The sequence below is a fragment of the Schistocerca cancellata genome, chromosome 4 (assembly GCF_023864275.1).
Source record: "Schistocerca cancellata isolate TAMUIC-IGC-003103 chromosome 4, iqSchCanc2.1, whole genome shotgun sequence".
Lineage (NCBI taxonomy): Eukaryota > Metazoa > Arthropoda > Insecta > Orthoptera > Acrididae > Schistocerca > Schistocerca cancellata.
In genome coordinates, this window is record NC_064629.1 from 251598496 (window position 1) to 251670584 (window position 72089).

Here is a 72089-nt window from a genome sequence, read left to right on the forward strand (position 1 = left end):
GCGGGATTGAACCGTCGTCCTCCCGAATGCGAGTCCAGTGTGCTAGCCACTGTGCCACCTCGCTCGGTGAGGTCATCAGTCCCCTAGAACTTAGAACCACTTAAACCTAACTAACCTAAGGACATCACACACATCCATGCCCGAGACAGGATTCGAACCTGCGACCGCAGCGGTAGCGCAGATCCAGACTGTAGCGCCTAGAACCGCTCGGCCACCCTGGCCGGCCTAAGTTACTTCACCTGATTCAAATTTAGTAAGTAAACCAGACTACTATGCGCATTAATTGTGTTATGATGTAACGACGTCACCTCATCCGTTTTCATTGCCTTCTCGAACTGAGCATGGTCAACGATCACATGTTTTCTTTGTTCAGAAAGCATCATTTTATACATACCATGTGAGCTCTTTTCAAATCACAGATCTAGAATGAGGGTTCCCATTTCAAAAAATTCCTTTAATTCCAAATCACCTTGAAAATCACGTTCAAGGTCTCAGCCATGAGTAGTAATGTCTGACACTCTTTACCACCTACAACATAAACCGTTTGCTAGCACGTTTGTTTTACGACAAGACCTACATCTCTGACAATATCCTCACTAAGACTCTATAGAACAGAAAGTATATCTAATAAAACATAATCTAATCTTAGGGTTTAAAGTCCCACCGACGACGAGCTCTTTAGAGACGGAGTAGGAGATCGGGTGGCAAGGAAATTAGCCAAGCCGTTTCAAAGGAAGATTTTATGTACTAATCAGTTACGCCATTTCCGTTTGTTCAACCCGGTGTAGTTGCTGAGACACTCCAATATTTACACAATTATATACTATTTTTTCTGTAGCCTATGTTCATGAGTCATATTCTAGTACAATAAGATTGAAACCAAAGACGTTAGTATTTTGTTGTGCGTAGAGGCAGCGATTCGGGAATAAAATCGGAGATTAAACCAAATGTCTGTCTGGCACTTACTGTTAAGACGCGAAAAACATTTGTTGATGTATTAACAGAATTGACATTAATTTTACAGTGTCAAATTACGTAGTTTAGATTCAGTCATGGCAACTTCTTTCGGTTTTCTTTTCTTTCCAGAATTTTTAGTTCAGTAAGTTTTGTTCTTAGCAACCTGAGTATAAAATATCTATTTCTTTTACAAGACAGTTGGGCATATATGTAACACACACAAATAGGCGGTCAGCTTTTTTGACATTTCTTTAGTCTGATGTGGATTGATGCCCACAGTCTTACCTGGGTAGCATGCACGAAATTCTTTACAGCTCATCTTGTATGTGCTACTTTTGCTCACAGAGGACTGACTTCCAGTTCACCAAATGTTTTCTAAAATATTATACCTTCTGCCATATGTTGCAAACTGTGTTCCACCACAATAGCCAACATCTTGACACTGAGAAACTATTTAGTCAAATATTACGCTACAGCAAAAGTGGGGTAAGACATGTTTCATGTTTTCAGCGTATGAAAAAAATTTTTTAAAGAAACATACGTTACTTAAATGTGCTTTCTGGATTAATTAATCAATAATATATTTGCACCGTATGTACACGTACAACATTCAGAAATGCCGATACTGAAAGTATTAGACAAGAAAGTTGTAGAACGACTTACCAGATAAGAATGGGAAGATCTCTGATGCTACCGATCAGTTCAGGCGGTGACTATCGTTCTGCAAAGTCTCAAGTGCCTACGGATGAGTGTTCAAAACCACACCTAATATTTGCGGGACCTACTACATCCGCACGTTTCCTCCCCGACTGCGCAGGGCACTCTACGAACTAAAGGTCACCAGCCATAGTCGCACCTACGGAGGCTACGCTGCGCGCACAGCTGCCATCTGACGGCTGTCGGGTACACTATCTTTATTGATCGACGCATCTCGCCCTCTCCTCCAGGGTGTGGCTTCTGTAGAGCATTTATTGAGCAAAGAAAATATGAGTTTGTACAGCTTTCTCGAAGCATTAGTTCCGAAACAGTAGTTACTGTTACTTAGGAAAAGAAAGCATCGCACTTGCTTTATGTTGAATCTATACCTACAGACAAACAAAAATTTGCAGTAGTTATATGTTCTAATCACGTCTACGTCTACACAGTGGCGGATACAGAAAACCACAAGGAGGGGGCGTTAAAATATCTTGAGCTACTTTTACCGTAACAAAAAATAATCAAGCCTAATGCAAAGTTTAGGAAAGTTTTATTTAAACTGATTATATACATATACAAGACAATACCATCTTATGATATAAAATTACAATTGTGGTTCTCTTCCTTACGTGATGAATTCCATGCCCCTATTCTTCCTGGCAAATTGATTGATTACACCGTCAATAGGACAATCAATGTCAGGGCGAGTGATTAATAGAGCTAAGCCATTAAGTCGATCCTCCTTCATTGTCGACCTCAGCCATGTTTTGTACGCCGCAAAGTTGAAAAACTTCTTTCTACTGCAGGATAGTCAGATCTAGGACAAACAGAGAACGCCTGCATAACAGAATCACGATCATTAAGGGCGTTTATGCTCGTTTGCTTGTATTGAAGAATCTCTCCCATAAGTACCTTTTTAATCACAAAGAGTGATTCTTCTTCAAAGAACGGTAGTTCAGTTAAGCACAGATTCAATTTATGTTCCATATCATTACCATCATGTTTCAGTAGTTGCGAGGGCAGAAGCATATTGAATTTTAAATGATAAATATTTTCTTCAGCAAAGCGTTCGTTCATGTCAGTCGTAACATGGTCCAGTTTTGGAATAAAAACAGTTCTTTTCGAATATTTCATAGCATCATAATTATGATCGCAGTTTTCGCTGTGTCCTTGTCTGACGAGGAACACTCATCTCCACGTCTAACTCTTCCGCAAGTGGCTTCGCCTCTTCAACAATACGAGCAAAGTGGCTATCAGCATTAGCTGCCATGCCGTCGTACACTTTGAGCGTCGAATCTAATTGTGCTTTTGCCATCGCGACGTCCAAGCTAAGGTCTTGCAAGATTTTGCTGACTGGATATGTTATGCTCATAATGTGACTTAGTGTAAACAGAATGATAATAAACTCGCAATTAGAGAGAGCTCGAAGAAGAATATTGGCTTTGGCAGCCGTTGTTCTATCCCTCCAGCACTGTATTTCTTTAAGAACTTGGCAAACTGTTCCTAGATCAGCTGCGAATTGAATAACAGCATCATGTCGCTCAACCCATCTAGTTTGACAATGTGACTGCAGCGAGTGTTTTAAGTGACTCTTCAATGTTGCGAACCGCTTGCTAGACGCTGTGAAGAACGATACTACTTCTTCAATGGTACCAAGGGAGTTCCTCACACTTTGTAACTTTACAACTGCGAGAGACAGCAAGGTTGAGCCGATGACTTCGACACGGTGCTACTTACGCGTTGATAGCTTTCTTACTTATTGTAGCCACAGCTCCTTTCAGTTCTGACATTTAACTGAGCAACCATCACAGCCTATACCCACACAGTTCTGCAGTGACACAGAAAGGCTTTCCACTCTCCTTAGAATCGTAGTACTTAATACTTCACCAGTAACGCTACGCTCTTCATCTTGACACTCTTGAGGTTCATCGTCAATGTTTCCACTACAATCATTGTCTTTATGAATGTCAACGACACCCAAAAATTTTCGTGTAATTGGCCGTCACCATCAAGATATCTTGCAGCTAAACTCAGTTGGGCGATCTGCGCTAAGTCCTTAGTCTCATCGAAGATTATGCTGTAATAACGAGAATCTTTGATTTCCTCCAGTATTCTCGATATCATCACTGTTTCACAGCATTAAATAAGTTCGTTACACGTTGTTTTACTTATGTAAGTGGCGTTCGCTTTAGTGGTCTCAAGGTGATATTTTAGTTGCAAGACTCCAGCGTCAATTCTAAATCTTAGAAGAGCTCTAAAGTTTCCCTCGTTAATCACTATACTTTCACGATCATTTTCGTCTTCTAGTAAACTCCCAACAGCTGTATGCCCCTGCAAAGGACTATTTTCCTCTCCATGAAATATGATTGTTTTATTGTAAGTACAAGACGGTCTCTGTTTTCCCTAATGCGTTCCATTCTTTGTCTTGACAATTGATTTATGACCTCAAGTTCGCGGTTGTCTCGTGTCACGAAAAATAATTTTGCATCTGTTGACGCTCCAACGAGGTACTTGAGCTGAGAGTTGGTCTCAAAGTCACCATCTTTACTAGTAAGTATGGCAAACTTTATTAGTAGTTCAGTCACAAGTTTCTTGGCGATAATGGATTTCATTCCTCCAACCACTTTATTATTCACAGAAATTGTACAGTTAATGCAAAAAAGCCCTTTTTAACTTGTGAGAACATCAGACAGGGAACTGTTCAGAGTGATTATCGTGCACTTGTCTGCGTTCAACCCGTCCCCACTTGTGCTCGGAGGTAGGAAAGATATAACCTTCTTCAGGTTTCCTTGGAGCTGTGACAAGCTTGAGTTTTATATTATCACTAATGTTTCCTGACGCTAATATATCCAAATAATTGCCAATATCCGTAGGATTAAAGCAATCAGTCGATGAACTTTATTGCGGAAGTTTCGACGAAGTGTACATCAGGTGGTGGTTTTTCGGCTGAATAGTAACCGGAATCTTCAGATGCTTCTACTTTTCTTTTTCGTATTACATAACGATCGAGTTTATTATATTGTTACGACATAGGTAAATTAGACGCCAATTATTCTCAAATAAACACTTTATTCGCGCTGAAAAATGTAACACTAGTACACTTAGCACTAAAACACACACGGTTACACTCCGCGTATTTCGAATATCGCTAAGCACAACACTGACTTAAGTCCGTGGTAATAGCCAATAATCACAGTTGTTCACTTTTGATCACTTCCAAGTTACTGCGACGATTGTAGCTTTGGAACTGACTACCTGGTAGCGACTCTGCTTCCTTTATACAGGGTGTTACAAAAAGGTACGGCCAAACTTTAAGGAAACATTCCTCACACACAAATAAAGAAAATATGTTATGTGGACATGTGTCCGGAAACGCTTACTTTCCATGTTAGAGCTCATTTTATTACTTCTCTTCAAATCACATTAATCATGGAATGGGAACACACAGCAACAGAACGTACCAGCGTGACTTCAAACACTTTGTTACAGGAAATGTTCAAAATGTCCTCCGTTAGCGAGGATACATGCATCCACCCTCCTTCCCATGAATGCCTGATGCACTGATGCAGCCCTGGAGCATGGCGTATTGTATCACAAATACGAGCACGAAGAGTCTCTACATTTGGTAACGGGGTTGCGTAGACAAGGGCTTTCAAATGCCCCCATAAATGAAAGACAAGAGGGTTGAGGTCAGGAGAGCGTGGAGGCCATGGAATTGGTCCGCTTCTACCAAACTAAAATGAGCTCTAACATGGAAATTAAGCGTTTCCGGACACATGTCCACATAACATCTTTTCTTTATTTGTGTGTGAGGAATGTTTCCTGAAAGTTTGGCCGTACCTTTTTGTAACACCCTGTATATGTGGCTCGGTTGTTTCGAGTACATTTGCTGCCAGAATGTTCGCTTCCAGACTTTTGTGGTGTGTGTGAACAAATACCTACTGCGAAAGCGACAAGCCAATATGTACCTCACGACGCATAATATAAGAGATAGTTTCCAATGATGACGTCATCCGGCAATTTATGTGTGTGGAACGTTTTATTGTCGACTCCGTTCCTTTCTAGAGCATTCGATAGAGGGCCTATATAGTAACAATGCGTTTTTAGGAATCTTCTCGAAAGTCACAATTACCGGAGATATACGCATCTATAGTTTCCCATACCTAAATCGTATTACGAGTTAGGTATTGGAAAATATTGTTACGTTATTTGTAAAAATACTGTTACGAGTCTCGTAACAATATTTTTACTGAGAAATTACTATTATTAACACTTCACAATCAACTGGTCACTCTCATTCTTGGCTAATCTTCACACTTGCACTTGCTACAACTAGGACTTTTTACTTATTCATTCTTCAGTCATAATATTTCTGCTTATGAATGTAAAATTGTGAAAAGGTGTGAAAATTACCGAACTATCAGTTTAATAAGCCACAGCTGAAAAATACTAACACGAATTCTTTACAGACGAATGGAAAAACTGATAGCAGCCGACATCGGGGAAGATCAGTTTGGATTCTGTAGAAATATTGGAACACGTGAGGCAATACTGACCTTACGACTTATCTTAGAAGAAAGATTAAGGAAAGGCGAACCTACGTTTCTAGCATTTGTAGACTTAGAGTAAGCTTTTGACAATGTTGACTGGAACACTCTCTTCCAAATTATAAAGGTGGCAGGGGTAAAATACAGGGAGCGAAAGGCTATTTACAATTTGTACAGAAACCAGATGGCAGTTATAAGAGTCGAGGGACATGAAAGGGAAGCAGTGGTTGGGAAGGGAGTGAGACAGGGTTGTAGCCTCTCCCCAATGTTATTCAATCTGTATATTGAGCAAGCAGTAAAGGAAACAAAAGAAAAATTCGGAGTAGGAATTAAAATCCATGGAGAAGAAATAAAAACTTTGAGGTTCGCCGATGACATTGTAATTCTGTCAGAGACAGCAAAGGACTTGGAAGAGCAGTTTAACGGAATGGACAGTGTCTTGAAAGGAGGATATAAGATGAACATCAACAAAAGCAAAACGAGGATAATGGAATGTAGTCGAATTAAGTCGGGTGATGCTGAGGAAATTAGATTAGGAAATGAGACACTTAAAGTAGTAAAGGAGTTTTGCTATTTGGGGAGCAAAATAACTGATGATGGTCGAAGCAGAGAAGATATAAAATGTAGACTGGCAATGGCAAGGAAAGCGTTTCTGAAGAAGAGAAATTTGTTAACATCGAGTATATATTTAAGTGTCAGGAAGTCGTTTCTGAAAGTATTTGTATGGAGTGTAGCCATGTATGGAAGTGAAACATGGACGGTAAATAGTTTGGACAAGAAGAGAATAGAAGCTTTCGAAATGTGGTGCTACAGAAGAATGCTGAAGATTAGATGGGTAGATCACATAACTAATGAGGAGGTATAGAACAGAATTGGGGAGAAGAGGAGTTCGTGGCACAACTTGACGAGAAGAAGGGACCGGTTGGTAGGACATGTTCTGAGGCATCAAGGGATCACAAATTTAGCATTGGAGGGCAGCGTGGAGGGTAAAAATCGTAGAGGGAGACCAAGAGATGAATACACTAAGCAGATTCAGAAGGATGTAGGTTGCAGTAGGTACTGGGAGATGAGGAAACTTGCACAGGATAGCGTAGCATGGAGAGGTGCATCAAACCAGTCTCAGGACTGAAGACCACAACAACAACAATGTAAACTAGCTTCCTATTCGGCGAATAGTCCGTATTTATAACACTACGTATCGAACGTTCTCTGTACAAGAAAACAGTAGAATATTCGCAATTTTTTTCGAACAAATGCGAGACAGAATAACGTATCGACATCACTAGATTGGCAGCGACTTTTCTCTTATCTATGTGCCAGACAGAAACGTATAAAATACGATGACGCAGATGCGCTTGCTACATAGGAAAGTGCAATTACTCGATAACTCAATTCAGTCGAGTCGACTGACGAAAGAATCGAACGAATAGCGGGCGGGCTGACTGGCGCGGGCGGCGCTGGTGGCAATGCGGGCGGCCCCACGCGCCTCCCATATGTGTCCGCCACTGCATCTGTATCTACGTACATACTATTCACGCCACATTTGGAGCATGATGGCGGAGACCTTGAACCACTGTTAGTCATTACCTTTCCTATTGAACTCGCAAATGGAGTGAAGGAAAGACGAATATCTATATGCATCCGCACGAGCCCAGATTACTTTTACGTCTTCGTGGTCCTTAGGCGAGATGTATGTTGGTGGTAACAGGATCGTTCTGCAGTCTGTTCAAATTCCGGTTCTCTAAACTTTCTCAACTCTGTTTCGCAAAAAGAACGTATCTTCACTGCTGGGATTTCTATTTCAGTTCACAAAGAATTCGTAACAGTCGCGTGAGGTTCGAATGTACCGATAACAAATCTGGCAGCACGCCTCTGAACTGCTTCGATTTCTTCTTTTAATCCGATGCGGTGCGGATCCTAAACACACGACAAGCACTCAACAACGCGTTGCACAAATGTTCTATAGGCGGTGTCCCTTATAAATGAGTTACTTTCCTAGAATTCTCTCAGAAACAGCTTCATAGTTTACAAGGACTTGTTGCGTGAGTGCACAACGTATAACGACACAAATTAAAAGTAATATTTAAACTAACCCTCCGCCCCACATTCTGTTCAACTCTTGAGACATTCTGACTACTTCTGCCATGTCAGAGAAATGAAGAAAGTAGTACAACATTGTCTGAATGAAAGTAATTCTAGACTAAAACTCCCACCAAGTCTAATTAGGCTAATGCAGAGTGTACAGGATCTAATCCTGTTTTATAGAGTTACTACTCTACAGATATTTAAAGAAAGACAGAATCAGGAAAAAAATTAAACTAATATTGCTGACCTTAGGAAGCAGACGAGCGGCAAAGTACTGAAGCAGTCTAATAATTCAAGTAAAACATCTTGGAAGATAACTGACAAATATTACAAAACCTCCTAAGAAAATAAGGCGGCACCGTTCAGCTTTCTATCTAATTCTAACATAGTAAGAATACCAAATACTATATGTAATATATTTAATAACTAATTCACTTCTCCATCTGACCAACCAACCCATCTAGCGGTTAAGACCCTCCGTCACCTTGAAACGGTACCACCGACCAACTTAAACGGCAATCGATGCTAACGTTATACCTCTGCGAGGAATTTTTAAGTAGTTGAGACTGTGAGGTAGCTTAATGGAAACGGAAGAATCAAACTGGATTCGTTTCCGTAACACTCCAGCAGAGTATAAACAATATGAAACGGTGGGTCTGGAACAGACGTTCTCCCAGCAAAAAAGCAAGTTCTAACATTACATATTAAAACTGGTCGCCAGCCTAATTAGGCATTCTTGTGTCAATCAAAATGATAAAGCAGGAAACAGTGCTAAGACTAACCTAACCTTCCTTAACACACTCACTAAACTCTTTCCTTAGCCGGCCGGGGTGGCCGAGCGGTTCTAGGCGCTACAGTCTGGAACAGCGCGACCACTACGGTCGCAGGTTCGAATCCTGCCTCGGGCATGGATGTGTGTGATGTCTTTAGGTTAGTTAGGTTTAAGTAGTTCTAAGTTCTAAGGGACTGATGACCTCCACTGTTAAGTCCCATAGTGCTCAGAGCCATTTGAACCATTTGAGCCAAACTCTTTCCTTACATCTGTTCCTACTACAACACCGCTACCTAACCTTGCAGACAAATGTGCTACTAACAAACAAATGGCCAATGAGATAGTAAACAGTAACAATGCCTCTCACCAACACATATCTTAAATGAAGTAGCTGTAACAGTTTATAAATCAATTACCGACACAAATGAAACTAGTGACAATACTGAATAGGGAAAAGCTTGAAATGAATCTGAGTTTAAATCATGAGCATAATCTATAGCTTCATTGGTTAGTACAGGCTCTCTATGTCTATGCATTAACCAAGTTGCATTAGAATAGATAACGCAGTCAATAGTTCTTTCTTAAACTCGGTTTGAAGCAACTAAACAGAATGCTAATCTAACTACACTGGCTCTGAAGGAGCCTTGCATTGCTTCATTAACTAACTAGTCTAGTACATGAGGGCCCTTAAACTTTCATGGTTTGAAGAACCATTCTCATTAACAAAACTACACCAGTATGTATGAAAAATGGTAAGTATTTTTATCATTAATTATTAGTTACGTAAAGCACAACAAACCATTACCCTTCAAATAACATGTGTGCTTTCGCAAGCAGTCTTTTGACCTACTCAGAATCATAACTGACTGTGCAAATAACTATACAACGTTATATTCAAGTTCAACCACTATCTAATAATATATAGGATTCCTGTCCAGGTTTGTGATTTGGGATAATCACGGGTGTAAGATAGAGTTTTAAGCAACATTACTATTATTATTATAAAATCAACCAAATTTCACAAATATCTGGTCCATTTACAGGGTGCCGAATATAAACCATTTAGTGGAAAGGTGATGGCACTGGTGGCGCAATTTGCAGTGGCTGTTAACCTGGTGGCGATGCAGTCTTTGCAGTACTGTTAGCCAAGCCCTATAACTGATCTTCTTCGCGTCGAAGTAGTATTTTTATAGGGTCAAAAACCGTGTTATGATAAAGGTATCACCAAATGCAGCATCCGAGACCCATAAATACTGCGCTTGAGCTCTTCTGGCCTCAAAACTTCGGTAATATGAGCCACAATGATCCGCTACTGCTAGCGAGATGTTAACCACAGCACTGCTCAGCCCAGACTCCTTATTCGTTACGAAGGACGAGTTGCCACTTGCACGCCAACCACACCTTTTCCAATCCGACAGGTAGCTGCGGGGCTTCCCCACATGTTTTACATTTAACCCTAACGTTCCCTAATTATGGACCAAGTCATTTATAGTACATTACATAATAATCATTTCAGTAGTTATTTAAAGTCACAAGCATAATTTAAACAAACTCGTTCAAAAATTCACATAACTGAAATATGTGTACATAGTCAAGGAATTTCCATGACAGATGCAACGTTGTACATAAGCAATACTACAAATTGACATCAAAATATCGATACAGATACAAAATAGGTCAAAAATAGGTGTTACAAACTCACTCAGTGTACCAAATTTGAATTTGTGGAGGTAAATGAGCAGGAAGTATGTAAGGTAATACTGATTCTATAGGAAAAATGTTTATCTGCAGGCGATTGTACGGCCAATGCAACAGCTAATGTTCATTAAAAGGTGTCTCAAAATCTCTTACTTACCTGATTAACTGCAGCTTAGAGAAAACATGTATCCCAATGTTCTAAAAGTGATTGTTGTGAAACCATTGGTAATAAGGGAGGTAAGGAAAAAGTCTCGAACTGTAGACCAATAGTACTAATTCCACCTTCAATAATATATTCAAAATATTATTTTGTCCCCTCTTAGTGCCTTCTTCTCAAAATACAAACTGCCTGTAGATTCTCAGTTTGGTTTTAGACAAGAGCTAAGCACGAACACAACAGTTACACAGTTCTCCCATGAAGTATACTAACTGTTGGACCAGAGCATGCTCAATGGAGGTATAGTTCCAGACAGAACAAAAGCTTCCGATTCAGTATTCCATATATTGCTTGTAATAATGCTTGAGACATATCACATGAGGGATCCAACGTTGCATCTTCCAACCACATAACTTTTAAATCATAAGCAATGCGCTAAACTAACATACAAACGAACAATACGAGACTGGAATAGAAGGGAGAACCGATAGAGGTACCTCAAAGTACCCTCCACCACACACCGTCAGGTGGCTTGCGGAGTATGGATGTAGATGTAGATAATAAAATAATAAATTTTCAATTCACTAGCGGATCAATAATACAATATGTAACTCAACGCTTAATCCTTTGTCCCTTCCTCTTCCTCGTATATATTAACTATATTGTACATTCTATTTAATCCCATTTAATAAACTACGTAGATGACTTCTCAATCTCACTGTACGTTAGAGAGAGTAAAGAGCTAGGATCGTTTGCTACCAGTGGTGTGACGGAATTAACTAAATACTTCAGCGGCCAGTACATCAAGACTACAGTTGCCAAATCCCAATTACTGGCATTTAAAACAGGCTGTTCACACGAACGTAGACACTATATCTAACATATCTGTAACAGAATGTAGCAACTGCACATGTCAAGGTATATATTTGAATGAAAACCTTAGGTCGACAAACTACTTTCACTTCGTTTATTGAAGTTTTCCCAGAAAATCGAATACATTTAATGGAGTGAGAGGGAGAAAGTGTACTAGGTTGCTTAGCTCAGCTGATCGTCATTTGCAAGAATGAATAAAAACAATTTATGTTCCCAACAATTTAACCTTATTTGGAGAAGTGTAGGAGCCAGACAGAGAGAGGATGAAGGAGAAGGTGGACGGAGAAAGGATGAAAGCGGAGATGGACTACCAGAACATTGAAATAAATACATACCTGGGCAACGACTGGTACTCAACTAATTAAACACAAAATATCCTTAACATGACCGTGTCCAAATTGTCTTTAGTAAGACATTACGCTCGTTCGACGTCAAAACTGTTTGTGCTGTCCTGTATCGCACTCATGTAGCATTAGAGGGCTGCACATAAATGTAGAATTGTGGCAGTGGAAGTAAAATCGTAAAGAAGCCCAGTTGATAAGTTGTTCAGTGCTACCATTTCATTAACAAAGTTGAGTGTTCACAAGAAGCGGAACGTTATGTCGATGCAAGCAGAACCCTGAATTTGTAACCTAGTTAGCAATTCTGTAATATAGTATGTTTCTTAATAGGAACAGTATGCACCACACTCGCGCCAATATATGTCAATCTTACACTGCTCATCCTCTCATTCTGGCTGTGTGTTTGAACGACAAAATGACAGATGACAGATGAAAGTTGGAGTAATGCTTCTCTGCTCACAGAAAGCGTGCAATCGTCGGGGAACTGCCAAGAAAACATTTCCTCGCTATTTTAAGGTCATTGAGCGCCAATGAGGACCAAGAAAAATAGAGGACGACGCACACTAGTGCATAAGTGGTAGAAAATGGGGCACCAAAAGCATTAGTGCTGCGTGATGATAGGCCAGGTTGACATAATACTGGGGGAGTAAGATAGGCAAGGAAAAGGCGAGATTGGGGTAGACGCTATGTCGCGTACTGGCACAGGTCCTATCTCCAGTTTGGATGAAGTTGTGGCTTGCGTAGAGCAATCAGGACGTTGACGACAATATTTTCTCGTGGGCTGAGGTATAATGGGTCACATTTACTGGAGTGAGAGAGAGAAAGTCTCCTAGGTTGCTTAGCTCAGGTGATCGTGATTCGCAGGAAATGAATAAAAACAATTTATGTTTACAATAGTTAACCTTATTGGGAGAAGTGTGTTACAGTATCGGTATATCTTTGCGAATGAACGAGCACACTCTACCACTCTGTATGCTGGGCCTCACGAGCAACGCATGGTTGCTGATTTCTACCTTTTGCAAACAGAGACGAGCGTTGTGCTTGCAAACCGTTCCGATAATACACAATCATATACCTTAACCACTATTAACACTTGTCCCTCCCCCCCCCCCCCCTGTATTCTCACGACAGAAAATGTCAACTATTACTTGTTGCTCTTACAGACAAGCACTATATTGCTTGTTGTTCTCTCACAAGCAGACAACTCAAAAAATGGCTCTGAGCACTATGAGACTTAACTTCTGAGGTCATCATTCCCCTAGAACTTAGAACTACTTAAACCTAATTAACCTAAGGACATCACACACATCCATGCCCGAGGCAGGATTCGAACCTGCGACCGTAGCGGTCGCGCGGTTCCAGACTGTGGCGCCTAGAACCGCTCGGCCACTCCTGCCGGCCACAGACAACTCAGAATAACTGTTGCTGGATACTTAGCAGAAACTTTGTTGTCCTCCCCGACTGTGTACAGACTTCTTGGGGTCTATACTGCAGTACCATCAAAGTTCCACTTTGTAGTGACTTCGAGGCTCTGCTGTAGTTCTCCTTCCGATGACTAACAACTGCGACTGGTTCGCGGTAATGACTGCTTCTAACTGGCTTGCCTCTCTGTGCTGTCCCCTTATATACTGATTGTTTAGAGCTCTTAGTTGAGTTTCCGTTGTAGCATCGCTTTCCCCTGACCCTGACTGAAATTTTTACAGAACATTCTGGCTTATTCAGATGTATTGCTTCTGCTGGTTACAGTCACCGTGGTGCTTCCACGCTATCCTGGGAATCATATTCTCGCCAGCAGTAAAAAACGGATGGTCACTTTTCCCGCTATCTGTCAATATCGCTTACCCCATACGCAGGACGCTTCCTTCTTTCTCTCATACACCACGCCTGTGCGTTGTCTAACATTACATTGAATACAGTTTTTTTTTATTCCTAGCACCCATGACAGTTGAGGTCCCCATCAGGGAGAGCAAGGCCACAAAAAATCAGCGAACCACGGTTGCCGTGGCAAGTGCTTTCAAGCGTCTCTTAATGCCAGAGGGAGTGAAAATAATGTCTAAGCACCACCACTGGCCTTGCGTAGGGAAGAGGTGTACGAGATGTGTGAAATATTGTGATGACCCAGAGATGCCGGAAAAAGAATCCACATAACCATGGAAGAAATCAAGAGCAGGGCACGCCAAGATTGGAGTTCGGGAGTGACAGCACTTTCGACACCTTCTTAACTCAAAACTAGTGGAGAGTGGCAATAAACTGGGAAGACACTCGTCAAAGGGATCGCACTGATTTCCACGTTTGGGCTTGACAATTCATGAATGCAGAAAAACACATCAGTAAATTCCTAATGGTGTGTAATCCACTAGGGAGCCATCAGCCAACGACAAGAAGTGCTACAAGTGGCCAACGTTCAGAAAAATGTTCAAAAGTGTGTGAACTTCTAAAGGATCATACTACTGAGGTCATCGGTCCCTAGACTTACACACTACTTAATCTAACTTAAACTAATTCCTGCTAAGAACAACACACACACCCATGCCCGAGGGAGGACTCGAACCTCCGGCGGGGGCCAATGTTTGCTGGTCACACATCAGCCACTGCAAAATCGGACATTTTGTCGCTCTGTGTGCAGAGTGGGAGGCATGCTTACGTAGCGTCGTTTGTTTATTGGACGAGATTGCAAAATGGACCCACCAATGACAAAGACGATATGACGGGCAATTCAGCGAAAGGAGGACACAGACATAACTGCCGAACGAAACTAGCCGTAATATCAATGAGACAGGAAGGGAGAGACTGTAGAAGAGAAGAGCAGACAATTAGCAAGAAGAGAGGCAGTGAGCTTGCCTTCTGTAAGCATGTCAAGCTATTGTCGACTAATTTTTCAGACTTTGATTCAGATCCCTGTATCCTTTCCGACGTCTACCGTCTGTTTGTGACATATTCATTTTCCATTTCATATCTTTAAGCATAGAACTGCATTTCGTTGTCTGATTTCAGCTTCCAAATATTACGCTGACATCGTTTCTGCGGTATAATCAACGGCGACAAGAAACGTTGAGCGTGAGTACCGTAACACCACATCAGCCACCGAGTCTGCTCTCTACCTGGAGGGATGAAGCTGTCAGATGTAACCCTTAGCCATTCATACCACGAGAGATCATCGACACGTCGTGCTGACATCGCATGATCCACACACACCATCATGTAAAACTGCCTCCACCACATGGCGAGACGAAATGGTTCATTTCCCCTTCCCCTCCTACTTGCCCAAATAGTGACTTGTGTCTACGTCCAGGCAAATTGGCCCTAAATTTACACTTGTATTGTTGATCTGCAAGTAATCAGATTAATGAACGAACATGTTGCCCTGTGTTAATATTTCAATTAATTCGTTTTCATTGCAAACTTGTTTACATATTAATTTCCATGAGTCACTTTCTACATCTACATCCATACTCCGCAAGCCACCTGACAGTGTGTGGCGGAGGGTACCTTCAGTACCTCTATCGGTTCTCCCTTCTATTCCAGTCTCGTATTGTTCGTGGAAAGAAGGATTGTCGGTATGCCTCTGTGTGGGCTCTAATCTCTCTGATTTTATCCTCATGGTCTCTTCGCGAGATATACGTAGGAGGGAGCAATATACTGCTTGACTCTTCGGTGAAGGTATGTTCTCGAAACTTTGACAAAAGCCCGTACCGAGCTACTGAGCGTCTCTCCTGCAGAGTCTTCCACTGGAGTTTATCTATCATCTCCGTAACGCTTTCGCGATTACTAAATGATCCTGTAACGAAGCGCGCTGCTCTCCGTTGGATCTTCTCTATGTCTTGTATCAACCCTATCTGGTACGGATCCCACACTGCTGAGCAGTATTCAAGCAGTGGGCGAACAAGCGTACTGTAACCTACTTCCTTTGTTTTCGGATTGCATTTCCTTAGGATTCTTCCAATGAATCTCAGTCTGGCATCTGCTTTACCGACAATCAACATTATATGATCATTCCATTTTAAATCACTCCTAATGCGTACTCCCAGATAATTTATGGTATTAACTGCTTCCAGTTGCTGACCTGCTATTTTGTAGCTAAATGATAAAGGATCTATCTTTCTGTGTATCCGCAGCACATTACACTTGTCTACATTGAGATTCAGTTGCCATTCCCTGCACCATGCGTCAATTCCCTGCAGATCCTCCTGCATTTCAGTACAATTTTCCATTGTTACAACCTCTCGATACACCACAGCATCATCTGCAAAAAGCCTCAGTGAACTTCCGATGTCATCCACCAGGTCATTTATGTATATTGTGAACAGCAACGGTCCTATGACACTCCCCTGCGGCACACCTGAAATTACTCTTACTTCGGAAGACTTCTCTCCATTGAGAATAACATGCTGCGTCCTGTTATCTAGGAACTCCTCAATCCAATCACACAATTGGTCTGATAGTCCATATGCTCTTACTTTGTTCAATAAACGACTGTGGGGAACTGTATCGAACGCCTTGCGGAAGTCAAGAAACACGGCATCTACCTGTGAACCCGTGTCTATGGCCCTCTGAGTTTCGTGGACGAATAGCGCGAGCTGGGTTTCACATGACCGTCTTTTTCGAAACCCATGCTGATTCCTACAGAGTAGATTTCTAGTCTCCAGAAAAGTCATTATACTCGAACACAATACGTGTTCCAAAATTCTACAACTGATCGACGTTAGAGATATAGGTCTATAGTTCTGCACATCTGTTCGACGTCCATTCTTGAAAACGGGGATGACCTGTGCCCTTTTCCAATCCTTTGGAACGCTACGCTCTTCTAGAGACCTACGGTACACCGGTGCAAGAAGGGGGGCAAGTTCCTTCACGTACTCTGTGTAAAATTGAACTGGTATCCCATCAGGTCCAGAGGCCTTTCCTCTTTTGAGCGATTTTAATTGTTTCTCTATCCCCCTGTCGTCTATTTCGATATCTACCATTTTGTCATCTGTGCGACAATCTATAGAAGGAACTACAGTGCAATCTTCCTCTGTGAAACAACTTTGGAAAAAGACATTTAGTATCTCGGCCTTTAGTCTGTCATCGTCTGTTTCAGTATCATTTTGGTCACAGAGTGTCTGGACATTTTGTTTTGATCCACCTACCGCTTTGACATAAGACCAAAATTTCTTAGGATTTTCTGCCAAGTCAGTACATAGAACTTTACTTTCGAATTCATTGAACGCCTCTCGCATAGCTCTCTTCACACTACATTTCGCTTCGCGTAATTTTTGTTTGTCTGCAAGGCTTTGGCTACGTTTATGTTTGCTGTGAAGTTCCCTTTGCTTCCGCAGCAGTTTTCTAACTCGGTTGTTGAACCACGGTGGCTCTTTTCCATCTCTTACGATCTTGCTTGGCACATACTCATCTAACGCATATTGCACGATGGTTTTGAACTTTGTCCACTGATCCTCAACACTATCAGTACTTGAGACAAAACTTTTGTGTTGAGCCAACAGGTACTCTGAAATCTGCTTTTTGTCACTTTTTCTAAACAGAAAAATCTTCCTACCCTTTTTAATATTCCTATTTACGGCTGAAATCATCGATGCCGTAACCGCTTTATGATCACTGATTCCCTGTTCTGCGTTAACTTTTTCAAATAGTTCGGGTCTGTTTGTCACCAGAAGGTCTAATATGTTATCGCCACGAGTCGGTTCTCTGTTTAACTGCTCAAGGTAGTATTCAGATAAAGCACTTAAAAAAACGCTTTGTTGACCATTATGCGGCCATTAGGAATTCAGCTACTCAGCTAATCTAAATTCACAACATTTTAGCACCCAGTGTGGGGCCTTCAGTATTTCTGTTAACCAGTTAATTTGTTTTACTACACGGCTAGGAGTGACTTCATTATCAGCTTACCAACCAAATTTAATTGTAACTAGTAAGTTCTTTGGTTTTGCTGTATTCCAAACCATCATTCAGCTGAGCAGCATTCCGGTGTTTAACGCTTCCAGTTGTTAGTGAAACACAATTTCTGTACACATAAGAATAGTCATAAAGGTAAGAAAGTATGTTTCCTTAAACCTTGGCATAGTCTCAGAAACTAAATTTTGGCCTAATATATGCAAATATATAAGAAATATGCATAGTTATTCATGAAAGGCATTCCACTAGTAAACATTTAAGTATTATGTCTATATAGTCTAAAAAGCAAAGGGAAGATGTAGAATAGAGATGTGAACTGCATTTTATTGAATGGTGTAGTTTAGTACCATATTGTGCTTGTTCCAAACAAAGGAATATTAACGATAGCTATCTTCTCATATGGATTAGACTTCCGGAATAGTAAGCTCCTCTTTGAGAGTTATATACGCTATGAATTCAGGAATCTGCAAAATAAAGAAATAAATATTTTAAGGAGACAAGCTCACAGGCTGATTAGGACGATTATAGCTTATAGGGCGGTTAAGTAACAGAAAAAATGGACGTTTGTCTCCACTAACGAAGTATCTGTTTAGATGACTTTAAGAATGCAAAAGCTTATCATTATCTTTGTTAACTAGAAAAAAGAAAGCCATAATTTGGTCACGTTTACATCTCTATACAAAAGACAAAAAAGGAAAGGATTCGTTTAATCTAAATATTATACTGGTAAATTAATTCCATTATGACTGCATGGGTACAAAAGAACATTTATAAGGACGCAAAGATACAGTGAAATCAAAGTATCATTATATTGTTAAATAAAATATGTACTAAAATCTTCTTATCATTTGTACTGTATAAAGTAATTCAGTGGAAGAGAAGTATCTACAGTTAGATATCTATTGAAAAGAACAATAATGAATCGAACTCCTTTCTTTAACATAACACCTGTAGTCGATAACCTGAAATAGTTTCAGAAAGATTAAAAGTTGTTCTAACTTAATTTTAAAGTCGGACTGTGTTGTGATACATTATTGAAATATACATACTACAACTGAATGAAGCCACACACTACTAAAGATTGAGTCGAATGTTTCACAAGCATGTTGTCGCTCGAACTATCTCTGACATAATAATCACCTGATTTCAATTCACGCCATTGAAACACACAATGTTCTCCATAGAGCAAATAAAGGCAGAGAACTAGCATTACTTGTAATTATGGTTTCCAAATAAACACCAATCCCAGAATCCTGACTTAACAGTTAGTAATAATCTTCTCATAATTTTGGCCCTAAGTCATGTAATAAGGTTTGAAAGACATTTCCTGTAGTTGACTGCACAAACTTATTTATTTTGTGTTCGGCCTTAAGCCGTTATCAGGTACTACAAGGCCAAAATCATGACAGTAATATCATTCAAATATTAACCATTAATAATGAAATACAGCTCCATTATTCATCCTTTCTGCAGTAGCAACAGCTGCTTAATATTTTTACCACCGTAAGAAATTATTCTTGTTTTAAATAGAGTAGCTATTCTCACCCATCTTCCATTGACTACTTGCTCTCCTCTGTCTTTCCTTTTTTTGCCTGTTCATCATATTCACCAGTTATTTTGTTCATACAGTATAGTAGTGTGTGCTGGCACTCACTTCTGTACTGTTTTGGCCTTTACGTCCTTATACTTTTAATCTTTGAGTACAATGTAATACAATGTTCATTTGTTCATAGTTTATTTGTCTATTTCAATATACTTGTGCTTTTCATATAGATGTATAGTCGTAAAGCACCACAAATCTTTGGAAAAAAATTGTACAACTTTAAACTCTCGCTGCTGCTCTGTGGACTATCTGAAAATTTGAAGTTTTCTGAGGGTGGCATAGAATTCCGATATCCGGTTCATAGCTAACTATAAAATAAATATTATTGTGGTACGTCAGTAATGAATATATTAGCTTTTAATAACCCAACGTCATTTCTCCAACCTCACGGTCCCTCGCGTCAAACTCTCAGTGCCGCCCAGTCAAACGCGTAGCGCTTTAATCGCCAAGAACTTTGTTTTAGGAACTTTGGATATTTGAAATGAGTTCGTTTACGCGAAAATCTGATTTCTTCACACCTTATTTCAGACACACTGGGATCCATTTTCTTTTTTTACATATTTCCACTAGACTCAGATTCTCCAAATGAAACTAGGGAAGATCAGTTGTATATGACTTTACTCATTAAGGGGCTATTGTAGAAAAGGTAGAATATATCTTAAGATACATAGCGTCTGACCGATACCTTACTGAGTGTTGACGTTACACCTAGGACAAACTACCTCCGTGAGTGTTTTAGTGGAAAATTCTGGCTTCGCTCAGTATTGAAAGTGACATTTTAAGATACCTAAAGTATGAGGATATTATATGTAGCTTCATTAATAGGTGCAAACCAATTAGCTAATGAGATTATATGAAGCCTTCATTTTAAAACTGATTATTTGGGGAAGTATTGTGTTTGAATAAATACAAGTAAAATTTCCTTGTTTGTTGCATTCATTTAGTTATCTAACATTTTTCTAACAAACATGCTAATTTATAGCTACAATATGTTATTATTAAAATTGAAATACTGATTTTTTCATGAAAATCATTACCATGAGATTCAGATATATAGCCTATAAATAGATGCTCATAACAAAGTTAATGTAGTTGATAATCTTAATTTTCTCAGTTCTTTTCATTTTTTAGGTATTATTGATTCATTGAATCATAAACTATGTACAAAAAATTTACGCACGTCATTAAATATCATGAGTTTAAAATACATAGCCCATACACCGATCAGCCAGAACATTGTAACGACCTACCTAATATCCAGGATGTCCACCTTTAGCACGGATAACAGTGGCGACGTATTGTGGCATGGAAGCAGTGATGCCTTGGTAGGACGCTCGAGAGAGTTGGCGTCACATCTTCACACACGTCACCTAAGCCCCGTAACTTCCGGGAAGGGGGACTATGAGCTCTGACGCCACGTTCAGTCACATCACAGATGTGTTCGATCGGGTTCAGATCTGGTGAGTTGGTGGGCCAGCACTGCAACTGGAACTCATCACTGTGTTCCTCGAACCAGTCCACCACACTCCTGGCCTTGTGACATGATATATTATCTTGTGAAAAATGCCACATGATCATCATGAAGGGATGTACGTGGTCTGCAACCAGTGTACGATACTCCTTGGCCATCATGGTGCCTTGCGCGTGCTCCACTGGACACGTGGATGCCCACGTGAATGTTCTCCAGAGCATAATGGAGCCGCTGCCATCTTGTCTCCACCCAGTAGTACAGGTGTCAAGGAGCCGTTCCCCTGGAAGACGACAGATTCGCGCCGTCCCATCGGCATGATGAAGAAGGTATCGGAATTCACCCGACTATGCAACGTCCATTGGCGATGGCCACGAACCCGTTTCAGTCGTAGTTGCCGATGTCGTGTTGTTAACGTTGGCACGTGCATGGATCGTCGGCTGCAGAGGCAAATCTTTTGGAGTGTTCGGTGCCCTGTGTGTTCGGACACACTTGTACTCTCCCCAGCACTGAAGTCTGACAGTTCCGCGACAGTTCGCCGCCTGTCCCGTTTTACCAGTCTGCCCAGCCAACGATGACCGACATCTGTAATGAGAGGTGACCGCCCAACCCCAGAACGTCTGGTCAAGGTTTCGACACGTGTTGAAGACACTCACCACAGCACTACTCGAACACCCGAAAAGTCATGCAGTTTCCGAAATGCTCATGCCGAGTTTCCTGGCCATCACAATCTGCCCTCGGTCAAACTCAAACAGATCACTCACGTTTCCGATTCTTCTCACGAACAGCACGCTCACTGATACTACATGCATGGCGCGTGTGTCTGACCAGCAGTCATTCCTCGCCAGGTGACGCTGCTATCACCCGGATGGGTGTATGCCGATAGTATGTCAGTGTTGATAATGTTCTGACTGATCAGTCTATACAGGGTGAGTCATAAATGAGGAAAAATATGTCGAGGACCGCATGCTGCTATGCATAACACGTGACGCACCGTTGTTAATTTCTTCCTCCTTGGTGTACTGTGTACGTAAAATAAAAAAAAAAAATAAAAAAAACTGTTAACCGTTGAACGAGATTCCGACAAGTCTCACGATCACGACGTGTCATTCACCCAGAGGTACAACACATGACACACCAATGAGCTGATGTGTATCTGCCAGCGTTTGAAAGATACGAAAAAGAACAAATCCCATCGCAATGCATGTGAAATTGCATCAGAACTTGTGAATCACACGTTGCCGGCGGTAATGGAGTATGCAGTCCCATGTTAGAGAATGTATGTCCTGTAAGTGAAAAGAGTGGTCAACGGCGAAAGTAAAACCGCGGTGTGCATAAGGTGTTTACAACACCTCTGCGCTGCTCACTCTGCCCGATACTCGCCGTGTCGACAACTGCTAACGGCCGCTTCGCAATGTTACTACAGTACCATGGCAAGTTACACTAACGAGGAATACGCCGACATCCACCTCACCTACGGCTTGCAGATGGAAGAGCTCACGTTGCAAGACAACTGTATCACGAGAGGTTTCCTAGCCGGCGCCTTCCATCCGCAAAAACGTTTTACTCTGTGGACAGGCGCTTGAGGGAGTATGGTGCATGTGTAGCACCTCCAGAATTTAGTGATCGTGGCCGACCGTCGGACGTACAGTGCCGATGACGAAGAAAAAGTGTTACAAACTGTTACGGAGAACCGAACAATAAGCAGCAGGTGTCTCGCCACTGCGGTCGGAATGTCACAATCTAATGTTATGCGAGTACTACATAGAAACCACTACCATCCCTTTCGCATTCAGAAGGTACAGGCATTATTGCCGGGAGACTACCAGAGGAGGCTGGACTTCTGCAACTTTATACTACGGCGTCAGACCCACGACCAGCATTTTTCACGAACAATACTGTTCACCGCGAAGCCTATTTCACGAAGGAGGGTATAGTGAATTCGCATAATTGGTACGAGTGGGTGGAAGAAAACCCCCACAGCACAGTGATACGAGGGAACCAACAACGATACGGTGTCAATATCTGGTGTGGTATTTTTGATCACCATCTCATAGGGCCATATGTGCTACCACAAAGGCTTACAGGAGAGCGGTATCTGCGTTTCCTGGATGCTACATTACCGGAACTGTGGAAGACGTTAGTTTGGCCTCTGGTATGCACTTGTGCTACATACATCTACATCTACATCTACATCCATACTCCGCAAGCCACCTGACGGTGTGTGGCGGAGGGTACCTTCAGTACCTCTATCGGTTCTCCCTTCTATTCCAGTCTCGTATTGTTCGTGGAAAGAAGGATTGTCGGTATGCTTCTGTGTGGGCTCTAATCTCTCTGATTTTATCCTCATGGTCTCTTCGCTAGATATACGTGGGAGGGAGCGATGTACTGCTTGACTCCTCGGTGAAGGTATGTTCTCGAAACTTTAACAAAAGCCCGTACCGAGCTACTGAGCGTCTCTCCTGCAGAGTCTTCCACTGGAGTTTATCCATCATCTCCGTAACGCTTTCGCGATTACTAAATGATCCTGTAACGAAGCGCGCTGCTCTCCGTTGGATCTTCTCTATCTCTTCTATCAACCCTATCTGGTACGGATCCCACACTGCTGAGCAGTATTTAAGCAGTGGGCGAACAAGCGTACTGTAACCTACTTTCTTTGTTTTCGGATTGCATTTCCTTAGGATTCTTCCAATGAATCTGAGTCTGGCATCTGCTTTACCGACGATCAACTTTATATGATCATTCCATTTTAAATCACTCCTAATGCGTACTCCCAGATAATTTATGGAATTAACTGCTTCCAGTTGCTGACCTGCTATTTTGTAGCTAAATGATAAGGGATCTATCTTTCTATATATTCGCAGCACATTACACTTGTCTACATTGAGATTCAATTGCCATTCCCTGCACCATGCGTCAATTCGCTGCAGATCTTCATGCATTTCAGTACAATTTTCCATTGTTACAACCTCTCGAAACACCACAGCATCATCTGCAAAAAACCTCAGTGAACTTCCGATGTCACCCACAAGGTCATTTATGTATATTGTGAATAGCAACGGTCCTATGACACTCCCCTGCGACACGCCTGAAATCAGTCTTACTTCGGAGAATGATGACATGCTGCGTTCTGTTATCTAGGAACTCTTCAATCCAATCACACAATTGGTCTGATAGTCCATATGCTCTTACTTTGGTCATTAAATGACTGTGGGGAACTGTATCGAACGCCTTGCGGAAGTCAAGAAACACAGCATCTACCTATGAACCCGTGTCTATGGCCCTCTGAGTCTCGTGGACGAATAACGCGAGCTGGGTTTCACACGACCGTCTTTTTCGAAACCCATACTGATTCCTACAGAGTAGATTTCTAGTCTCCAGAAAAGTCATTATACTTGAACATAATACATGTTCCAAAATTCTACAACTGATCGACGTTAGAGATGTAGGTGTATAGTTCTGCACATCTGTTCGACGTTCCTTCTTGAAAACAGGGATGACCTGTGCACATTTCCAATCCTTTGGAACGCTACGCTCTTCTAGAGACCTACGGTACACCGCTGCAAGAAGGGGGGCAAGTTCCTTCGCGTACTCTGTGTAAAATCGAACTAGTATCCCATCAGGTCCAGCGGCCTTTCCTCTTTTGAGCGATTTTAATTGTTTCTCTATCCCTCTGTCGTCTATGGTCTATGATGGTGCCCCCGCTCACTTCAGTGGCACAGTGCGACGCCACCTGGACAATGCTTTCCCTTCGAAATGGATCGGTCGTGGAGGCCCTGTAGCATGGCCAGCGCGATCACCAGACCTGACTCCACTGGATTTCTTTTTGTGGGGCCATCTGAAATCTGTGATTTATGAAGGAGAGGTTGTTGATGTCAACACCCTTCAAATGGTTCAAATGACTCTGAGCACTATGGGACTTAACTACTGAGGTCATCAGTCCCCTAGAACTTAGAACTACTTAAACCTAACTAACCTAAGGACATCACACACATCCATGCCCGAGGCAGGATTCGAACCTGCGACCGTAGCGGTCGCGCGGTTCCAGACTGTAGCGCCTAGAACCGCTCGGCCACCTTGGCCGGCCAACACCCTTCAACGCAGAATACAACATGCCAGTGATATTACGCAAAGAGATACAGACATGTTGGATCGTGTTCAGCAATCCTTCCTGCGAAGAGTTCAACTTTTTCATCATTGCCACACACATCGTGGCCGTCACTTCGAACAGTACTTATAAAATGCCACTGCAGTTTCTGGTCATGTGTTTCTATGTTAATTTCGATTTGTACAGCTGTATTGTATTCGTTTGTATTAACTGCCACATACCTGTGCAGGGACTGATGACCTGAGAAGTTAAGTCCCATAGTGCTCAGAGCCATTTGAACCTGTGTAGTTGTATTTTGCATTCTGCATCTATGTCTGGGACACAAAAACCAAATAATAAAACATGAATGTACAGTAGTGCAGCCCCTCCTCAAGTTACTTTCCCTATGCCAACTAGCCACGATACATAATACCGGCCAGCGCAACCGGTACGAGATAGATGTGGGCGCTGTCATTGCTCGCAGTGTCACGCAGACCGTCGCTTGACGCCGCACGCCTCGCCTTCTCGTGAGCGGACAGACTACCTACAACACTCACTTGTTGTGCCCTGTTGCCGATCTGTCCCCTTGGCCAATGTCAGAGCACAGTAACACCCAAAAGTCCATTTAATATTTCCAGATTTTTACCATTCAATTGCATTGTAATTTATTGACATAGGAACATGCGGAAAACGAATTTATGTTTGTAGCTCAGTGTTTAACAATTTGCACGACATATTTTTCCTCATTTATGACTCAACCTGTACAGATGTTCGTAACAAAGTTAATAAAACTAATTGAATATCTTAATTATTTCAGTTCCGTTCATTTTTTAGAAGTCACTGATTCATTGAATCATAATTTGTACAGTAAAAATTAACACAAGCACCACAGTTTCAGCCTAAAAAGGCCCTGTCTTTGGCTGTGTAATGAACCACGTAGCCTAACTGTAGTGACTGTGGACGATGCTTATTTCAGGTGTCAACGTGTATTGGCATCTAAAGAAAAAGAGAATCATCGACACCGCAAAGCACATGAAAGAAAGAGTTCATCAGTTGTTTACAAGTGGATTCGTAGAAGCAGGGAGGGCAGTGGCACGTGGTGCGGACTGCTATTGGGCGTTTAGTCGATCCCGCGCACGACAGTTCACATTCAAGAGTGCAATTTGCAGCTGAGAGATTTGAGCTCCGTTCGATATGCTTCCTGGGCATAGAGGCCGCTGCCAGAGTGACAGCTGCCGCAAGTGCCTGCAAAAGAAACAGCTGTCTCACACCTGCAAGTACACATGGCCGCATAATAACAATTTCGTTAATTCGCTGTTGCTCCTGTATACACAGCTAGCCATTAAAGCTGCAACACCAAAAATCAGAGAGCAAGAAACCTAAAGTCTTCACGAAGTGCACTGCGTACTTGGATATGCAGATGATCAGATTTCAGCGCAACTACAAAATCAGATAGGGGTAACGTTATCTACAGTCTACTTCTTAGTCAATGTTACATCTTCTCACATATAAATACTTACCATCATTCCATATCTGGAGTAACAGACTAGACACGTCCAGAATCTTGGCTGTACCTTTGCATAACACTAAATATTTCTTCATCTCCTTTTCCATTTCAGTCATACGACTGAGGAATGAATTATCCTGTAGTGTTCATTTTATCCGACATCTCTCTGCCTTCAAGAGGAGATTAAAATCTCTGTCTGTTATCGCATTGTAGCTTCCCTCTCGACATGTACCAGAGGTTTTCTTCCTGACCAACAGGGAACAAATATTTCTGTTACATGTAAACTACCTGTGCTTTTCTCACCCTTTCTGTTTCTGTTTCCTTTCTTCCATCTCATTTGCTAATCTTACCCTATTATTTGTCGCTCTTTTGTTGTCCAGTAAACGTCCCATCCCATTCTGGTCCTTCTGTGCTGTTGTCATACGTTTCTGTTAGTTGTCATTGATAAAATTTGACAAGAATATGTTGAGAAAATTGTTTAATACGATGTTAATATAACTTAAACTGAAATTTCCTAAATTGCGTGTATCCATTACTATACGTCGTGTCATATACTGCTTTGGAACCATATGTGGACTCAGTAAATATTTCTGGATAGATGTAAGAGAGGACCATGCGAAATAAATGCACAAATATATGGAAATAAATGTGTAAGAAAATATTACATAACGCGTTTCTCATTTAATAACTGCGTTTGAATGTCGGTTATTTGTGAGAAGATCGTGTTATGACTCGTGTAAAGGTCCAAGGCGGCGGCTGTGGCGACAAAAGCCACGCAGCGGTATCCGTCCGCCTGCCTAACAGAACTCTTGAAACGTAACTGAAACAACGTTTTCCAATGGTGCATCCGTTACGCACAACTTTACTGCTCGCCAGAGCGGGAAGTAAAAACATAATGTTCGCTCGGCCGCGCAGGATCATACAACTACCTCAAGAAGCGAGCTTTTCTGAAGCAAGATGTGACACCACACACGGGACGCTCGCGTCTACGCATGGTCCATTGTCTGTCAGACAACGAGGGTGATGCTGCCAGCGAACGTGGGAGTATCAAACTGACTCACAGCCGATGTGATGCGTGTGGAGAGCTCCAGCTGAGAATGATGTCGGCTGAACTGTTATATTTTTGGTATATGCACATGCTGTGGACATCAAGCAAGTTACAGAGTTGCATGACATTTCATATGAAAGAGCGTGGCGTGCTGATCAATCGGCACCACGTTTATATATGTCACCTGCTAAATACACAACTGGCCATTAAAACTGCTACACCAAGAAGAAATGCAGATGATAAACGGGTATTCATTGGACAAATATATTATACTAGAACTGACAGGTGATTATACTTTCACGCTATTTGGGTGCATAGATCCTGAGAAATCAGTACCCAAAACAACCACCTCTGGCCGTAATAACGGCCTTGATACGCCTGGGCATTGAGTCAAAGACAGCTTGGATGGCGTGTACAGGTACAGCTGCCCATGCAGCTTCAACACGATACCACAGTTCATCAACAGTAGTGACTGGCGTATTGTGACGAGCCAGTTGCTCGACCACCATTGAACATGTAAGGTGTCAGGCAAATCCAACACCTTCCATGAAAACGCTGACATGATAAGCAAATCCAGTAGTATGTCACATAGCTCCGAATAAATCGTGACATTAAATTAACCAAAGTAATACGAGTAACGAGTGAGCAAATGGAATACCACAGACTAACACAAGAATACCTAAATGCACGTCATACCTTCCCACCGTGAGACAGAGGAAGTTCCGAGGGGAGAAACGAGAACAGAAGCCGAGAGCAGAACCGTGTTAAGCTGGAAGGCCCTACGATAAGGGACGGACACCCACGTCGCAGCTAACCGCTAGGACCACACCCCAGCCGCAAGTTTTAGCGTGAGACTTTTTCGCGTCTCTGTTACGTCAGGACCATCCCCCAGCCCATGTTAAAAGCTAGAGCCCTCCAGAAGAACAGTATAGATCTTACGATAACACAAAAAGGACCACACCAGCTGTAAGTTTTAGCGTGAGACTTTTTCGCGTCTCTGTTACGTTGCAAACTTTAAAAACATTGCCCCACCACGAAAAGTATAACGTTTCTCATTGGATAGACAGAATTTTTGTAGGCGGAGCTTAAGGTTAACATTGAGACCCTGATTGGTCAGATGAAAACACAGCCAGATAGTTTTTTTTAAACCAACTTCGGTAAATTGTAGTAAGGAGAAGTTAGGAGAGAGTTGCTTCCGAGACGGCGAGGTGAGTGGAGCTGTGCTGCCCGTCGCCGCCTGACGAACACCGACAAGGTAATGAACGCACGCGATGCCGCATAACAGCGCATAAAGCTTCACTCAGAACTGCAGAAGTCTCATCTGTTACACCCCTTTTTGCGTAATACTAGTGTCGATCGTCAATTAAAGCTCATGGTGTTCACATTTGCCACTTGAAGTAAAAATTTGAAACGCGATGATTTTTCTCTTATGTAGTTATTGAGAAGCCACTGTAATTTACGACAAGTTAGATAAGTAATTAAAGATAATTGAGGGTCACTGTAGACCATTTTGATAGTTTTCTCTTTTGTGAAACTTAATTTAAACCTAGATTATAGATGTGATATGGCATAGGTCATCCTTCGATCCATTGTAGAACTTGGAAACCCATTCAGGGAATATTCGTTCACATTTTTGTTGAACGCAGTTGGTTTTTACCATCCTGTATTAAAACATTTCCTTTTATCAATAGTGCAATTTATAAACAATGTTTTCTGAGTAGAATAAAATTTCCAATGGTAAACTTAACTACTTTTTCGACGTTATTTTACCAGCTAACTAAAAATAGGAAAGCCTTGAACCCCTTCCACTAAATTTAGTTAGTATTAAGATTCTTTTACAGGGAGTGCAGTGTAGCTGACGCTAAAATCATTAAGTATTTGGTTATATCATCGCTAGTCTCACTGAACTCTTCTGAATTCTACATGTCATGTGTGGTCTGGCGTCTCCTTACCAGCAACAGGTCCCAGGTTCAAACTAGTCAAGTCCCTTAAAAAAAAAAAAAAAAAAAAAAAAAAAAAAAAAAAAACACGCTCAGAGCGTCGTTGCGCGAAAGTGGTAGGGAGAGACGATATAGAACAAACAGACACCACGCAGAATGTTAGAAACAGACATTTTCAATTTGTCAGAGATCTGGGGAATGTGCTGATCAGGGCAGCAGTCGAACATTTTCTGTATCCAGAAAGGCCCGTACAGGACCTGCAACATGCGGTCGTGCATTATCCTGCTGAAATGTAGGGTTTCGCAGGGATCGAATGAAGGGTAGAGCCACGGGTCGTAACACATCTGAAATGTAACGTCCACTGTTCAAAGTGCCGTCAATGAGAACAAGAAGTGACCGAGACGTGTAACCAATGGCACCCCATATCATCACGCCGGGTGATACGCCAGTATGGCGATGACGAATACACGCTTCCAATGTGCGTTCACCGCGATGTCGCCAAACATGGATGCGACCATCATGATGCTGTAAACTGGATTCATCCGAAAAAATGACGTTTTGCCATTCGTGCACCCAGGTTCGTCGTTGAGTACACCATCGCAGGCGCTCCTGTCTGTGATGCAGCGTCAAGGGTAACCGCAGCCATGGTGCCCGAGCTGATAGTCCATGCTGCTGCAAACGTCGTCGAACTGTTGGTGCAGATGGTTGTTGTCTTGCAAACGTCCCCATCGGTTGACTCAGGGATCGAGACGTGGCTGCACGATCCGTTACAGCCATTCGGATGAGATACCTGTCATCTCGGCTGCTAGTGATACGAGGCCGTTGGGATCCAGCACGGCATTCCGTATTACCCTCTTGAACCCACCGATTCCATATTCTGCTAAAAGTCATTGGATCTCGATCAACGCGAGCAGTAATGTCGCGATACGATAAATAACAGTCGCGATAGGCTACAATCCGACCATTATCAAAGTCGGAAACGTGATGGTACGCATTTCTCCTCCTTACACGAGGCATCACAACAACGTTTCACCAGGCAACGCCGGTCAACTGCTGTTTGTGTATGAGAAATTAGTTGGAAACTTTCCTCATATCAGCAAGTTGTAGCTGTCGCCACCGGCGCCAACCTTGTGTGAATGCTCTGAAAAACTAATCATTTGCATATCACAGCATCTTCTTCCTGTCGGTTAAATTTCGCGTCTGCAGTACGTCATCTTCGTGGTGTAGCAATTTTAATGGCCAGTAGTGTACTAAAGACACATTAAGTTGAATGAGGACGTAAAAGACAAATTGGCACAAATTAATAACCATTTAATAAAAATTGTACAATGCCGATGAAGGTGTCAGCTTTGGACGTTCTTCTGTCAGCATTTGAATACATCGTTGAGAAATGAGGATTACAGGCTATGCATAAACCGTATAAAACAGAGTGAATTCAAAATATGACAACCTGGAACCTCTATAGTACTGCACTGACTTTTATTATTGCACATACCTCATATCGTCACCAGCTTTGCCTCTTCAGGTGAGGCCATGCCTTGACATTTGAATACCTCGTTACGTATACATCAGTTTCCCTCTTACAAAATCTGCTAGTGTTCAAGCTTCACCGGTGCAAGTTCCTTCTCTTCAGGTCCACTGACATTTTGAACTTGAAAAAATCGAATTTCTTCGAAATACCCTCCACCCTGAGTTCATACGGCGCAAGATCATAGGCTTAATACCGTCTTTGTTGTTCAATAGAAGACTAAGGTGTATATAAGGAGTAGCTCTGCACCAGTACAAAAACAATGGGTCCATTGTTCTCCTTATCTAAACAAACTGGCCACATGGCCTAGCGCCCTTATGTAAAAAAAATTAAAAAAGTTCTTACTTGTGTTCTAAAGCTATGTTTGGGCAGGCGTAATTTATGACTAGTGATGTAAATAAACCAGGTACATATGCTCTTAGTTATATTTACATAACTCTATGACCAACAGCTTTTAGCCTTATCTTAAGTAACATAATTTACGTCGCAGCCGCCACAGTAGCTCAGCGTGTCCGGTCAGAGGGTTAGCTGCCCTCTGTAAAAAAAAAAAAAAAAAAAAAAAAAAAAAAAAAAAAAAAAAAAAAAAAAAACTGAGTTAATAGATCAACAACGAACTTAAAAGGGTGTCTTACGACGTCCGCCCCGATCGGATTCAACGAACAAAAACGAACAAAATGAAATTAAAAAAAGAAAAAAGATAGCTGAATGTTCAGCGTGACGGACTGCTGTCCTAACGGGCCCGGGTTCGATTCCCGCCGGGGTCGGGGATTTTCTCCGCTCACGGACTGGGTGTTGTGTTGTCTTTATCATCATTTCATCCTCATCTGGTGCACAGGTCGCCCAATGTGTCGTCGAATGTAATAAGACCTGCACCAAGGCGGCCGGACCTGCCCCGTAAGGGGAGTCCCGGGCAATGACGGAAAACTCTCATTTCCATTTTATCATGAAGCAAAATTACCGCGTTCAAGACCCCACCCCCAACTGCTGTAGTCCAACTGGATGCAGCATAAATGGCAGGAAGTTACCCCATTGGTGGGACTTGATCCCATGACCAGTCCAGGTTGTCACCTACACCCATCACTTATCAGGGTATCATAGCCATCATCAAGAGATGGACTCATCATTCATCCTGTGTACGTCAGTCCACCATCATGAAGGGTCAGTGGCAGAAGAGATCAGTCATCACCCCCAGGTAGAATAAAAAGAAGAAGAAGACTGCCACATCTGAATATAAGATTTATTAATCCTTCTATTTCTCTCATTGCTCAATATTGTAATTCATTTCGTGTGCATTTAAATTTTTACGTATGCCAAAGCAAAGCGGATTCCTGGTGATACAGTGGAGCAGCAACTGTCTATACTGCCACAGCAGCAGCACACTGTCGGGCTACATGATTTATGGGATCGGTGCACGCAGCAACTGTTCCCAGACTTTGAATTTTCATTGTCTACAGACCCGCAGCAGCGCCTTGTCGGCTTTCCTTAATTATCGGGTCAGCATTTCTCCTGGATTTCCATTGCCTACACCACCACAGCAGCGCATAGTCGGCTTACCTTGATTATCGGATCAGCATTTCCCCGACTTCGAGTTTCCAGCATATGGACCACAGTAGCAGCGGCACAATGACGACATATTGGAACAGCAGCAGCAACAGATATAAGATATTTTCTTCCAGGCCTTAGAATTGCCACCATCATCATCATCGGCACTTCCGATAGCGCAGTTACCACGTATCTCCCCGCCTATTAAACTGATGTTATTCTCTGCGACGTACAGTCTGAATTTGAGTTGGAGTTAACGTGTTGTTGTAGACATGTTCTCTAATGAGTTCAGCATAGTGGTAATGTTTGAAACTCCCCAATTTAATGGCCTGAAAGCAGCGATTTCGTAGCATGAATTGTAGAAATTATTTCAGAATTCTTCGAAGATAAGTGTGATGTTCAACGCTCAAACGGCTCCGATGTTACTGGGCTGTCGTAGAATGTGTGTGGGGGCATAAAACAACGAGAATACCGCACTGTGCACTCATTTTCGGGAATCGATATTCGAAAACTTTCTGCGTGCTAGCTCGACCATCGAGTGCGCTGTGGATGAGCATGTCAGCTGGTGTGAGTATTCTTGGAAACGTATGGTAAGCACTTACAAAGCTCACCCATCAGCACACTTCAAAGGACTTTTTCGTTACTAATTTCGATGTGTGTTGTGCCTGTTTACGCAGTATGTATGACGGATTGGCATCATCACTCTCTGACATTACTATGTAAATATATGCGTACTGGCGCTTATTTTTATACCCTAAAATATTAACTGAAGTTTAAAAAAGAAAATGAATGCATGTTTTCTCTCTAAACTGGGTTTCATTTCAACTAGAGCGATATGTAGACCATCCATAATAATATGCAGTCATTGTAGCTCTCTCAGTAGGGTGCTTGTACTTAAACAAAATTAAGTGACCCCATTACTGTCATATCCCCTAACTAGCTAAGCTATGAAAACTACACATTTTTACAGGAAAGAAATACACATATAATTCACTTGGCGAAAATTACTTTACTTCTTCCCTTTTACAAACTTCAGAGTGGAGTTTAATAGGAGGTGGTTCATTAAATTCTCATTCTCTCTCCAACTGCAAATGCTGTCACAATAGTCATATATAGAAATACATGAATCACACTGAAACACTGGAGGTAATTTGTCAAATCTGTGTGAAATTTTATGTAAAACATGTACGAGTAGTTTATGAAACAAATAATTGTGAGTTGTATTAAAATTATGGCGCCCTTATAAATTTCAAGAAGCAGCTTACACACATTTTTATATTTAAGGCACTGGAACAGGTAATAAGCACAGAACTTTCCTTCTTGTGAAATCCGTAGTCTTCGAGTCGCAACATCGTGACGTATTTAGGAATAATTTGTTCCAGATTATTTAGGACGTCTGGGCTTGGTACATTTCTTGAAAACACCAGCGACAGACAGTCATCATTTTTCTGTAGCAGTGACTTAATGGATGAGTTTTAAGTACTGAATGATGCTTCAGTGTCCAGAACTTATAGTATTCACTTGTTGCCATTGCTTAAATTAACCAAGTATTAGTATCGCTTTGCATTTATCGCATCTAGTGTCGAGTATCGTAGCTTAATTTAATTTTTTTTTTCAGCAGAATGAAGGAGCTTGTAAAACCACACCACACAGTCACATAAGCTGAGTACAGTGGATGTTCCTCACTAACATGTGGAGGAGTAGAAACCCATATGCGACGGTTCCGTGCATTCACAGCACCGTGCAGAATGAATTGTGCCTTGTCCATGGGGCGCTAATACTCTCAGCGTTCAGCGCCCGTAATCTCCAAACACACGCACATGCACTCCATGCAGAAGATATTCCCTGACCACATGTCATCCATTTTCAAGCATGCCGAAAAACGGAAGGCAAAGTTACAGCATTGTAGCCTATCTTGGGACTTCATTTGGTGCACATACTTAACCTTATAGAGATACCAGCGTAAAATGCCCATTAAAACCTTTTGACTGTTGCAGGGGATGGACAGTTCCCTTGACGCAGCGCAAGTACAAGCTGCACAAAATTAGACAAGTGCTGCATGGTCGACTATAGCACAGCAACTTCATCAATTGTTGTGGCAACGGGCTGCTCCCCTCTCCTTGCTGCACCACATAATTCACCCATTTCTTCAAATTCTTGACCACATTCTTTAGTCGATTTATTGGCAATGGGCCTGTTCGCAGCTGTTTCTGTTGATGACATTCCCGTAATGCAATGTTGCAATTGCTTCCACTCTGGTAAAACAACTTTACCAGCAGCACATGGTCTTTCTTGTCAATAGCCATTGCGTTTCGTATGGAACACTTCAACCTTCTTAACCTTTTACACCAACAGTCACTTCACGTAAGAACTCAACATGCGGTGCCAAGTAATGGACTCCCTACTGACTCCAGAACAGGAAACATCCCACATTCTGACTGCTTACAGCGCCATATTTTCACCTGGTGGCACAAAGTGCAACTATTATTTCCTTCATCATACCCCAAAAGCTCACAGATTACTGAACGTACCTACGATGTGTCAACATCCTGCGATGAATACAGCCAGAGCTGCAGCACTCAGAACACGGTCAGTTTGATTATAACCACCTGGCATGCGTAACTCATTCCTTTTCTTGGGTTGTGTAGATATCACAAAGCCATTACAGCCAACTGACATGAAACAACATTGTTTAATTCAACATACAGCTTAAACAGCAGTTATAGCATACGTGTCAGTGTAGAAATGATGTAATATCATGAGTTCCACCCAGTGGCGGCTTTCAAATTTCCTCGATATAATGATACGTAAGTCATATTATTCCTAGATAAGAGGATTCGTGGATTCATCCATGTGATACATAAGTGCCAATGGCCATATTCCACAGAAGTGTTCAAGCTCTCTCAGTGATGCTAATTGATCATATGATGTATTATTCTATTACATCTACCATGTGCTGTAGCCTTGTGGGCAAGTCCCTCTCTAAAAGTGGAGTAAGATTACGCCCGAGTTAATCCTTCTAGAAATCATCGCTAGTGTACCACCAAAGAGAAAAGAAATTACCATCAATCTCTTCCCTCCTTCAGCCCAGAGTACATCTACAGAATCACAGACTAGCAAATCAATGTTAACCTAAGTACCCTAATTTATAACCAAACATAACCAAAGTTCACCTAAAGTTTAAAACTTGTAAACTCACCCTAATTTCCCTTAAATTTAAGTACTTACCGTACATTATGTGCATGTTACCCTTTCCTAGGCAACCTCTTTTTCTGGTAATCATGAAGTAACTTGTGGTGTGTGTCAGTCTGTTCCTTAAACGGCTTTACTGATGTTGACTACAGATGTCGCTAGTTTTAGTTTTACATTTACCAGTGAAATCATTTCGGTGAACTGATATGGTCCCTATTACTTCGCTACTGACTGTTTCCTTTTGCCCTTCGGGGTATAAGGGTTTGGTAGCAATACCCACTGCCCTATCTTGTTATTGTGGCAGTTTATTTGCACATTATCCAACACATTCCTGATTTTCCAAACCTTACTGTTAGCACGTTTGACCCTCTGCCATACTTCTCCTAACTGTTTTGTGAAATGTTTTACTGGTTCAACTTGTGTCCCTAATTTTGGCTGAATCACATCAAAAGGTGACAGCATTCCCACTCCCCTACCCACCATCCGTACTCCATGCACCACTTCGTCTAGTGAAAGACCTTTTCCTGTGTGAACTTTTGAATTACATGCACTGCTCACAAGACTTAAACACGTATCCTGGTCTACATGATGGCTATTCACATAATGGCTCAGCGTTTTCGATATTGTGTGGTGAACTCTTTCCACTCATTCATTTGCTTTCATATGTAATGGGCTTGTATGTAACGTCTTAATTCTGAGTAACTGACATAATTCTTTCCTCAGACCGGAAACAAAGTTAGTTTCTTGATCTATAATTATGCTGTTCTCAGCGCCAAATTTTAATAACCAGTTGTTTACCATTGTGTGAGCTACACTATTACTTTTCTGATCCAGAATTGTGGCCATTATTGGATATCTTGAAAAATTATTTATCGTCATGAGTTCTTACTTTGTACCAACTGAAATTCTATTGAAAGGTCCTAATACACCCAGTTCTACCAATTGAAAAGGTTCTTCAGCTTCTGGTAACCTCTGTAACTCTATTTTCTGACGACAAAATTCTGCTCTCCATGCACATGGAACACGCTTTTTGACATACTGACTTATCTACCAAAAACTTCCTGCACTTGTTTATCAGTTGTCCTCTTACCCCCATGAACTGATAATACTCAATCATATGCCCATTGTAATACTTCAGTTCTGAACGTTGAGGAATCACAATGCATGGAATGCTCTTAATTGACCTGCACAATCAAGTCTCCTGCCTTACAAACTTAGGTTGTGTTTTAAACAACTGGCATATGCTGTCAGCTGCCTTTGCCTTTTTCCAGTCTGCTTGACTTTTACCCAATGCCCGTAATACCACAACTTTTCTGCTTAGAGTAATTGTGTTGGTATGTTTTATTCTCAGCTTATGAACCACTTCATAATAAAACTCACTCAATTTGAGAGCCCATCTTGTTAATGGACTTGAAGGGTCTTGATGGCCTAACAACTACTTCAAGGATGGATGATCTATTATACTTTAAACTTCCAGACATACATATAACAATGTACATAAGAAACCCCATATATTACTACCAACATCTCTTTCTCGGTTGCTGAGTAATTTTGTTCAGTGTTGTTCAACTCTCTAGATGTATATGCCATTGGGTGTTGCTTTGTATTGTAATTCTGATTCTGAACACAGTGTAACACCTTGTTACTTACTTACTTATCGAACTCAAGAAATACTAACACAGAATCTGTTAAAAGTTTTTCTTCAGTTTCTGAAAAGCTTCCTGACGCTTTGTCGACCACTGAAACTTAACACCCTTTTGAAGTAACTGACTTAATGGTTGCGCAATTTCTGCTAATCCCTTTACAAATTTACGGTATTAGTTACATAAGCTTATAACGATTGCAAGCGTTTTGTTGTCTGTGGTGTTGCAAAATCACACATAGCTGACGTGAGGTGGGGATCAAACCTCACTTCGTCTTGACTCAGAAATACCCGAGGTAATTAACTTTCGTTTCAGCAAAATGGCACTTCTCTACGCTAAGTGTAAGATGTGATGTTCTCAGTGTGCTGAAAACTACATCCAAGTGTTTAAAATGCCCTTCTAAGTTTCTTGAACAAACTACTATCCTGTAAAGGTACGCTATACACATTTTTGGTTTCAGCATGTGACGTACTCATATGAAAAGCGTTGGAATGTTGCAGGAGCATTTTTAATTCAAATAACATCCTGCGTTATTGATAACGACCTCAGAGAGCTGCGAATGCTTTTCTGGGTCTGTCTTCTGGACATATTTCAAGTTGATTATAACCACTTCTAAGGTTCTTTGGCGAAAAATATTTACATTGTCCCAAATCATCTAATGTTTCCGTGATGTTCAGGATTGGATAAGCGTGCATTTAGGAAATTGTAGTCGCAACACAATATAGAATCCTTGGTTCCATTGGATGACCTTTTTGGCACAATGACCAGGCTGACCAGGGACTATTGCTGTGTTCAGTAATGCCTTCAGTTAGATGTTGACCTGCAAATTTATGTACCAGTTGTTGTAGGTACTTTATTATTCTACACTCCTGGAAATTGAAATAAGAACACCGTGAATTCATTGTCCCAGGAAGGGGAAACTTTATTGACACATTCCTGGGGTCAGATACATCACATGATCACACTGACAGAACCACAGGCACATAGACACAGGCAACAGAGCATGCACAATGTCGGCACTAGTACAGTGTATATCCACCTTTCGCAGCAATGCAGGCTGCTATTCTCCCATGGAGACGATCGTAGAGATGCTGGATGTAGTCCTGTGGAACGGCTTGCCATGCCATTTCCACCTGGCGCCTAAGTTGGACCATCGTTCGTGCTGGACGTGCCGACCGCGTGAGACGACGCTTCATCCAGTCCCAAACATGCTCAATGGGGGACAGATCCGGAGATCTTGCTGGCCAGGGTAGTTGACTTACACCTTCTAGAGCACGTTAGGTGGCACGGGATACATGCGGACGTGCATTGTCCTGTTGGAACAGCAAGTTCCCTTGCCGGTCTAGGAATGGTAGAACGATGGGTTCGATGACGGTTTGGATGTACCGTGCACTATTCAGTGTCCCCTCGACGATCACCAGTGGTGTACGGCCAGTGTAGGAGATCGCTCCCCACACCATGATGCCGGGTGTTGGCCCTGTGTGCCTCGGTCGTATGCAGTCCTGATTGTGGCGCTCACCTGCACGGCGCCAAACACGCATACGACCATCATTGGCACCAAGGCAGAAGCGACTCTCATCGCTGAAGACGACACGTCTCCATTCGTCCCTCCATTCGCGCCTGTCGCGACACCACTGGAGGCGGGCTGCACGATGTTGGGGCGTGAGCGGAAGACGGCCTAACGGTGAGCGGGACCGTAGCCCAGCTTCATGGAGACGGTTGCGAATGGTCCTCGCCGATACCCCAGGAACAACAGTGTCCCTAATTTGCTGGGAAGTGGCGGTGCGGTCCCGTACGGCACTGCGTAGGATCCTACGGTCTTGGCGTGCATCCGTGCGTCGCTGCGGTCCGGTCCCAGGTCGACGGGCACGTGCACCTTCCGCCGACCACTGGCGACAACATCGATGTACTGTGGAGACTTCACGCCCCACGTGTTGAGCAATTCGGCGGTACGTCCACCCGGCCTCCCGCATGCCCACTATACGCCCTCGCTCAAAGTCCGTCAACTGCACATACGGTTCACTTCCACGCTGTCGCGGCATGCTACCAGTGTTTAAAGACTGCGATGGAGCTCCGTATGCCACGGCAAACTGGCTGACACTGACGGCGGCGGTGCACAAATGCTGCGCAGCTAGCGCCATTCGACGGCCAACACCGCGGTTCCTGGTGTGTCCGCTGTGCCGTGCGTGTGATCATTGCTTGTACAGCCCTCTCGCAGTGTCCGGAGCAAGTATGGTGGGTCTGACACACCGGTGTCAATGTGTTCTTTTTTCCATTTCCAGGAGTGTATATGGCTTCTTTTAGATCGGTGTTTTATCGCCTGTTGGAATGCAGCATTACATTATGGATGTTGCTGGCAACGGACGATCTGAATTAAACAAGTCTGAGCATTTTAACAACAATGTTTCCATGGCTTCCCGTTCTCTGTCTTTCAAGTGATGAACCTTGGCATGTACTGCAGATGCACTGACAGTTTTCTTGAGAATATGATCGATCATCTGTTGATCTACTGATATCATCCTCATCGACTATCTCTAAAATTACTACTGTTAATCCCTTCTGAAGATCCACATCATCCATTCTATCACAAAATTATTCTAGCTTACCGGAAACTTCAGCATATAAAAGAATGCCTTTCATCTACATCGAGGTGACTGAAGTCATGGGATAGCGATATGCACATACATAGATTGCTGTAGTATATTATCCACAAGATATGTAACGGTAGTGCATTATCACAGCTATCATTTGTACTAAGGTGACTCACGTGAAAAGGTTCCGACGATATTATGGCCTCACAACGGCAATTAACAGACAGACGCAGAATGGCAGTAGGAGATAGACACATGAGACATTCCATTTCGGAAATCGTAAGGGAATTCAGTGTTCCGATATCCATATTGTCAAGAGCGTGTCGAGAATACCACATTTCAGGCATTACCTCTCACCACGGATAAAGCAGAGTCCGACGGCCTTCACTTAATGATCAAGAACAGTGGCGTTTGCGTAGAGCTGTCAGTGGTAACAGACAAGCAACACTGCGTGGAATAACAACAAAAATCAATGTGGGACGTACGACGAACGTATCCATCAGGACAGTGCTGCGGAAGCTGGCGTTAATGGACTACAGCAGCAGATGACCGATGCAATTGACTTTGATAACAGCAGGATATCGCCTGCAGCATCTCTTCTAGGCTCGTGACGATATGGGCTGGACCCTAGACGACTGGAAAACCATAGCTGGTCAGACGAATTCCGATTTCAGTTGGTAAGAGCTGATGACAGGGTTCGAGTGTGGCATAGGCCCCATGAATCCATGGACCCAAGTTGTCAACAAAGCACTGTGCAAGCTTGCAGTGGCTCCCTAACGGTGTGGGCTATGTGTACATGGATTGGACTAGATCATTAACTGGAAATGGTTATGTTTGGCTACTTGGTGACCATCTGCAACTATTCCTGGACTTCATGTTCCCAAGCGACGATGAAAATTTTATGGATGAGATTGCGCCATGTCACCGGGACACAACAGTTCGCGAGTTTGAAGAACATTTTGGATAATTGGAGCGAATGAGATGGTTACCAAGATCGCCTGTTACGAATCCCATCGAAAATTTACGGGACATCATTTTATGTACAAAATACTGCACTAGCAGCACTTTCGTAATTACGGACGGTTCTAGAGGCAGCATAGCTCAATATTTTTGCAGGGAACTTCCAACGACTTGTTAAGTCCGTTCCGTGTCAAGTTGCTGCATTACGCCTGGAAAAAAGAGGTCCGACACGATATTAGGAGGTATCCCACGTCTTTTGTCACCTTAGTGTAATGCTTCATACTTCTGCAGTGACTCCGCCACACATAATACTTGTTGTAATACATTAGCATCTATAGTTACCCAAACCGACTTGCACGTACGTCTTGGAACTTTGTCATGAGAAAATATACTTAATGCACATGTTCACAGTTCAGTTGGTGGCACTTTAGGAATCGGTGTGCCTTCTAACATAGAAAGATTTGCAGCTATTGCATCCATTGGAAATGAATTCCCGCAAAGTTCTAGTGTGCACTGCCAAAGATCAATTTTGGCACGATATCCATCAAGGAAGTCAAGTCCAAGAATCGCGAAATATCCCTGTCCCTTAGTCGGTAGAACTTTCATGTGCTCACGAAACACTTTAGATCCTATCCTAAAGCCGAACCGTGTTGTCCCCAATGACTGCACATCATTGTATCCATACCTTGAAGTGCTTAGTCTCCTCCTGTCGCCATGCGGAGTAGCCGCACGGTCTGAGGCATCTTGTCACGGTCCGTACGGCTCCCTCCATCGGAGGTTCGAGTCCTCCCTGGGGCATGGGTGTGTGTGAGTTGTTCTTAGCGTAAGTAAGTTTAAGTCAGATTAAGTAGTGCGTAAGCTTAGGGACCGATGACCTCAGCAGTTTGGTCCAATAAGACATTACCACAAATCTCCAAACATCTTTCTCCTCCTGTCCACAAGGTCCAGTTTAATGATACACGGATGTGCACCAACGTCTACCAGGAATTTATGTTCCTTGCCCTGAACTAACTCATCAAACAGCAATCCGTCTCTTCACAAGTGTTTGTAGTTTTGTTTCCCAACAGAAGAAACATTCCCGTTCGTGTTTAATGACTGCTTCTTTTCGTTTCATTTAACCTGCTTCTTACATCTGGATTCGTTTACCTTGTGTCCAAAGCGTTCACAACTACAACACTCTGACTAGGGATATTGCGCCTTCAAATTTACTTCTTCCCACAACGATAACATTTTTTTCAGAAGCAAAGATTCGCGAATAATTGCATACTTTCGTAGCAATATCGATTTCCTGCAAGTGAGTGCCAATGCGAAGTGCTGAAACTAAATCATCCGTATTTTCCATAGAGATTCTACGCGAATATTCCGCAGTAATTCCGAATAGAAAAATATCTAGAGCTCTATTTTCCATTTCTCTGAGCATGCCTCAGTCCGTTTCTGGATTTTCTGTCAATTCAAAGGTCTGCGCGTTCACTTTCGAATTGTATCAAGAAAGGGTTCGACCATTTTATTGCCTTTCTGCACTAATCCATTCTAATTGTCTCTAAGAAATGTAGCACTGTTCTGTTTACGGTATCTCTGCCATACAAAAATGGTTCAAATGGCTCTGAACACTATGGGACTTAACATCTGAGGTCATCAGTCCCCTAGAACTTAAAACTACTTAAACCTAACTAACCTAAGGACATCACACACATCCAGGCCCGAGGCAGAATTCGAACCTGAGACCATAGCGGTCGCGTGGTTACAGACTGAAGCGCCTAGAACCGCTCGGCCACACCGGCCGGCTCTGCCGTACACCCGCTGCTAATTGTTCGACTGTGCGATACTTGCTAAGTGTCTCTTGATATATTACATACGTTTTATTTTATTTTGTTTTATTCGGTTTCAAAATTTCGTTGATACAGGGCCAGCATCCTTTTTAATATTTCATGAAGCATTTATTAAGAAATCTGTATCAGTTGCAGTACAAATGTTTGGCTACTAGTTTCGGACCAACTGGTTCACTCTCAAGCCTCACCTACGTAGGATACAAAATTTTTTAAAAAAATTGTACAATGTTGTCAGTGAACACAAATGTGGAATTAAAATATAAATAGTTGGAACGTAACATAAATTAATCATTCATATTCAGACATAAATACTCTGTAAGTGCCGGATCTTAATAACAAACATCAAAGAGGCGTAACTTTGTAACATAATCGCAGATGTGCCCATTTAGCAGGTGAGAATCAGCCAATAGTACCTGAAAACTTTCGGTGGCGCTAGTGTGGCGCCTCCTGTACAGGCCCGCATCCGCACACAATGAATATGCCGCGTTTTAAATGTGGGTATGTTGAGGCAACTGTACTAATCTTTTCATCAGTGTAGTAAATGTCAATGGTAAATGTGTAAATATTAGACAAATACAAATAATAGTGTTATGTGTACACGGTTACTTATTGGAATATATTAATGTTTACGTACGTGCCCAATTGGCACATCAAATTAAATAAAAGGCATCGCAGAGCTCTTATTTTTAACCAGTCACAGTCAATATAAAATAAACAATAAAACATAAATAAACAAAACCACATTTGTTGCTCAATTTCATCTTTTACATCAATGTAGACATGGTTGTCAGCTAAAAGTTTACATACATAAACATTTGAAAACAATACATAATGTTTCTTTAACAAATAAGTTGTGTAAACAACAGTTACACAAGCCTAATAAAACAGCATCTCATGGCACAGAACCTTTATGACATCTCATCATATGCGAGCACATTGAAATTGTCTTGTCTGTAATAACACACACATCAAAAACAGTTTTGCAGCACCCCCAGTTCCCAGAATTCCTGAAGACAGACGTTGACTGTGGATAGTTTTCGCGGACACAGTCCCTTTGACTGTTCAGTGATGTCACTAAAACCGCCCTAAGATGTAAACAACCATGCATGGTTAAAAATGGCTCTGAGCACTATGGGACTTAACATCTGAGGTCATCAGTCCCCTAGAACCTCGAACTACTTAAACCTAACTAACCTAAGGACATCACACACATCCATGCCCGAAGCAGGATTCGAACCTGCGACCGTAGCGGTCGCGCGGCTCCCGACTGTATCGCCTAGAACCGCTCGGCCACTCCGGCCGGCTACCATGCATGAACAGCGGCTATTAGACGGCGGGGGTCCGACAGCCGATCAGTTCCAGTCATTCCACCAGGAAGGAAGTACACAGCTCGTGTTGTCTATAGTTCAACTATGCCTAGACGGTCGGTACCGTGGTTCAATTGTGTACGCATTGTTACTTTGTGCCAGGAAGGGCTCTCAACAACGGAAGTGTCCAGGCGTCTTGGAGTGAACCAAAGCGATGTTGTTCGGACATGGAGGAGATACAGAGAGACAAGAACTGTCGATGACATGCCTCGCTCAGGCCGTCCAAAGGCTACTACTGCAGTGCATGACCGCTAACTACAGATTATGGCTCGGAGGAACCCTGACAGCAACGCCAACACATTGAATAATGCTTTTTGTGCAGCCATAGGACGTCGTGTTACGACTCAAACTGTGCGCAACAGGCTGCATGATGCGCAACTTCACTCCCGACGCCCATGGCGAGGTCCATCTTTGCAACGACGACGCCGTGCAGCGCGGTACAGATGGGCCCAAATAGCATACCGAATTGACCGCTCAGGATTGGCATCACGTTCTCCTCACCGATGAGTGTCGCGTATGCCTTCAACCAGACAATCGTCGGAGACGTGTTTGGTGGCAAACCGGTCAGGCTGAACGCCTTAGGCACGCAGTCCAGAGAGAGCACCAAGGTGGAGGTTCCCTGCTGTTTTGGGGCGTTATTATGTGGTGCCGACGTACACCGCTGGTGGTCATGGAAGGCGCCGTAACGGCTTTACGATACGTGAATGCATCCTCCGACCGATAGTGCAACCATATCGGCAGCATATTGGCGAGGGATTCGTCTTCATGGACGACAATTCGCGCCCCCATCGTGCACGTCTTTTGAATGACTTCCTTCAGGATAACGACATCGCTCGACTAGAGTGTCCAGTATGTTCTTCAGACATTAACCGTATCGAACATGGTTCAAATGGCTCTGAGCACTATAGGACTTAACATCTGAGGTCATCAGTCCCCTAGAACTTAGAACTACTTAAACCTAACTAACCTAAGGACATCACACACATCCAGGCCCGGGGCAGGATTCGAACCTGCGACCGTAGCGTTCGCGCGGTTCCAGACTGAAGCGCCTAGAACCGCTCGGCCACACCGGCCGGCCTATTGAACATGCCTGGGCTAGATTGAAAAGGACTGTTTATGGGCCACGTGATCCACTAACCATTCTGAGGGATCCACGCCGAACCGCCGTTGAGGAGTGGGACAATCTGGACCAACAGTGTCTTGATGAACTTGTGGATAGTATGCCACGACGAATATTGGCATGCCACAATGCAAGAGGACGTGCTACCGGGTATTAGAGGTACCGGTGTGTAAAGCAATCTGGACCATCACCTCAGAAGGTCTTGCTGTATGGTTGTACAACATGCAATGTGTGGTTTTCATGAGCAATGAAAAGGGCGGAAATGATGTTTATGTTGATCTCTATTCCAGTTTTTTGTACAGGTTTCGGAACTCTCGGAACTGTGGTGAGACAAAACTTTTTTTGATGTGTGTAGTATGTATCTTTTGGTGTTAATCCTATTGTTTTATGTATGTAAATTTTTAGATGGCAACCATCCGAACATTTGACGCAAAATTTGTAATGGAGAAACAAATGTAATGTTATTTATTTATTTTTCATCTATATTTTATATTGAGGTTAATGTGGTTAATGATGCCACTCTGATGCTTCTTATTTATTTCAATGCACCGATTGGCCGTGGAAGCGCACTTGAAGATGAAATGCTTGTCTCATATCCAAATATGTAAGCATGTATGAACGACACTATTATTTGTACTTGTATAATACCTGTACATTTTCATTGACATTTACTACATTAATGAAAAGATCAATAAATGTGCTTCGACGCATCCTCATGTAAAATGTGACTTGCCCAACTGACTGCAGACGTGTGCCTGTACGTAAGACTGGCTTCATTGAAAGTTTCCTGGTATTCTTGTTGTGCTGGTCTTCAGTTGTATTCTCACTTGCTAAGAAGGCACATGCATACGAAGGGCTTATTTCAATAGTGGTACAAGTCCATTTTTGTTCATTCTGAGATACAGAGTCCTAAAGTTAAATGAGCGCTGAGATATCAGAAATATTCAAGTATATATACTTGAATATTTTTGGTATCTCAACCACACATTTTTCAGCTCTCATTTAACTTAGAACTCTGTATCTCAGAATGAACAAAAATGGACTTGTACCACTATTGAAATAAGCCCTTCAAATTACAACAGTCATATACGATCACTTTATAAAGCATGTATTGCCATTTTGACGTTTGACGTTAAGATCAGGTATTTCCAGTGTAGGTACATCTGAGTAACATAATTAATTTCTGTTACATTTCAAATGTTAACATCGTAATTCCGTATTTGAATTCACTGTTAACTGACAACCATATACTAGTTTTGTAGCATCAGTAGGTCAGACTTGAGAATGAATGAAGTGGTTCGAAACTTGCTGCCAAGTATGTGTGCCATTCTTGACTCATATTATTTTTACATGGTTAGGATTTGTTGCTGTGCAGCAGAATGACAGGTACACATTGTTTATGTTAAATTTTCTGTCTATACTCTTTAATCTATTATTGTAGTAGGTAGTAATGTGTTTCTTCTTTTCCCACCCAGTAGCACATCCTCTTGCATTGATGCATGCCTGTATTCGTCGTGGCATACTGTCCACAAGTTCATCAAGGCACTGTTGGTCGAGATTGTAAATTCGGAAGATGAGTGTTGCATACCTGAAACCGGAAATTCTGTTCGAAATTTCTGTGGTCAAGAGCGTTAAACAGAAAATTATAAAACAAGGAGAGTTAAAAGGAAATCTATGCTGTTTCAGAAATGTTTAAGCCTGTAAGAGAAAGTCTGAAACGTCTCCTGCACACTCATGATAAAGTGGATGGAGACAGAAGAGTAAAAGAAGGAAATATATAGATCATTATCGATTTCACTAACCGTCATAATGATAGAGAGATAAGTGGGACATATGGAGTCAGTGAGGATGAACTGTAAAGCCTATAGCCTATTAGCTCAACAAAGCATGCATTACATGTTGGAGATAGAGAATTTGAAAGAACTCATGGTGTAGTGGATCTAATATTCTCCACAGAATGAGGAATAAAAAAACTCCAGTAGGAAATTCCAATATATTATTAAACTTGCATTAACATTTATACATAGCGCTTGAAATCTACCGACATTCAGCATAAAAAATGGACAATCTATCTCTGCGAAATATACAGGTGGTAACATGTATAAGTGCAGATGTTTTTATATGTGGTTTCTTAATATGTACACATCAGTGTGTTGGCGGTTTCTTCTCTGTATCTAATAGTCTTGCCACAACCACATCGTATAATTCACCACCTGATGTTTTCTGCACAGTCATAACTGTTCCACTATGTGATCTACAACTTTCAGTATAGACAAACTGTTTTGTGTACACATTGCAAGAACTGACCTGCTGCCCAAGGTAAAATGACCATTAAGGCCTTGCTCTTGCCGCATAAACTGGAGGTACTAACCAACCTAAGGACATATGACTTGTAATAGCTGTAATATAAGTTCACAAATGACAAAAATACTGATGTAATGTTCTTCAGTAGATAGTTCTTAGTCACTAATAAAAAGACCTGCACTTATATCCTTTACACCCTGAATATTACAGACATCAAAAAAGTTCTGCATCACCTCGTTTCCAAGAGTTCCGATACCTGTACAGAAAACTGGAATATAGATCAACATAAACATCATTTCCGCCCTCTTTATTGCTCATGAAAACCACACATTGCATGTTGTACCACCGTACAGCGAGAGTTTCAGAGGTGGTGGTCCAGATTCCTGTATACATCAATACCTCTAATACCCAGTAGTACGTCCTCTTGCACTGATGCATGCCTGTATTTGTCGTGGCGTACTGTCCACAAGTTCATCAAGGCACTGTTGGTCCAGATTGTCCCACTCCTCAATGGCCATTATGCGTAGGATCCCTCAGAGTGGTTGGTGGGTCACGTCGTCCATACAGAGACCTTTTCAGTCTATCTCAGGCATGTTCGATAGGGTTCATGTCTGGAGAACATGCGGGACACTCTTAAGTTCTAGGGGACTGATGATCTCAGGTGTTTAGTCCTATAGTGCTCAGAGCCATTTGAACCATGTTCGATACGGTTAATGTCTGAAGAACATACTGGACACTCTAGTCGAGCGATGTCGTTATCCTGAAGGAAGTCATTCACAAGATGTGCACGATGGGGGCACGAATTGTCTTCCATAAAGACGAATCCCTCGCCAATATGTTGCCGATTTGATTGCACTATCGGTCGGAGGATGGCATTCACGTATCGTACAGCTGTTACGGAGTCTTCCATGACCACCAGCGGCGTACGTAGGCACCACATAATGCCACCCCAAAACAGCAGGGAACCTCCCCCTCGCTGCACTCGCTGGACAGTGTGTCTAAGGCGTTCAGCCTGACCGGGTTGCCACCAAACACGTCTCCGACGATTGTCTGGTTGAAGGCATACGCGACACTCATCGGTGAGGAGAACGTGATGCCAATCCTGAGCGGTCAATTCGGTATGCTATTTGGGCCCATCTGTACCGCGCTGCACGGTGTCCTGGTTGCAAATATGGACCTCGCCATGGGCGTCGGGAGTGAAGTTGCGCATCATGCAGCCTATTGCGCACAGTTTGAGTCGTAACACGACGTCCTATGGCTGCACAAAAAGTATTATTCAATGTGTTGGCGTTGCTGTCAGGGTTCCTCCGAGCCATAATCTGTAGTTAGCGGTCATGCACTGCAGTAGTAGCCTTTGGACGGCCTGAGCGAGGCATGTCATCGACAGTTCTTGTCTCTCTGTATGTCCTCCATGTCCGAACAACATCGCTTTGGTTCACTCCGAGACGCCTGGACACTTCCGTTGTTGAGAGCCCTTCCTGGCACAAAGTAACAATGCGTACACAATTGAACCACGGTATCGACCGTCTAGGCATGGTTGAACTACAGACAACACGAGCTGTGTACCTCCTTCCTGGTGGAATGACTGGAACTGATCGGCTGTCGGACCCCCGCCTTCTAATAGGCGCTGTTCATGCATGGTTGTTTACATCTTAGGGCGGGTTTAGTGACATCTCTGAACAGTCAAAGGGACTGTGTCTGTAATACAATATTCACAGTCAACGTCTATCTTCTGGAATTCTTGGAACTGGGGTGATGCGAAACTTTTTTTGATGTGTTTATGTCGACCCCAATGAAATAATAGAACGGTTATAGCTAATCACAGCATCAGACACCACCAGGAATACCCACAAATGAAATCATATCAGTCATTTCAGAACTTTGAAAAAGATCCATTATTGAATCATGATGGAGACAGTAGTTTGAGATCTCCACAATCCAACATGCAAGACATTACTTTGCAGATGTTTCGTAAACTGAGGTTTGGATGTAAATAAGAAACAATATTCATGAACAAATACAGGCTTCAAATATACTTTAAGGGGAGTAGGACGTCAAACGGGCCTGCTTGGAGCAGGAGAGGCCCCACAGGACATATTGATTCCCACTGTCTATATTTTTACAAATAAATTCATAAAACTCTGTCATCAAGACCAGGAAGGAGTCAGAATTCACATTCATAGTAGTGGAAGTTCTAAAAAATAACAAAATTATTTTTTTACTTACGAAATTTCATCGTTTTTTTACTTATTATTGGCTGCATTTGTTGCTATAGCTACGTTTTTCTTCATAAGTAAGAGAGATTCTTCGATGAATTTTGCACAACATACAAACTATACTTACGGGTGTATGAAATGCTAGAATTTTCCAAATCTATTAAAAACTGTGGTAAAAATTGAGATAGTTAACTATGAAATTTGAGTTTTTTCTAAACATGATGTCTAAAATGTAACAGCTCATTCATTATTTCATAAAATTAGATTGTTATGTACTCAAAATTTGACTGGGCTCTACCTGTGAAAACACTAACTGGATCTACATAGATACTGTGCAAGCCACTGTACGACACCACTACTAATCATTTCCTTTCTTGTTCCACTCGGAAATAGAGCAAGAGAAAAAGACCATCTATATGTCTCCGTATGAACACTAACTTCTCGTATCTTATCTTTATGGTGCATACGTACAATGTATATTGGCGGCAGTGGAATCATTCAGCAGTTAGCTTCAGTTGCCAGTTCTCAAAATTTTCCAAATAGTCTTTCATTAAAAGAGCCACGCCTTTCCTCCAGGGAATCCTATTTCATTTCCCAAAGCATCTCTGTAACACTTACATGATGTTCAGCCCTATAGGTAAAAAGTCTAGCAGCCCACTTCTGACCTGGTGCGAATCCCAAGCACTCAAGCAGTACAAGTGCGCACCACACACCTGTTTTCACATCATGCAGAGGTCGTTAGTGTAATTCTCGAGGACCTTCGGAGCTCCAACGTCGATTGTTCTGAGAATTTATGTACCCTGCCAAATGTAGCCATGTTCCATCAGAAAAAAAACCATCCCAGGATCAACTTGCCCATCGTGTACAGACTGTACCAGCCAGTTGCAATAACGACGTTGAGCAACAGTATCTGAGTTCCGCATTTGATGCTCTACCATTATTTTGTATAGTTTCAGTTTCAGGTTATGTACATCTCTGTGAGCTGATGGTCTTCACACACCAGTCTGAAGTGCCAAACGGCACAGAAATTTTCTCAGACTTCCTTCTAAGGCCTCCCCTATCTCGTCTAATTATAGCAACTACACTCCTGGAAATTGAAATAAGAACACCGTGAATTCATTGTCCCAGGAAGGGGAAACTTTATTGACACATTCCTGGGGTCAGATACATCACATGATCACACTGACAGAACCACAGGCACATAGACACAGGCAACAGAGCATGCACAATGTCGGCACTAGTACAGTGTATATCCACCTTTCGCAGCAATGCAGGCTGCTATTCTCCCATGGAGACGATCGTAGAGATGCTGGATGTAGTCCTGTGGAACGGCTTGCCATGCCATTTCCACCTGGCGCCTCAGTTGGACCAGCGTTCGTGCTGGACGTGCAGACCGCGTGAGACGACGCTTCATCCAGTCCCAAACATACTCAATGGGGGACAGATCCGGAGATCTTGCTGGCCAGGGTAGTTGACTTACACCTTCTAGAGCACGTTGGGTGGCACGGGATACATGCGGACGTGCATTGTCCTGTTGGAACAGCAAGTTCCCTTGCCGGTCTAGGAATGGTAGAACGATGGGTTCGATGACGGTTTGGATGTACCGTGCACTATTCAGTGTCCCCTCGACGATCACCAGTGGTGTACGGCCAGTGTAGGAGATCGCTCCCCACATCATGATGCCGGGTGTTGGCCCTGTGTGCCTCGGTCGTATGCAGTCCTGATTGTGGCGCTCACCTGCACGGCGCCAAACACGCATACGACCATCATTGGCACCAAGGCAGAAGCGACACTCATCGCTGAAGACGACACGTCTCCATTCGTCCCTCCATTCACGCCTGTCGCGACACCACTGGAAGCGGGCTGCACGATGTTGGGGCGTGAGCGGAAGACGGCCTAACGGTGTGCGGGACCGTAGCCCAGCTTCATGGAGACGGTTGCGAATGGTCCTCGCCGATACCCCAGGAGCAACAGTGTCCCTAATTTGCTGGGAAGTGGCGGTGCGGTCCCGTACGGCACTGCGTAGGATCCTACGGTCTTGGCGTGCATCCGTGCGTCGCTGCGGTCCGGTCCCAGGTCGACGGGCACGTGCACCTTCCGCCGACCACTGGCGACAACATCGATGTACTGTGGAGACCTCACGCCCCACGTGTTGAGCAATTCGGCGGTACGTCCACCCGGCCTCCCGCATGCCCACATACGCCCTCGCTCAAAGTCCGTCAACTGCACATACGGTTCACGTCCACGCTGTTGCGGCATGCTACCAGTGTTAAAGACTGCGATGGAGCTCCGTATGCCACGGCAAACTGGCTGACACTGACGGCGGCGGTGCACAAATGCTGCCCAGCTAGCGCCATTCGACGGCCAACACCGCGGTTCCTGGTGTGTCCGCTGTGCCGTGCGTGTGATCATTGCTTGTACAGCCCTCTCGCAGTGTCCGGAGCAAGTATTTTGGGTCTTACACACCGGTGTCAATGTGTTCTTTTTTCCATTTCCAGGAGTGTATATTTGAAGGGATCAAACTTGGCAAAAAGCTCAAAAGAAAATACCAGCATATTCAGTCCCCCAGTGTAGGCACAAAGTATTCGTGTCTTAGAACTACGCATAGCGGCGACCGGCAGACGCAGCGGCAACAGCCGGCAAACGCACCGCGTGACCTGCGATCCCCTCCCAGGCGTCTTTCGTGAGACACCCGTAACTCACATGGCGCACATAGCAATTTTCTGCTATGTCTGAAGCAAGTATCTTCGCGAAACAGTCCCCTCCCAAAGCTGATCATTTTGCTGGAGAGTCAACAGAGAAACATAACGCATTAATAAACTCCAATAGTGCATCATATTGGGGATGAAATTGATTAGAATCATCCGCGCTATATCCGTCAAAGAGTCACACTGACTGAAAGAGAGTACTGATATTAACACCGACAAGAGAGCTTCTGGGACGTGTTACTTTAAAAGCCACCCGCCGATGGCCGAGCGGTTCTAGGCGCTTCAGTCTGGAACCGCGCAACCCCTACGGTCGCAGGTTCGAATCCTGCCTCGGGCATTGATGTGTGTGATGTCCTTAGGTTAGTTAGGTTTAAGTAGCTCTAAGTTCTAGCGGACTGATGACCTCAGATGTTAAGTCCCATAGTGCTCAGAGCCATTTTGACTTTAAAAAGTTTTTTTTTAAACTAATGGACAATCCAATTTTAGGTAAATGAATGGAGCTTCTTAGAAACCATTCCAAAATTCTCTTAGTCACCTGCTGGGATGAGCATTAAGGTTCAGTGGATTATATCGCCAGGCAAAATTTTAAAAGGGCTACAATTTTAAACAGAGAATTTGTCGCCCAGGAGATGGCTAAGGTTTTGGTAGAATTCACAAAGCCTGTTTACCTTTGTATCTTTATACTTCACATGTCCCATTTTCATTACGGGTTTGTGAAAACTAATTTTGCAGATCCAAAGTTACTTTATATGGATATGGACAACTTCATCTACTGGGTGAATGATTGCGATCCATATAAAGTAGTAAGATGCCATCCCAACCACAGCGACGGAAAAAAAAATCACAACGCCAAGAAGGAGTCGTGCGACGTGAGCCAAAGTTGGCAGGTGTGTTTCTACATCTGAAAGAGGATGTCTATTCAAATATTGCGTCAGATGCATAAGAGTGGCGCTAGAAGCGTAACTATGAGGATGGAAATCAGGTTGGCTTTAAATACACGCTGTAACGGTCGTGAGTGTTAGTTACCTTTGAGATTGGACCTGATGAGTTGTGGTAGTCAAGATTAGCTTTAAGGCGACAAAGGTGAAATTATCAGTATCTCACTGAGTTTGAACGAGGTCGTGTAATAGGGCTATGATAAGCTGGATGTTTCTTCTGCTATATTGCAGAAAGGCATGGCAGGAATGTAGCCAGTGTACGTGATTGCTGGCAGCGGTGGTCACAAGAATATACGATCACAAAAAGACGTGGTTACAGACAGCCGCCGGCCGAAGTGGCCGAGCGGTTCTAGGCGCTTCAGTCTGGAAGCGCGAGACCGCTACGGTCGCAGGTTCGAATCCTGCCTAGGGCATGGATGTGTGTGAAGACCATCGTGTTAGGCTATGGCTCTGGCGTACCGACTGCATTTGCAGCAGCAGTTGGCACAACAGTGACACAACGAACAGTTACAGATCGGTTACTTCAAGGACCCTGTAGCACACACCCACTGACCCCGCACCACCGCCACTTGCGCCTTCAGTGGTGCCAAGCGAGAGCTCATTGTAGGGCAGGGTGGAGGTCTATTGTATTTTCTGATGAAATCTGATTCTGCCTCGGTGCCAGTGATGGGTTGGCTAGAAGCAGGCCAGTTGAGGTCCTGGAACCAACCTGATTGGACCTACCCCTGGAGTTATCCGATTTCGTACAACAGTAGGAACACTCTCTTGATTACCCCAGGCACAGTGACTGCAAATCTGTACGCCAGTCTGCCGATTCAGTAGCATACCAGTGAGTGTTCTTATACAGGAGAACGCTCGTCCACATACCACCGTTGCAACCAACACGCTGTACAGAGTTTTGGCATGTTTCCTTGGCCTGTTGGATCATCAGATCTGTCTCTAATCGAGCGCATATGGGACATCATCGGACTTTCTACTCCAGTATCATCTACTAACAGAAATAACTGTCCATGTACTGTCCAACCAATTGCAACAGACATGAAACTTTTAAATCGAAATTAGAATTAATTTTTAATACCTTCAGCTGCTGACGGGCGTTGATATATATCAACGGGGACAGGTGAAAATGTGTGCCCCGACCGGGGATCGAACCCGGGATCTCCTGCTTACATGACAGACGCTCTATCAATCTGAGCCACCGAGGGCACAGAGGATAGTGCGACTGCAGGGACTATGAAACTTTTAATGTTACTCCAACTGCAGTTATGGTTAAAATACTTCTCATCGTGAGAGATTCATCATAATATGAGAGTGATATAGTTTTTGCATTGGAAAAGTTACATGATGGCAATTTTTGAACTACGAGGATTATTCGGAAAGTTAAAAAAAAATGTTCAAATGTGTGTGAAATCTTATGGGACTTAAATGCTAAGGTCATCAGTCCCTAAGCTTACACACTACTTAACCTAAATTATCCTAAGGACAAACACAAACCCCCAATCCCGAGGGAGGACTCGAACCTCCGCCGGGACCAGCCTCACAGTCCATGACTGCAGCGCCTGAGACCGCTCGGCTAATCACGTGCGGCCTCGGAAAGTAAGGAACGATCGGTCGCGAAATGGAAACCACAGTGAAAATCCGATGAAGTTTTTCTCAGGTGTGTTGGGCAGTGTCTCTAGTATGCCGCCGCGAGGGATTAGCCGAGCGGTCTGACGCGCTGCAGTCATGGACCGTGCGGCTGGTACCGGCGGAGGTTCGAGTCCTCCCTCGGGCGTGGGTGTGTGTGTTTGTCCTTAGGATAATTTAGGTTAAGTAGTGTGTAAGCTTAGGGACTGATTACCTTAGCAGTTAAGTCCCATAAGATTTAACACACATTTGAACATATTCTAGTATGCCCGTCGATCGCATTACGCCGTTCTCTTTAGTTCTGAGCATACAGGGAGCACATAAAGGTACCTAGAACAATAGTGTCTCCCGCCAAGTACGAGGGCCTGGTGAAAAATTTCGCCTGAAGCTATGCAGCCAACATTACATAAATGTCGTGCGTTTTCTTCTTCAAGACAATTTCTGAGCCACATTGTGCAGGGGCAATGAAGATGCTCCTGCATCGTTTTCATTTGCAAATGTTTGATTACCCACAATTCAGCTCGTAATTGTCTCCCTCTGAGTTTCGTCTCTGCTCACATGAACCTCTGGCTATGAAGACAACATTTTGGTACAGACGGGCTGTAGGCCAGAGTAGAGTATTGGCGGAAAGCACTGGCGGCTGCCTTCTATAACGAGGGTATTGGAAAGTTGGTACAACGCTACAACAAACGTCTAAGTCGGATCGGTGACTATGGAGATAAGTAGCTGGAAGTTGCAGCTAACAGTTGCAAATAAAATAGTTTTTATTTTTACAGTGGTTTCCATTTCGCGAACTATCGTTCCTTACTTTCCGATTAGCCTTCGTACGTTAAATAAAATCGTCGTAACTTCTGAACGGTTTGCGTTAGGACGTTCAAACTGCACGGTTGGCCGAGGGGCATGATGCATATTAGTATGCACATGCGCACACGCCTTGTTGTTGTCGGCCATTTGCACGTGAAAATAGCGCTTGTTCAAAATGGTTCAAATGGCTCTAAGCACTTAACATCTGAGGTCATTAGTCCCATAGACTTAGAACTACTTAAACCTAACTACCCTAAGGACATCACACACATCCATGCCAGAGGCAGGATTCGAACCTGCAACCGTAGCAGCAGTGCGGTTCCTGACTGAAGCGCCTAGAACCGCTCGGCCACAGAGGCCGGCAATAGCGCTTGTGAAGGCCTACTATGCGAGCAACAACAGCCAAGCTGGGGCTTAAAGAAAGTTTGCGACCAAGTTCAAGCTGAAGACAACCGGCCCAAGTGTGCTAATAATCAAGAATTTGATTAGCAAGTTTGAGTGAACGGGTAGTTTTTGTGACGACAGTGTTGGCCATTTTGGTCGTCCAAAAAGGATGAAAACGTCTGAAAACATCGAGAAGACACTCGCTGTGTTTGAAACCAGCCCCAGGAAATCGATCAGACGAGCTGCACCACAGGTGGGAATCACCTGGGAGACACAGGACTTGGATGTGAATATGGTTTGGTTTAGCGACGAAGCCAACTTTAATTTGGATGGGTTCATCAATAAGCATAATTGGCCCATTTGGGGGACTGAGAATCCGCATTTCACGATCGGAAAATCTCATCGCTCTCAATGGGTGACTGTGTGGTGTACAATGTCCAGTCACAGAATAATCAGTGCGATATTCCTTGATGGTACGGTGACTACCAAAAGGTATGTGAAGGTTTTGAAGGATGATTTCAACCACATTATCGAAAGTTCCCTTGATTTCGACAAGATATGATCCATGTTAGAGGTAGCTCGATCCATTGAAGCAAGAGAGTGTTTGATGTCTTGGAGGAGAACTTTGAGGACCGCATGCTGGCTCTGGGTACCCACAGGTCACTGGCATGAGCGCCGATTGAACCGCCATATTCTCCATATCTGAACACATGCAACTTCTTTTTGTGGGATTATATTAAAGACAAGGTGTACATAAATAACCCCAGAACCATTTCTGAGCTTAAAACAGACATTCAGGAGGTAATCGACAGCATCAATATTCTGACACTTCAGCGGATCATGCAAATGTTTGCTATTCGTCTGCGCCACATCATTGCCAGTGATGGCAAACACATCTAACATTTCATAAACTAATTCCAAATATCTATAGTGACGTTTACGTGCTGAATAAAGTGTGTGCACGTCGTAGTTTGGAACTAATTTACGTTTCTTTCCATGTAGTTCAATAATTGTCACCCTGTAGCTTTGAACCGTAGAATCTTCTCCTCCAATAAAGTCTATTAGGGGATGTATATTCCAGTTATGCCTGGAATTCTGACGTGATGAAAACTTGGATGTTAAAATAATATTTTCCAACATACTGATGAATCCTCTCAACAGCAGATATATTTTTCGTAAGCATTTACAAAGATGTTCACACATGAAGTGTTTTCTACCAACATCATTGACAAAATAGCAACTTTAACAGACTTTGCGTCATTAAACTCGTCAAACTGTGACTCTTCACGTACTTTGCAGCGCTCAATATATACCTTATCTTAACAATCTATGTTCTTTGACCTAGTGTCAAAAACAGTTACATTTACTGATTTATAATGAAAAGTTAATGATTTACAACAAATTGTTAATATGGTTTTAAAGATAATAAGTGGTGATTCATTCTGAATACATTTCTAAACATTGTTATTTTGAATTTTGTGTGGAAATTTGGTTATGAAGTTACAATAACAACACCTGTCATAAAAATCATTTGTTACATCTTGATTTAACGTTCGATTTTGTTCTTGACATTAATTGACGTACACTGCAAAATGAAAAAACGGAATTTCAGACTAAATGTCTGTCTGATAATTTCGTAGTATCAAAATGACTGAAAGTCATTAGTGATTAGATCACAATGTTCGTGAATCGCTAATGGAAAAGTTAATTACAACTTACCTAACTGGTTTTTCGTTATTGAGATGATACATAAAGTGCACAGGTTACATTAAATAATCAGATGACTGATACATTTTAGAACTATGCTGATTATGATAGGGGTCATGTGGAGTTTGCACACATGTTCTGAACTCTATATATAGCAAACCTGTGCCTCTTGATACAACTTAGGAGGCTGTGGCTAGTCGGGTAAGGGCATATCAGGATTTTACGATCTGTAATTTTTAATTTCCTCCCAGTGATTGAGAGCATTGAAACATATTATTTGCATTGGTTTCTCAGCTCCCCCCATCTTTCCTAATCTTGGATGACTTCAATAACCATAATCCTTTGTGGGATGGAACTGCAATCACTGGGTGCAATGAAGACATCTAAAACTTACTGGAAGATCTCGACCGACGTCTGTCTCTTGAATTTGGTATCTCCACCCACTTCAGTGTGGCCCATGGAACTTACTTTGACATTGATCTTTCTATTTGCAGCCCTGGCCTCCTCCCATCCATCCACTGGCGGGTCCAGAATGACCTGTGTGGTAGAGACCACTTCCCAATCTGTCTGTCCCTCCATCAGCATCACTTCTCTGGTTACCCACCTAGATGGGCTTTCCACTGTGCCGATTGGGACGCTTTCACCTCCACTGACGTTTTGAGTTCCCCACCAAATAGAAGCATTGGCGATAGTGTCAGAATGGAATGATACATTTCAACGATTGGACCACTTAAACATCCTTCACAAGTCTGGTCAAAGATCAGAAGCCTCTATGGACACCAGTCCTCTGTAGGTGTACTTGGTATTTTGTTGAACAGTGCTGCTTTCACTGACCCAGACACTGTAGCAGAACATTTTGCTGTGCATTATGCTTGGGCCTCTGCATCTAAGCACTATAAACAGAGGACAGAGCTATTGCACTTATCTTTCACTATATGCCACCTTGAGCCTTATAATGCTCCATATAGAGCCCTAGTCCTTTGCACTGATATAGCCCAAGGCCCAGACCGCATCTACAACCAAATACTCAAAAACATATAAGTGGACAGTCAGCGTCATAACCTTACCATCTTCAACCATATCTGGAGTGGGTTGATTTCCCATCCCAATGACGAGAAAGCACTATCGTCCTGGTACTGAAACCTCCTAAGTATCCCCTAGACATGGACAGCTATAGCCCAACTGGTCTCACCAGTGTTGTCTGTAAGTTGCTTAGGGTCTTCTCACTCTGTCCCAGAGCAGTTTTCGCTAAGGCTGTTCCACTGCTGATAATATGGTTTGCCTGGAGTCTACCATTTACACAGCTTTTGACAGACGTCATCACCTTATTGCTGTCTTCTTCTACCTACAAAAGGCTTATGACATCACATGGCGACGCCATGTCCTTGCTACCTTACATGAGTGGGAACTCCCTGGCCCACTTCCGATTTATGTTCTGAACATCTTGTCGAACTTTCCGGGTTTGACTTGGTGCTTCCTGCAATACTCCTATATCCAAGAGAATGGGGTCTCTTTTTAGTGGCCATTAACAGTCTAGCAATAGCTGTGAGGTTTTCAGTGTCATCCTCCTCGCTCCTTATATGCCGACAATATTTGCTTTTACTATTGCTCCTCTTGTGTGTGTTTGTGTGTGTGTGTGTGTGTGTGTGTGTTTGTGTGTGTGTGTGTGTGTGCGTGTGTGCATGTGTGTGTATTTTGCTGGATGCTGACTGCAGGGCTCCATTCGAAAGGCGTATTCATGGGCCCTCACACATGGCTTTCAGTTTTCCGCCTCCAAGACTCGAATCACGCATTTCTGTAGCCATTGTACTCTTCGTCCACAACGAGAACTTTACCTCGGCAACCAATTATTCAATGTGGTGGAAACTTATCGCTTTATAGGACTAGTCTTCGAGGCTCAGTTGACGTGGCTTCCCCATCTTGGCCAACTTAAGCAAAGGTGCTGGCTACATCTTAATACACTCCACTGCCTCAGTAACACCAGCTGGGATGCAGACCACACTACACTTCTGGAGCATTACAAAGTCCTGCCCTTGTCCCATCTTAATTATAGGCGTCCGGCATGTGGTTCAACATCACCCTCAGCACTGCGGTCTCTGGACATGATACACCATTATGGGGTCTGACTTCCAACAGGAGCCTTTCGAAGTAGGCCTGTGAACAGCTGGGGTCCCTCCACTATGGATCAGGCACCAACAACAGTTACTTAGTTATGCCATACACGTTCACAGCCCCCATAAGCATCCAAACCATCATGTCCTTTTTCGTATTAGGGAGGTCCACCTGCCACAACAGACTCCTACAGCGTCTCTGCTCTGAACGCCAACTTTCCCCACTGTCGCCTCTTGTCAGGGAGCAAACAGGTTCATCCCTATTGCCTTTACCCCTACCTCAGATCTTTCTCGATTTATCCTTTGGACCAAAAGATGCACTTGACTCCATGGTATTTTACCACCTGTTCCTGGCTCTCCTCTCTGCATTTCCAGTTTCAGAAGTGGCACACACTGACAGCTCAATGGTCAATGGACAAACCAGTTTTGCATACACATACATGCAAGGAGCTGTGAACTATGCTTCTGTGTCTTCAACGTTGTATTGGTGGCCATCAAACGAACTCTTAGCCATGCTCGCTGTTGCACCAGCAAGATGCTTCTAATCTGTAGCAACTCCCTGAGTAGCCCTCTGGCTACCGACCTGTGATACCCTCATTACCCATCAGTCACGACTATCCGGGATCTTCTTTCTGACCTCAATCAGGCTGGACAGCCAGTCGTCCTTGTTTGGACCTGTGAACATGCTGGGATCTCAGGGAATGAAAATGCCGACCACTTGGCAAAGTTGTTTATCAGGATGCCGATTTTGGAAATAGGGGTCCCAGGACTGGGCCTTCAGTTGACTCTATGCCATCAATTGTTGGATGTCAGCAACTCGGAATGGTTCGCCTTCGGCTTCCCAAACAGACTGAGAGCAATAAATGAGGCCTATACCATGTGGTAGTCTTCGCTATGCGCTTCTCACAGGGAATCCACTGCCCTTTGTCAGCTACACATTGGCCACACTTGGTACATGCACAGCCACATTCTCTGCCATGAGTATCAACTTTACTGCCTATGTGGTGCCTGCCTGACAGTACCCAACATCCTACTAGACTGCCAAATTTGGCTTCTTTGTGGCGATCTCTTAACCTTCCTGACATGTTACCTCTGGTGCTAATGGACGAAGCCAACGCAGCTAATCTGGTTTTACGTTTCACTCACAAAGGTGGCTTCTACTCGTCCCTGTGAGTAGGGCACTTTGGTCTCATTGACTGGCTGCAGGGTGAGAAGGACACACCTCGCCTGTTCAGGCCCAGGGATCCCATGGTGGCCCTTCTCCATGTTCTTTCTTGTTTCCCGTTTTTAATATAGCTGCAAGAACTACCCAAGTCAAATACCCTCCCCAACACAAACTCCAATTCACATCTCCCCTTATATTGTCACTATTATTAGGGCTCTCTGACATTGAAATAGCATCCCCAGCATTGGACGTAATAGGTAGTTCGTGCAGCTATGCTGACCATAATTCTGTGGTGGTGTAATGGCCGTTTTTAATGTTTTATCTTTCCTAAAATTTTATCATCTTGTCTATGCTGCTCTTTTTCTTGGGGTAACAGACAGTGAGGCGGTGCTGGTGAGATGCAGAGAGCGTGTCTCCCACTGTATACCATGCTCCGGGGACATCCAGCTGCATTTTGGGCAAAGCAGCTGGCCCGCCTTACCTCCTCTCACTCGCCTCCTACTACTCCTCGATTTTATCTCTTGTCGTACTGTATCTTGCTTACAGTTGGGCTTCCCAGGACTTGCTTTTTGTATCCTTCTTCAGAGGATTATTTCTAGTTTCACATATATGGGATGAAGGAACTGATGACCTGGCAATTTGGTCCCTTTAACTCCAACAAACAAACAACCAGCCAACTTCCGGAGCATTACCTTGGATGCTCTTGCATTTTACTGACACCATATTAACCTACTCTGAAGAATACTCAGTACTGTAGAATACTCGGTATAATGTAGTTTATTGAAACTGAACTACACTTCTCGAAATAACACTATATACACACAAAGAAAACAAATAACATGTAGACGACTATTCATTAAGAGCGTCGGTGAGGTCCGTCGGAGCTGGTCCTAGCTCGGCTAGGAACTGGCTGTACTGCTGCTGCGCTGGCCTTATAAAGCCGGCAGAGGTCGGTGGAGTACTCCCTCTGTCTGTGAGGCGACCTCTGCAGAAAAAGGTTCGCTTTACTCTCTAGCAAGTACTGTTTATTTTGAAGAATTGTTTTACTCTTGGTTGCGCCTGCAAGTGCTTGTGTATGTTATTTGGTACACAGGAGTGTCTTGAGTGTAGTCTGCCTGGCAGGAGCCGTCTGTGGCAGACGTAACATACTCTATATCAGATCTGCGAGGACTAGCATTCTCTGAGATCATTGTGGCTGATGTAGCTTCGATTTTGGCACACAATTCGTTTCTGATTCAGTTAGTTGGGGGTGGGGGGTTGTTCTCTAATGTAAAGAACACAAAAAACTCCCCTGGATGCTACACGTACTCTGCTAACTTAGTAGCTGCCACATGCATGTAATGCGTGACTGACCTATTAAGGGGAACTCAATAGCGGAAGTCGAGGAAATCACATTCGATACTGTAGCAGAGTTTTCTGAGTCTCTGGTTTAGACCCTCCACTCTGCTGCAAATCAGAGTCCCACGATTGACCCTCGGCACGATGTTACAAATAGACAACTCAGGCTTCACCCCACGTACAATGCTAGTTGCCTTCACCAAATCAACAATCCGCCAACAGGAGTCGAGGATGGCCTCAGAACTCAAGTGGCAGGTGTCATTCTTGCTTACAATGCCTCTATTAGGAGCCGGTTGTACCCAGTGTGCTCGATAGCCGCTGGCAGACCCTCTACAACGTCACAGATGAGACCCCCCAGCAAATGTACGAAGTGCGCACTAGTATTTTTTCCTGCTCTGCGTAATATTTACCTGAGGGTTTCCATCACCCACATTACGTTGGCACCATTATTAAACAATGACTGTAGGGGTCTTGGAAGATAACGCTATAATTTTGTGTAGTTCACCAAACGAAAATGAGCTCGTGAAAATTGTGAAAACTTGTCTTGCTGAAATAGTGTAAGAAGTAGTACAGGGGTTGGCCAAAAATATCGAAACACCGAGGGAAAGGATTCCTTGACATTAATGCACTGCTAGCTAAGCCTTCAGGTTGTGCTGTTGTATTTGAACACGAACAACATCAGTGAAATATCTTTAATACATTGTAAATGTCACTCGTTGTCAGAACAGTCTTCTATGTAGTTTAGTGTTTAGTTCAGAGCAAAGAGAATTCGAACTTTGGTAATTTATTGGTATCTGCATGTCAGATGCATCCACAAGCACAGTAGCCGAAGTATTTGTTTCCAGAGCCACTGTATCGAAGATTCATACCAAATACAGGGAAAGTGGGAAAGCGTCATCTGCTAAGTCATAATGTGGATGGAAGTGTATTGAATGATCATGAAAGACAGTCAATGAAGAGTATTGTGAAGTAAATTAAAAGGACGACAGCTTCAAAGTCTGTCTAACTGAATATCGTCCTTGAGAACCCTATCATTACCAAAACAACACATAGGGAGCTCCATAAGCAGGGAACTCCATGGTGAGCAAGAATTCCAAAAGTAATAATTGGCGATGCAAATGCCTGTAACAGAAAAATGGTGCCAAAACCATAAAACCTGTACCGTAGAGCAATAAAAAAATGTCGTTTGTTCGGCTGAGTTTTGTTGCACACGGTTTCCAACTTCCAATAGAGTTTATACTACAGTAGTGATGATTTGAGTGATCTTATCATGGTATTCCATGGGTACTGTGCAAGGTTGCACAGTACCCATGGAATGTGAATTTCTGAGTAGTAGTCAGATATATGTCTGCTCTTATTTACTTAATGTTAAATGTAGTTTGCATCTGGCGCAACGCATTTACTAATTTGTCACTCTTTCTTTCACAGATCATCGGCAATTTATTGCTCTTTGTTGTAATTGTATTTGTTCCATTTTTGCACAGTACCCATGGTAAAATTTTTGTTCTCCAGTGGGGATGAGCTGTTCCAAAACAAGACTCCTGAACACACAGCTTGCATTCTCCAGGACTGGTTTTGTGAGCATGAGACTGAACTGTCACATCTTCCCTAGCCACCAGTCACCAGGTCTCAATATTATTGAACCTTTGTGGTCTACTTCAGAAAGGATTGCACATGATCGCCATCAACCTCCATGATCGTTCATGGACAAAGTATGTCACCCTGACCCTCCCCATCTGACAAAAAGACAATTGCCCTATTTTTAAAATGGCGGGACTTCTAATTTGGGTGGGAACTTCTAAAAATAGCCAAACTGCGCTAGTGTGTTTCCTGTTGGAGTAGGACTGTTGTCCTAAGTATAAATGGGTGAGAAATTCAGAATGGTGCATTGTCATGCTGGCTGACTGCGAATACTGAGACAGGCTCTATGACGTCACAATCCAGCTGCCATGTTGGTCTATGTACATAACAGTGAGAAATTCTGGCACTGGCTCTATGATATCAGAGACAAAGGATGTTTGTGCAGGTCTAGGACTGTCTGCTAACTTACTTGAATGTCTTTCTCCCTCAAGCTACTATGCACTCTGTTCACTGCATACCGCTTCTCCTAATAAGTTTGGATGCGCCTTTATTTAAATAAACACTTGTGGGGGAAGAGGAATGGCTCTCCAACCTTGCCGCCCCCGAGCATCTGAACCATGCCATGGTGACTGATTGATGTTGATCCATAGCGTCACCTGCTGGGCAGTGGATGTCGTGGTTCCCAGTGTCAGAATGCAGCTGACAGCAGTGATCCCCTCACTTTTATTTTCCTTCTCCACTTCTTCACCTTCAAACTGAATTCTCGGTGTCACTTGGAGGCCTGAGCTGCCACCATCATCGAACGCCGGCTGGGCCACTGCTGCCAGACACTGGGCTGCTAGTGCTGTGGTGCACAGGGGCAGCCATCACCACTCTGGCTGGTAGCTCATAGCCGAATGAGTGCTTTGTGCCTTCACTGCTGCCCCTGCTGTGGCATTACGATTCTGCACCGGTCGCTCCACGACAATGGGAGTGTCATTCGATAATAGGCAGGTTGAAAAGTCCGCTACTGAAACGATGCATGACTTTACACTAACATCCTCCTCACCACCACCCTGTTGATGGTTGCACATGCTGATCACCTGCAGTTGCTGTGTGTAGCCACCCCACTTGCTACCTGTTACATGATGTCACTTATGTAACACCAATGGCTGCCAGACCCACCAGTGACTGTAGCTTTCTACACCATGCTGCACTGGTTAGAACGAGTGAGTAACCTGACAGGTATTCATGTGACTGAAAACTCTGACATGTCATAACCTCTCTGCTCAGCTTTCACTCTATTTATAGCTAATTGTGAAGTCAGATGATGTTTATCTAAACCTGCTAGCTATTGCTACATATTCCCACTCTGCAGTCAATTTAGGTAGTAACAATGGTGATATACAGGGCAGTTTTTTCCTCATCGATAAATCCCTAGAGTTTGTACCTGGTGGAAAAAAATCACCTTTCGTATTATTCACTCAACAAGAATTTCAGTACTTTTTGTAGCAGACCCACATGAAAATTTTAATTCTCATGAATCTGAACAAATATACCAGATGATGGACAAATTCTGGTGGTATCAGAACGTGCCAATTCGTCCTGAATGTTTAGATGTGCTGCAAGAGGGCGCTACTCAGTATTTCAATGCATGTTCCACGTCAATGCGTGGAAATATGTATGAGTTTGCAATATTTGATGTAGGCATAGAATTGCGATTTTATTAGAGTATGTATATATAGCCAGCTCCCTGTAGAAATAAATGCAGCATGTGCATGAAATCTGTGTTCTTATTTTACCCTATAAAACCCCTTGTATGCTAGTGTCGTCATATAGTATCCAGCATGAGATCCCGGAAGAAGCATTCTCTCCACACGGTCTTCATTGTAACTAATTGGTCTGTGAATGCTTCAGAAAACAGAATAAAAAGAATTGGCCCCGTAGCATTATATCGGTTATTGCTGGTCAATTGTCCTGTGGGAAAACAAACGTCTTAATGTCCCTGCTAATGCAACCAGCTAATTTTTACTTCAGGAATTTATATAGATTTTTAAAAACACTCCTTCAGCCCAATTAGCATCTGCTTGAGGAAACACCTTCAGGTGTTGACGGTATCGCACATAAGATGAGTGATGAGGCTCAGCCACATGAAGAAATAAAACCTAGTACTTTTTTTCATATTGGACGATATCATAGTGGAAAATCAAGTGCAAATACGCAAATATTCCTGTTTTTGATGTCATAGAGGTCTTACCATCTTTTACCTAAGCCAGACATATTCAAGGACCCCAAAGCAACTAATAATGAGTAATGGTTCAAAAATGGCTCTGAGCACTATGGGACTTAACATCTATGGTCATCAGTCCCCTAGAACTTAGAACTACTTAAACCTAACTAACCTAAGGACAGCACACAACACCCAGCCCTCACGAGGCAGAGAAAATCCCTGACCCCGCCGGGAATCGAACCCGGGAACCCGGGCGTGGGAAGCGAGAACGCTACCGCACGACCACGAGATGCGGGCAATGAGTAATGCACACCTTACTATTCCCTTCAAACAGGATAATATGAATTTAAAACATATTTAGCAGGTGCATATAGGAACTGACATGACATTCAAAGATTTTACACTTTTATGTAGAGATTTCTCGGATCATTCACTACAGAGCTTTGTAGCGACCGGTAAGGCAAAACAATTGAACGAAGGCCGATACTGCCGGAAATTTCAGGATGTTTTTAAAAGGTGTGTGTGTGTCTGTGTGTGTGTGTGTGTGTGCGTGTGTGTGTGTGTGTGTGTCTTTAGTGGAACAGCATGGTGATTATGTCATTATACGAGGTGCATTCAAGTTCTAAGGCCTCCGATTTTTTTTCTATTTAACTACTCAACCGAAATCGATGAAACTTGCGTTACTTCTCGACGTAATCGCCCTGCAGACGTACACATTTTTCACAACGCTGACGCCGTGATTCCATGGCAGCGGCGAAGGCTTCTTTAGGAGTGTTTTGACCACTGGAAAATCGCTGAGGCAATAGCAGCACGGCTGGTGAATGTGCGGCCACGGAGAGTGTCTTTCATTGTTGGAAAAAGCCAAAAGTCACTAGGAGCCAGGTCAGGTGAGTAGGGAGCATGAGGAATCACTTCAAAGTTGTTATCACGAAGAAACTGTTGCGTAACGTTAGTTCGATGTGCGGGTGCGTTGTCTTGGTGAAACAGCACACGCGCAGCCCTTCCCGGACGTTTTTGTTGCAGTGCGGGAAGGAATTTGTTCTTCAAAACATTTTCGTAGGATGCACCTGTTACCGTAGTGCCCTTTGGAACGCAATGGGTAAGGATTACGCCCTCGCTGTGCCAGAACGTGGACACCATCATTTTTTCAGCACTGGCGGTTACCCGAAATTTTTTTGGTGGCGGTGAATCTGTGTGCTTCCATTGAGCTGACTGGCGCTTTGTTTCTGGATTGAAAAATGGCATCCACGTCTCATCCATTGTCACAACCGACGAAAAGAAAGTCCCATTCATACTGTCGTTGCGCGTCAACATTGCTTGGCAACATGCCACATGGGCAGCCATGTGGTCGTCTGTCAGCATTCGTGGCACCCACCTGGATGACACTTTTCGCATTTTCAGGTCGTCATGCAGGATTGTGTGCACAGAACCCACAGAAATGCCAACTCTGGAGGCGATCTGTTCAACAGTCATTCGGCGATCCCCCAAAACAATTCTCTCCACTTTCTCGATCATGTCGTCAGACTGGCTTGTGCGAGCCCGAGGTTGTTTCGGTTTGTTGTCACACGATGTTCTGCCTTCATTACACTGTCGCACCCACGAACGCACTTTCGACACATCCATAACTCCATCACCACATGTCTCCTTGAACTGTCGATGAATTTCAATTGGTTTCACACCACGCAAATTCAGAAAACGAATGATTGCACGCTGTTCAAGTAAGGAAAACGTCGCCATTTTAAGTATTTAAAACAGTTCTCATTCTCGCTGCTGGCGGTAAAATTCCATCTGCTGTACGGTGCTGCCATCTCTGGGACGTATTGACATTGAACGCGGCCTCATTTTAAAACAATGCACATGTTTCTATCTCTTTCAAGTCCGGAGAAAAAAAATCGGAGGCCTTAGAACTTGAATGCACCTCGTACTTTACAGCATGGATCAGTTCGCGAGATCTTCCTCCAATAATCAATCTGAGAGGAATGGCAGACCATTTGTGTACATGTTGAAGTGAAAATACAGCGCTCAACAAATGTATTAAACATGATACTAGTAGACTTGCAACACTGAACAAAAGTATCAAGGAGTTAGTTATTCTCAAACCATTCCAAGGTTAATCAATGATTTAACTGCAAGGGTCGATGTAACCGAAAAAGAGACAAGCGAGTTAACTACACAGCTTGATGTAATTGAAAAGAAAGCAAATCGGAGTTATATAAAGTGTATACCATCCCAGAGTCTGGTTAGTATGTAATCACCTGTCGATAACACGCAAAGTTGATGAAGCATATAAGCCTGTCCGAGAGAAACTTGGATTGCTGAAACTCGGGTATTTTGAAAGCGACCAGTCACTTTCACACATTTAGGCGTGTTACAGAATTTCTTGAACGGCTCTCAAAGATTAAAGATGATGGATAATATGATTTCATTAAACATTTCAGCTATAGTCGTATAGACAGAACTTACAGTGTAAGCAAGGAAGAACCATGTACGCTTGATACCCAGCCTACAAGTTTAACCAAGAATACAATACGGATCGAAGACAGAGAATTCGAAAGAACAATAGGGTTTAGTGACTCAAATATTTTTAAAAAATGCAAAAATTAGACAGCTATTCACCGAAAGATGTTAAAAATAATGGTCAGATATTACGTATGATGGAGCTATACAAGAAAGCCAGTGGAGTAGGGGCGATATGTACCAACAGGTCGAAATACAAAAACATTATTAAACGTGGAGTGGCCGCGTGGTTTGAGGGGCCCTGCACGGATTGCGCGGCCCCTCTTGCCGAAGGTTCGAGTCCTCCCTCAGGCGTGGGTGTATGTGTTGTTCCTAGAGTAAGTTAGTTTAAGTAGTGTGTGAGTCTTGGGACCGATGACCTCAGCAAATTTGGTCCCTTAGGAATTCACACACATCTGAACATTTGAAAATAAACAACAAATCGCCCCAATACATCGATTACGACGAACCTATTGAAATAATTGAATTATTACGCTTGCTCACAGTATCGTCTGCAGCTGGGAATATAGCTCGTTGGAAACAAATTATTTCTTTAGCTTCTGAATTTAGAAAAAGACGTCTCATCGACTAATAATATTGGCTACAATACTGTTAGAGAACTCCGTAAACCGGCACACAATACTTTCACATTCAGACAGGTTATACGGTAGACGGAGAAGGCTGTTAGATGTGTGTCTGAACAACTATCAGAGACAGCACTCCACACAATCTACAAACAGATCATGGTGGTGAGTTCTTCAATAGTTATTTCAAGATGGTAATGAAACGGCACGGAATACATCACTATTCGACTTTCTCTCAGATGAAATCATGTATTGTGGAGCGTTTGAACATAACAATAAAAGTGTAAATGTGGATGTAATCGTATTTTAACCTTCACAGCTCTTTCGAATGGACTGGTATCCTTCCACCTTCCACAAAGCGACAGATTTATGAAATCTGTGGCCATGGGGAAAGAACTAAATTTAAAAGCTCACAGGCAGTGTTAGAATTGCTCATTTAAAAAAGCTGAGCTATACTGCGTGACAGACCACTTAGAAATATCGCTTTGCTTCAATTCGTCAAAGTTCTCTATTTCAAAATTTCATGGAGTGTTCATGCGGAATACACTACCCGAGAATATGTGGAAATCTAATTAATGTGGAACTCTAAATTTAGATGTTCTCTATTTCAAAATTTCATGGAGTGTTCATGCGGAATACACTACCCGAGAATATGTGGAAATCTAATTAATGTGGAACTCTAAATTTAGATGTTGCAGGAGGACTTGGAACTCACTGGGTGACGTATGTTAGAAAGAAAACCCAAACAGGTGTTCATTACTCAGACACATTCTGTGATTTGCGTCATCTAGAAGAATTAAGCCGTTACTTTACCAGTAAAGATATGTTTTATAGTTTTCAACTCTACAATACGTTCAATACATACCCCTGTGGACACCTATGTCTCATGTTCATCCTGACAGCTATAGGTAAGATACAAAAAAGATAAACACACACACACACACACACACACACACACACACACACACACACACTGGTTTGTCAGTTGAGCTCAAAAAGCGATGTCATGAATTTTGACTTTAAGTGGTCAATTGTCAGTATTAGGCATGAATTACTTCCCACCAATCTAACTATGCAAATGGGGTTTCAATATTGCGCCGAAACACATTTATAACTGAAATAAGAATGACCAAGTACATACAATTTTACAAAGGAAAATTCAGTCGGAACAAAGGAACAAATTTTGTAAAATGATCCAAAAATAATTTTAATTCAGCTGATTCAGTAAATACATTACCGGTTAGCACAATTCGTGTGCAATATTGCAGCGAATTCCTGTATCAACGACAAATTGATTCGTATCATCTACTGGTTCTTCCCTGTAGTAGGGCTGGGATATAAAATTGTGGAGACACCAAGTAACACAGTTCATCTCCCAGTGACGGTTCAGGCATTAGATTAGCTAGAGTTGAGGACTGTGAACCTGGGCGACCGTCTTGTCGATTTTCACGGTGAAGAGATAGAGATACCCCGTCATTTGAAGCCGGATGGGCGTACATTATACAACTGACACTGACAGCTAGCAGTACTTCACTTCACTTCATAACTGCAGCACAACGTGTTGACACCAAAGAACCATCAGCTGCTTAAATTTCTAGGCTTCAAACCACACAAGAACAACGTCATCACTCACCATAACCAATGCAGTCGAGTATGATGGCCGGCCGGAGTGGCCGTGCGGTTCTAGACGCTGCAGTCTGGAACCGCGAGACCGCTACGGTCGCAGGCTCGAATCCTGCCTCGGGCATGGATGTGTGTGATGTCCTTAGGTTAGGTAGGTTTAACTAGTTCTAAGTCCTAGGGGACTAATGACCTCAGAAGTTGAGTCCCATAGTGCTCAGAGCCATTTGAACCATTTCGAGTATGATGAACAAATCATACGTCAAGAATACTTTTCGCACAAGCCTTTTCCATCAACAACATTCAAGAGCAGTGATAATATCGGTTTTGTGATACAACATCAAGATGCTTTGACCATTCCAAGCAGGAGTTTCCTGTACTTGGAAGGTGAACTCACGAAAAAGGTTGGGACTCCGGTGACAGCCTCTCATCTTAAATGTAACGCATTAGCATCCCTGTTTCAGAAAATTAGACCCAAGTTGAATGGTATAGATACTGACTGGGGTAGAAAAGTATCTGTCACATCAACCTTAGAAACATATATTTCAGCGTCAAATTTGGACTAGAACGGCTTAGAAGAGACAAGGTGGTTCAATGATGAACTTCAATCAGGAAATGGGTACAAGCGATGTAGTGCATCCATACCTCTCAAAACGGTTATGGGATACTTTCAGGATATGAGGAGGATTGTAGTTGATGTGAAGCAGAAATTTATATTAGTAAGAAGTGTGACAGGTGGTGCCAATGGAGAAGAGACAAAGATTGTGCTCGAGAAACTGATTTGGAAGACGCCTCAAATCTCTGTAATGTGTGAATAAAGCTCGAAACTTTAAATTTTAAGTCATGGGAGCTGTT

The 72089-nt window shown here is 42.9% G+C and overlaps 1 long non-coding RNA gene across 1 annotated transcript in view; it reads right to left on the reverse strand.

The window, feature by feature from the left end:
• LOC126183712 (uncharacterized) overlaps positions 1-1728 on the reverse strand; it is a 261282-nt gene extending 259554 nt beyond the window's left edge. Inside the window, exon 1 of the long non-coding RNA XR_007536795.1 lies at positions 1621-1728. This is a non-coding gene — a long non-coding RNA (uncharacterized LOC126183712). The remainder of the gene's footprint in view (positions 1-1620) is intronic.
• Positions 1729-72089: the final 70361 nt, after the last annotated feature.